Below are 72089 nucleotides of genomic sequence, written 5' to 3'. Positions count from 1 at the left end.
TTTTATTGGATTTTATTAGAGGTGTAGCATTCTTTGCTTTATTTGAATTTTTGTAGATTTTATTTGATACTAGAAAAAATGTTCATGTGGTAGATAATCTTTTTCTGAAAATTTTGATACATTATTTGCCTATAGTATATTTTATTTTATTTGGTTTTATTTTACTTTCTGTTAAATTGTTTTTTTAAACAACAACTTCCTCCGCCGAACTGGGCCGGCCCAGCCAACCGGGCCAGGCCAGCCGCTGCCCAGCAGCTCCCCGCGCGCGAACCGCCTCCCGCTCGCTCGCCCGCTCACACCCCCGATCAGGCGCCGCCTCTCTCTACCGCTGACAGGTGGGACCCACCCGTCAGGTTCGTCTCCGACCCCAAGCCGGAGTCCAGTGTCTGCACGCTTCGCCGGCCGAAGCCGAGTCCGCTCGGGACTCCATCCCGTTTGTCCCCCTCGACCACGCAAGTGCGTGTATATATACTCCTCGACCCCGGCCCTCTTTTCCCTCAAACCACGTCGCCCAAAACCCACCACAGCTTCCGTACGAAGTCGCCGGAGTTGCGAGCTCCGCCGGAGATCCGTCGCCTCGCCCGAGCTGCACCGGCGCCCTCGACCGAAGCCGCCACCGCCGTTGGACTCGCCTCGACACGCCGCCCTTCCCCCGCTACTCCGTTGTTGCCGCAGAGCAGCCGGCCCAATCAAGCCCGACGCCACGCCACCGTTGTTCTTCGCCACCGATGCCGCCGCCGCCGCGGTAAGTCACTGTCGCCGCCTCCTCCTTCCGCTCTAGAATCTACGGCCTAGATTAGGTTAGTTGTTTTTTTATTCGAACCGGTATCCTTTAGTTAGCGGACTTTCGCTGTTTTAGTTGCCGCAGCGAACGGTTCTCAGCCTGTAGTTCTCTGCCACGTGTCCAGGGACTTAGTTGTAGTTTGGTTTTTCTTTTCGGTTTAGCCCTTGATTTTCAAATGATCACATCTTTTCAACCGTTTGTCAGAATTAGACGAAACCAATGCCCACTTCTTCGTTATGATCCCCTCTATCCAGTAAAACAACTTAAACATATGTTTGAAAGTTTTAAAATTTGAATTCAAACAGATTTGTATTTGAACTTCGTTTGATCGTAACTTGAGTTTTATAACTCCGTTTGAGTTGATTCTTTTCGCAAATCGAAGCTCTTGACCTAAACTTTCTGATAAGGCATAATTCACATAATTTTGGTACTGTTAGAAATTGTTTTATGTTGCAAGAGTTATTTGCTTGGTTTTATTTTTTTTTTGAAGTGTCTTCTTCGTTCTTTCCGATCTTTTGAGTGATTGCTTATGTGTGGTTACTATTGTTTGCTTACGATAGATTGACCGGAGTGTGACGAATAGAACTATCAGGAGTTATGAGTGCGAATCATCTTCATCATCAGTACAGGCAAGTTCACACTTCGATCATATCCCTTTCATACCCAGTTTTTATGCATTAGTTTCAACCCCTCAAACATTGCATGGTTAGGATTTGATAACATGTGGGTATTGGGAAGTAGTTGATGAGGTAGGAACCTATTGTCCTGCATTCAAACCTTGGGAGTTACTTCTACGTTATGCTTATATTGCTATGCTATGCTCGTAGACGTGGTTTGGTTTGAGTGATTCATGACAGATGTGAGAGTTCTTATTAATGGTTAACTTAAGGTGGCTACTTTAATACACATCTTGGTGGAATGGTAGGGGCACCCTGGAGCACCCAGTGGTTTGCCCGGGCACCTGGAGAACCCAGTGCTTGCCCAAGGGGATCCCGGAGGACCCGTGTGATCACCCTATGGAATGCCACCCAGGCTCAAAGGGATCATAAGATTATTCATGCTAGAAACTTCCGTGTGCAGCCACAAGCTACTATGGGCTCTAGCATAGTTGAGTATGTTGCATGACCTCTTTCAGTGGTGGGCTAGCAGATGTAGGGGAAAGTAGGTGTAACTGTCCACCCAGAGTAAAGAGTGAGTGCTTCTGAAAGACTGTGTCTCGGTCATCCGTTTCTCAAACACCATGTAGGGCGAGAAATCCAACAGAGGAGATCGAGTCTTGTGGGGAAAAGTGCGCAAACCTGTGCAGAATGTACAAACTAATCATGATTAGTCGTGTCCTCGGTTATGGACATCTTGAGTATCTGGTTCTTGGATTATCATATTGATCTCATCACTTTACTTAATTAATTTGTTGGGTTGTTAACCTTTAATTTGGATTGAGTTGGAGGAACCTTCTCAATATTGTCAACAAACTTTGTAGTTAAATAAAATATATTCCTTTGCAGTAGGGAAAAATTGGCTTTTTGCAAAAACATGATAACCATAGAGCCTCCACCAGCCATATATGCATGTAGTGATAGCCATTATTTAGCGTTGCTCCATGGTGTGAATTTGCTAGTACATTCAATGTACTGACCCTTTGTGGCTGCAACGTCTCATGTTGCAGGAATCTTACGCCGAGTAAGTGATACATTAGGGTTACGATTTCTACACTCAACATTGCCGTTGGTGTTGATGGGAATCCACAACCTTGTTGTTACTTCCGCTATTTGGATTGAGGTAATAGTATTTACGTTACTTTATACATGTGATTTACCTCTGTTATAAATCCTCGAGTATGGTGTGTGTCGGCATACCGATCCAGGGACGACACTTAAGCACAGAGACTTGACCGTCTGAGGTCGGGTCGCTACAGTTCGGTTCCCGACGAACCGATCGTCGTGATCGTCTTCTTCTTGGGAGCCATGGTGATCAAGAACTGCTAGACTAACTGGTAGACCAGATTCTCACAACTGCGCCACCCCCTACCTGGCGCGCCAAAGATGTCGGTAGAAACGACACCTATGGGATCACTGGGATCCCTTCTACGGTTGGCGGGCGCGGGGTTGTGGAAAGAGCAGGTCCAGGAGCCAGCACAAGGATCGTTTACCCAGGTTTGGGCCGCGAGGATGCGTAAAACCCTAGTCCTGCTTTGGTGTATGTATTTGAGTGTTCTTGAGTTCTTGAACTAGCTATGGTGTGTCCCTAGTCCAAAAGATCCGAATCCTTTTCCTGGTCGCCTCGGGCCTCCTTTTATAGACAAAAGGGGTTGCCACAGTGGCACACAGGAGGTGGAAAGGTGTACAGTGGATGAGTCTATCCTCTAGCACCGTCGGACAAACGCATTTAATGCGCTGCCGACATGCCCCTCTTGCTTTATCAGGGACGACAAGGAAGCTCGTCCCAGTTGTCGCCGCCTCGCCTGGCTGCGACGCGCGTCCGAGCTGACGAGGTGTTGTAGTGCCACGTGGGCTGGCTGCTGGGCTGGCGCGGTGGCGGAATCTTCACGAAGATCTGCATGCCACCACGCATGTGTTAGCTGAGTCAGCATAGAGGCAGCACGCTGCCACGCAGGTGCCTGCCCAGCTGGTTGAGCCAGCAACTGCATGTGAGCGGCGGTGTAGTCTTGGCAGACATGGGCCTGGCTGCGGCCCCGTAAGTGTCTTCGGCAAGGGCCTTGCCGGGGCACCGGCAAGGGTCTTGCCGCGGCATCATGGTCGTCCCCGGCAAGGGTCTTGTCGGGGGTCTCGTGGATCTCCTCGGCAAGGATCTCGCCGAGGATCGTCGTCTTCTGGTCCTCATCTGATCTTGTGTGTTTATGATCTTGACGAAGATCTGCATGCCACCACAGAGGTGCCTCCCAAGCCTTGGTTCCAATGTGGTTGGTTGGTGGTGTTGGAACCCGTGGGCTCAAGGGTGGCACGCTCTGCTGGCGTCGGGCAAGTTGCCCCAGCAAGGCTCTTGTCGAGGCTGCGAAGGCTGCCCCGGCAAGGATCTTGCCAGGGGAGTCCACCTCGCCCTCTTGCTCTTTGTGTTTCAGGTCTTGGCGTTGCTCTGATCGCCTTGTGCTCCGGCTTCCCTCTTCTGCCCTGCTTAGTGTGGCCGTGGGCGTGGCTCCGACTGCCCGTGCACAAGTAAAGGGGTAAAAAAAGGAGTGCCCCTACTTTTGTAGACCGACACTGATTATGAACATGAATATGATTTGTGAGTAGTTACGTTTTTTCCTGAGGACATGGGAGAAGTCTTGCTATAAGTAGTCATGTGAATTTGGTATTTGTTTGATATTTTGATGAGATGTATGTTGTGTTTCCTCTAGTGGTGTTATGTGAACGTCGACTACATGACACTTCACCATTATTTTGGCCTAGGGGAAGGCATTGGGAAGTAATAAGTAGATGATGAGTTGCTAGAGTGATAGAAGCTTAAACCCTAATTTATGCGTTGCTACGTAAGGGGCTGGTATGGACCCATATGTTTCATGCTATGGTTAGGTTTACCTTAATTCTTCTTTTGTAGTTGCGGATGCTTGCAAGAGGGGTTAATAATAAATGGGATGCTTGTCCAAGGAAGGGCAGTACCCAAGCACCTGTCCTCCCACATAACAAATTATCAAAGTAACGAACGCGAATCATATGAGCATGATGAAAACTAGCTTGACGATAATTCCCATGTGTCCTCGGGAGCGTTTTCCTTTATATAAGAGTTTGTCTAGGCTTGTCCTTTGCTACAAAAAGGATTGGGCTACCTTGCTGCACCTTGTTTACTTTTGTTACTTGTTACCCGTTACAAATTACCTTATCACAAAACTATCTGTTACCGATGATTTCACTGCTTGCAGAGAACACCTTACTAAAAACCGCTTGTCATTTCCTTCTGCTCCTTGTTGGGTTCGACACTCTTACTTATCAAGGACTACGGTAGATCCCCTATACTTGTGGGTCATCAAGACTCTTTTCTGGCGCTGTTGCCGTGGAGTGAAGCGCCTTCGCTAAGTGGAATTTGGTAAGGAAAAAATTATATAGTGTGCTGAAATTTACTGTCACTTGTTACTATGGAACATAATCCTTTGAGGGGCTTGTTCGGGGTATCTTCACCCCGACCAGTAGAGCAAAGAGTTGCTCCTCAACCTGCTGAACCTACTGAAAATGTTTACTTTGAAATTCCTTCGGGTATGATAGAGAAACTGCTAACTAATCCTTTTACAGGAGATGGAACATTGCATCCCGATTTGCACCTAATCTACGTGGATGAAGTTTGTGGATTATTTAAGCTTTCAGGTATGCCCGAGGATGTTATCAAGAAGAAGGTCTTCCTTGTATCTTTGAAGAGAAAGGCATTGACATGGTTTATGCTATGCGATGATATTAGATCATGGAACTACAACCGATTGAAATTGGAATTTCATCAGAAGTTTTATCCTATGCATCTGATTCATCGTGATCGTAATTATATATGTAATTTTTGGCCTCGTGAAGGAGAAAGTATCGGTCAAGCTTGGGGGAGGCTTAAGTCAATGTTATATTCATGCCCCAATCATGACCTCTCAAGAGAAATTATTATTCAAAATTTTTATGCTCGGCTTTCTCTCAATAATCGCTCCATGCTCGATACTTCTTGTACTGGTTCTTTTATGATGAAGACTATTGAATTCAAATGGGATTTATTGGAAGAATTAAACGCAACTCAGAAGATTGGGAACTCGACGAAGGTAAGGAGTCAGGTATAACGCCTAAGTTTGATTGTGTTAAATCTTTTATGGATACCGATGCTTTTCATGAATTTAGCACTAAATATGGACTTGACTCTGAGATAGTAGCTTCTTTCTATGAATCCTTTGCTACTCATGTTGATCTCCCTAAGGAGAAGTGGTTTAAATATCATCCTCCCATTGAAGTAAAAGTAGTTGAACCTATTAAAGTTGAAGAAAAGACTATCACTTATAATGTTGATCCTATTGTTCCTACCGCTTATATTGAGAAACCACCTTTCCCTGCTAGAATAAAGGATCACGCTAAAGCTTCAACTGTGGTTCGTAAGAGTAATACTAGAACACCTACACCCCCTGAGCAAATTAAAGTTGAACCTAGTATTGCTATGGTTAAAGATCTCTTGGTCGATAATATTGATGGGCATGTTATTTACTTCTGTGATGAAGCTGCTAGAATTGCTAGACCCGATACTAGAAATAAACATAGACCTGTTGTAGGCATGCCTGTTATTTCTGTTAAAATAGGAGATCATTGTTATCATGGCTTATGAGATATGGGTGCTAGTGCGAGTGCAATACCTCATTCTTTATAGGAAGAAATTATGCATGATATTGCACCTGCTGAGTTAGAAGGTATTGATGTTACAATTAAGCTTGCCAATAGAGATACTATCTCACCAGTTGGGATTGTTAGAGATGTTGAAGTCTTGTGTGGGAAAGTTAAATATCCTACTGATTTTCTTGTTCTTGGTTCCCCACAAGATGACTTTTGTCCCATTATATTTGGCAGACCCTTCTTGAATACTGTTAATGCTAAGATAGATTGCAAAAAGGATGTTGTTACTATTGGTTTAGGGGATATGTCTCATGATTTTAATTTTGCTAAATTTCATAGACAACCCCATGATAAAGAATTGCCTAGTAAAGATGAAATTATTGGTCTTGCTTCTATTGTCGTGCCTCCTAATGATCCTTTAGAACAATATTTGCTAGACCATGAAAATGATATGTTTATGAATGAAAGAAGGGAAATAGATGAAGTATTCTTCAAGCAGGGGCCTATTTTGAAGCACAATTTTCCTGTTGAAATTCTAGGGGATCCTCCTCCACCCAAGGGTGATCCCGTGTTTGAGCTTAAACCATTACCTGATACTCTTGAATATGCTTATCTTGATGAAAAGAAGATATATCCTATTATTATTAGTGCTAACCTTTCAGAGCAAGAAGAAGAGAAATTATTGAAAACTCTGAAGAAGCAGTGCTACCTCTTGAGCACTACATTGGTTTTCCCTTGAAGAGGAAAGGGTGATGCAGCAAAGTAGCGTAAGTATTTCCCTCAGTTTTTGAGAACAAGGTATCAATCCAGTAGGAGGCTACACGCGAGTCCCTCGCACCTACACAAAACAAATAAATCCTCGCAACCAACACGATAAGGGGTTGTCAATCCCTACATGGTCACTTACGAGAGTGAGATCTGATAGATATGATAGGATAATATTTTTAGTATTTTTATGATAAAGATGCAAAGTAAAATAAAAGCAAAGTAAAAAGCAACGGAAATAACTAAGTGTTGGAAGATTAATATGATGAAGATAGACCCGGGGGCCATAGGTTTTACTAGTGGCTTCTCTCAAGAGCAAAAGTATTTTACGGTGGGTGAACAAATTACTGTTGAGCAATTGACAGAATTGAGCATAGTTATGAGAATATCTAGGTGTGATCATGTATATAGGCATGGCGTCCGAGACAAGTAGACCGACTCCTGCCTGCATCTACTACTATTACTCCACACATCGACCGCTATCTGGCATGCATCTAGAGTATTAAGTTCATAAGAACAGAGTAACGCCTTAAGCAAGATGACATGATGTAGAGGGATAAATTCATGCAATATGATAAAAAAAACCCCATCTTGTTATCCTCGATGGCAACAATACAATACGTGCCTTGCTGCCCCTACTGTCACTGGAAAAGGACACCGCAAGATTGAACCCAAAGCTAAGCACTTCTCCCATTGCAAGAAAGATCAATCTAGTAGGCCAAACCAAACTGATAATTCGAAGAGACTTGCAAAGATAACCAATCATACATAAAAGAATTCAGAAGATTCAAATATTGTTCATAGATAATCTTAATCATAAACCCACAATTCATCGGTCTCAACAAACACACCGCATAAGAAGATTACATCGAATAGATCTCCACGAGAGAGGGGGAGAACATTGTATTGAGATCCAAAAAGAGAGAAGAAGACATCTAGCTACTAACTATGGACCCGAAGGTCTGAGGTAAACTACTCACACTTCATTGGAGGGGTATGGTGTTGATGTAGAAGCCCTCCGTGATCGATGCCCCCTCCGGCGGAGCTCCGGAACAGGCCCCAAGATGGGATCTCGTGGGTACAGAAGGTTGCGGCGGTGGAATTAGGTTTTTGGCTCCGTATCTGATCGTTTGGGGGTACGTAGGTATATATAGGAGGAAGGAGTACGTCGGTGGAGCAACAGGGGGCCCACGAGGGTGGAGGGCACGCCTGGGGGGTAGGCGCGTCCCTACCTCGTGGCTTCCTCTTTTATTTCTTGACGTAGGGTCCAAGTCTCCTGGATCATGTTCGTTCCAAAAATCACGTTCCGGAAGGTTTCATTCCTTTTGGACTCCGTTTGATATTCTTTTTCTGCGAAACTCTGAAATAGGCAAAAAAACAACAATTCTGGGCTGGGCCTCTGGTTAATAGGTTAGTCCCAAAAATAATATAAAAGTGAATAATAAAGCCCAATAATGTCCAAAACAAAAGATAATATAGCATGGAGCAATCAAAAATTATAGATACGTTGGAGGCGTATCAAGCATCCCCAAGCTTAATTCCTGCTCGTCCTCGAGTAGGTAAATGAGAAAAACAGAATTTTTGATGCGGAATGCTACTTAGCATGATTTCAATGTAATTCTTCTTATTGTGGCATGAATGTTTAGATTTGATATGATTCAAGATAAAAGTTTAATGTTGACATAAAAACAATAATATTTCAAGCATAGTAACTAAGAAATTATGTCTTATCAAAATAACATAGCCAAAGCAAGTTATCCCTACAAAATCATATAGTCTGGCTATGCTCCATCTTCCCCACACAAAATATTCATATCATGTACGAACCCAGTTTTAGCCAAGCAATTGGTTCATACTTTTAACGCGCTTAAGCCTTTTCAACTCTTACGCAATACATGAGCGCAAGCCATGGATATAGCACTATGGTGGAATAAGGTACAATGGTAGGGGTTATGTGGGAAGACAAAAAAGGAGAAAGTCTCACATCAACGAGGCTAATCAACGGGCTATCGAGATGCCCATCAATTGATGTTAATGCGAGGAGTAGGGATTGCCATGCAACGGATGCACTAGAGCTATAAGTGTATGAAAGCTCAAAAAGAAACTAAGTGGGTGTGCATCCAACTTGCTTGCTCAAGAAGACCACGGGCATTTGAGGAAGCCCATCATTGGAATATACAAGCCAAGTTCTATAATGAAATTTCCCACTAGTATATGAAAGTGACAAAATGAGAGACTCTCTATTATGAAAATCGCGGTGCTACTTTGAAGCACAAGTGTGGTAAAAGGATAGTAACATTGTCCCTTCTCTCTTTTTCTCTCATTTTTTTGGGCCTTTTCTCTTTTTTTATGGCCTCTTTTTTTTAGTCCGGAGTCTCATCCCGACTTGTGGGGGAATCATAGTCTCCATCATCCTTTCCTCACTTGGGACAATGCTCTAATAATGATGATCATCACACTTTTATTTACTAACAACTCATGAATTACAACTCAATACTTAGAACAAAATATGACTCTATATGAATGCCTCCGGCGGTGTACCGGGATATGCAATGAATCAAGAGCGACATGTATAAAAGAATTATGAACGGTGGCTTTGCCACTAATACAATGTCAACTACATGATCATGCAAAGCAATATGACAATGATGGAGCATGTCATAATAAATGAAACGGTGGAAAGTTGCATGGCAATATATCTTGGAATAGCTATGGAAATGCCATGATAGGTTGGTATGGTGGCTGTTTTGAGGAAGATATAAGGAGGTTTATGTGTGATAGAGAGTATCATATCACGGGGTTTGGATGCACCGGCGAAGTTTGCACGAACTCTTAAGGTGAGAAAGGGCAATGCGCGGTACCGAAGAGGCTAGAAAATTGCGGAAAGGTAAGTGTGCGTATAATCCATGGACTCACATTAGTCATAAAGAACTCATATACTTATTGCAAAAATTGATTAGCCCTCGAAGCAATGTACAACTACGCATGCTCCTAGGGGAAGGGTTGGTAGGAGTTAACCATCGCGCGATCCCGACCGCCACACAAAGGAAGACAATCAACAAATACTTCATGCTCCGACTTCTTTACATAACGGTTCACCATACGTGCATGCTACGGGAATCACAAACTCCAACACATGTATTTTTCAATTCCACAATTACTCAACTAGCACAACTATGATATTACCACCTTTATATCTCAAAACAATTATCAACCATCAAATTTCTCATGATATTAATTAAAGAAAATTGTCATGCTATTTTAAGACTCTCAAAATAATATAAGTGAAGCATGAGAGATCAATAGTTTCTATAAAACAAATCCACCACCGTGCTCTAAAAGATATAAGTGAAGCACCAGAGCAAAACTATATAATTCAAAAGATATAAGTGAAGCACATAGAGTATTCTAAGAATTTCCGAATCATGTGTGTCTCTCTCAAAAGGTGTGTACATCAAGGATGATTGTGGTAAACTAACAAATAAAGACTCCAACAAGACGCTCCAAGCAAAACACATATCATGTGGTGAATAAAAATATAGCTCCAAGTAAAGTTACCGATGGAAGTAGACGAAAGAGGGGATGCCTTCCGGGGCATCCCCAAGCTTTGGCTTTATGGTGTACTTATATTATCTTGGGGGTGCCATGGGCATCCCCAAGCTTAGGCTCTTGCCACTCCTTGTTCCATAATCCATCAAATCTTTCACCCAAAACTTGAAAACTTCACAACACAAAACTCAGCTGAAAATCTCGTGAGCTCCGTTGGCGAAAGAAAACAAAAGACCACTTTAAGGTACTGTAATGAACTCATTCTTTATTTATATTGGTGTTAAACCTACTGTATTCAAACTTCTCTATGGTTTATAAACTATTTTACTAGCCATAGATTCATCAAAATAAGCAAACAACACACGAAAAACAGAATCTGTCAAAAACAGAACAGTCTGTAGGAATCTGTAACTAACGCAAACTTCTGGAACTCCAAAAAATCTGCCAAAATATGACGCCCTAGGCAATTTGTTTATTGATCAGAAGCAATTGGAATCACTATTTTATCACGTTCTGGTGATGTTTAACAATTATTTTCGTGAACAGAAAGTTTCTGGAAATTACTGCAAGATCAAATAACTATCATCCAAGAAGATCCTATAGGTTTAACTTGGAACCAACACTAAATAAAACATAAAAACACATCTAACCAGAGGCTAGATCAAATATTTATTCCTAAACAGAAGCAAAAAGCAAAAAACTAAAAATAAAATTGGGTTGCCTCCCAACAAGCGCTATCGTTTAACGCCCCTAGCTAGGCATAAAAGCAAGGATAGGTCTAGGTATTGCCATCTTTGGTGGGCAATTCTTCAATAAGACATCTATCATCCTTTTAGAGTTTCTTTATTTATATTAATTATCAAAATTTTAGGAACAAGATCGAAAAAATCATTTGTAGCAAATGGTTCCTTAATGATAGCAAAAAGATTGGGATGAGTACTTATAGATTTAAGATCCACAGTTTCTTTACTAGAGGATTCACCCTTATTTTTAGGAACATACATAAGCTTGGCAATTTTAGTGGGTGGACTAGGATTATTCTTTACGGAAGAAAAAGTGGTTCCCAAGTTGGCAATGATACCCTCAAGTTTATCGATTCTAGTGGAATCTTGATTTATTCTTTCATTAACTATGGGTTCCTTTTCCTTAATATTTTTCAAGGTGACTCCTACCTTAGATCCATATTGGGTAATTTGATTTTGGATCTTTTTATCCAGATTTTCAATTAACTCTACGGTAGCAACTTTATTTTCAATAATTTCAAGTGTTTGCATTACATGCTCCAAAGTTAAAATAGTTCCATTAACCAAGAGAGGTGGTGAGCCAAATAAATCTATCATAGCATTATAAGAGTCAAAAGTATGGCTACCCAAGAAATTCCCTCCGGTAATGGTGTCAAGAATGTATCTATACCAAGGATTAGCACCTACATAAAAATTGCGGAGAAGAACTGAAGTAGATTGCTTCCTGGTAGATCTATTTTGAGCATTGCAAATTCTATACCAAGCGTCTTTTAGATTTTCTCCCTCCCTTTGTTTAAAATTGAGAACTTCATTTTCGGGAGACAACGGAGAAGATAAAGGACTAGCCATGACAGCAAGGCAAGCAAATGAAAAAGAAGCGATGGAAAAGAGAGGGTGAATAAAACGGCAAGGGTGAAGTGGGGGAGAGGAAAACGAGAGGCAAATGGAAAATAATGTAATGCGAGAGATAAGGGTTTGTGATGGGTACTTGGTATGTTGACTTTTGCGTAGACCTCCCCGGCAACGGCGCCAGAAATGGCTCGTTGTCGGGAGTCCAAATCTTCACTTGACCTTGCGGAAGCTTCCCCGGCAACGGCGCCAGAAATCCTTCTTGCTACCTCTTGAGCACTGCGTTGGTTTTCCCTTGAAGAGGAAAGGGTGATGCAGCAAAGTAGCGTAAGTATTTCCCTCAGTTTTTGAGAACCAAGGTATCAATCCAGTAGGAGGCTACGCGCGAGTCCCTCGCACCTACACAAAACAAATAAATCCTCGCAATCAACGCGATAAGGGGTTGTCAATCCCTACACGGTCACTTACGAGAGTGAGATCTGATAGATATGATAGGATAATATTTTTGGTATTTTTATGATAAAATGCAAAGTAAAATAAAAGCAAAGTAAATAGCAACGGAAATAACTAAGTGTTGGAAGATTAATATGATGAAGATAGACCCAGGGGCCATAGGTTTCACTAGTGGCTTATCTCAAGAGCATAAGTATTTTACGATGGGTGAACAAATTACTGTTGAGCAATTGACAGAATTGAGCATAGTTATGAGAATATCTAGGTATGATCATGTATATAGGCATCACGTCTGAGACAAGTAGACCGACTCCTGCCTGCATCTACTACTATTACTCCACACATCGACCGCTATCCAGCATGCATCTAGAGTATTAAGTTTATAAGAACAGAGTAACGCCTTAAGCAAGATGACATGATGTAGAGGGATAAATTCATGCAATATGATAAAAAAAACCCATCTTGTTATCCTCGATGGCAACAATACAATACGTGCCTTGCTGCCCCTACTGTCACTAGGAAAGGACACCGCAAGATTGAACCCAAAGCTAAGCACTTCTCCTATTGCAAGAAAGATCAATCTAGTAGGCCAAACCAAACTGATAATTCGAAGAGACTTGCAAAGATAACCAATCATACATAAATTCAGAAGACTCAAATATTGTTCATAGATAATCTTGATCATAAACCCACAATTCATCGGTCTCAACAAACACACCACAAAAGAAGATTACATCGAATAGATCTCCACGAGAGAGGGGGAGAACATTGTATTGAGATCCAAAAAGAGAGAAGAAGCCATCTAGCTACTAACTATGGACCCGAAGGTCTGAGGTAAACTACTCACACTTCATCGGATGGGCTATGGTGTTGATGTAGAAGCCCTCCATGATCGATGCCCCCTCCGGCGGAGCTCCGGAATAGGCCCCAAGATGGGATCTCGTGGGTACAGAAGGTTGCGGCGGTGGAATTAGGTTTTTGGCTCCGTATCTGATCATTTGGGGTTACGTAGGTATATATAGGAGGAAGGAGTACGTCGGTGGAGCAACAGGGGGCCCACGAGGGTGGAGGGCGCGCCTGGGGGGGGGGGGTAGGCACGCCCCCTACCTCGTGGCTTGCTCTTTTATTTCTTGACGTAGGGTCCAAGTCTCCTGGATCATGTTCGTTCCAAAAATCACGTTCCGGAAGGTTTCATTCCTTTTGGACTCCGTTTGATATTCTTTTTCTGCGAAACTCTGAAATAGGCAAAAAACAACAATTCTGGGCTGGGCCTCCGGTTAATAGGTTAGTCCCAAAAATAATATAAAAGTGAATAATAAAGCCCAATAATGTCCAAAACAGAAGATAATATAGCATGGAGCAATCAAAAATTATAGATATGTTGGAGACGTATCAGCAGCGTGCTGCTATTGGATATACTCTAGATGATGTTAAGGGCATTAGTCCCACTCTATGCCAGCACAAAATAAAATTGGAGAAAGACGCTAAACCGGTTGTTGATCACCAACGACGGTTAAATCCTAAGATGAAAGAAGTGGTAAGAAAAGAAATACTAAAGCTTCTGGAGGCAGGTATAATTTATCCTATTGCTGATAGTCAGTGGGTAAGTCCTGTCCATTGTGTCCCTAAGAAGGGAGGTATTACTGTTGTTCCTAATGATAGAGATGAATTGATTCCAAAAAGAATTGTTATAGGTTATAGAATGGTAATTGATTTCCACAAACTAAATAAAGCTACTAAAAAGGATCATTACCCTTTACCTTTTATTGATCAAATGCTACAAAGATTATCCAAACATACACATTTTTGCTTTCTAGACGGTTATTCCGGTTTCTCACAAATACCTGTGTTAAAAGAGGATCAAGAAAAGACCACCTTTACTTGCCCTTTTGGTACCTTTGCTTATAGACGTATGCCTTTTGGTTTATGCAATGCACCTGCTACCTTTCAAAGATGTATGACTGCTATATTCTCTGACTTTTGTGAAAAGATTGTTGAGGTTTTCATGGATGATTTTTCCGTGTATGGAACTTCTGTTGATGATTGCTTAAGCAACCTTGATCGAGTTTTGCAGAGATGTGAAGAAACTAATCTTGTCTTGAATTGGGAGAAGTGCCACTCTATGGTTAATGAAGGTATTGTCTTGGGACATAAAATTTCTGAAAGAGGTATTGAAGTTGATAAAGCCAAAGTTGATGCTATTGAAAAGATGCCGTGTCCTAAGGACATCAAAGGGATAAGAAGTTTCCTTGGTCATGCCGGTTTTTATGGGAGGTTCATTATAGACTTCTATAAAAATTTATAGGCCTCTCACTAATCTCTTACAAAAAGATGTTCCTTTTGTCTTTGATGATGATTGTGTAGAAGCATTTGAAATACTTAAGAAAGCCTTGATTTCTGCACCTATGGTTCAGCCTCCTGATTGGAATTTACCCTGTGTGATGCTAGCGATTATGCTGTAGGTGATGTTCTAGGACAAAGAGTTGATAAGAAATTAAATGTTATTCAATATGCTAGTAAAACTCTAGACAGTGCCCAAAGAAATTATGCTACTACTGAAAAAGAATTTTTAGCAGTTGTATTTGCTTGTGATAAGTTTAGACCTTATATTGTTGATTCTAAAGTAACTGTTCACACTAATCATGCTGCTATTAAATATCTTAAGGAAAAGAAAGATGCTATACCTAGACTTATTAGATGGGTTCTCCTACTACAAGAATTTGATTTGCATATTATAGATAAAAAGGAAGATGAGACCCACTACCTATTGATGATAGCTTTCCTGATGAACAATTAGCTGTCATAAATGCTTCTCATTATGCTCCATGGTATGCTGATTATGCTAATTACATTGTTGCTAAATTTATACCACCTAGTTTCACATACCAGCAAAAGAAAAAGTTTTTTTCTATGATTTAAGACATTACTTCTGGGATGACCCACACCTTTATAAAGAAGGAGTAGAAGGTATTATTAGATGTTGTGTACCTGAGCATGAACAAGAACAGATCCTATGCAAGTGTCACTCTGAGGCTTATGGAGGACACCACGCTGGAGATAGAACTGCACATAAGGTATTGCAATCCGGTTTTTATTGGCCTACTCTCTTCAAAGATGCCCGTAAGTTTGTCTTGTCTTGCGATGAATGTCAAAGAATTGGTAATATTAGTAGACGTCAAGAAATGCTTATGAACTATTCACTTGTTATTGAACCATTTGATGTTTGGGGCTTTGATTATATGGGACCGTTTCCTTCCTCTAATGGCTATACACATATTTTAGTTGCTGTTGATTACGTTACTAAGTCAGTAGAACCTATTCCAACTAGTAGTGTTGATCATAACACCTCTATTAAGATGCTTAAAGAAGTTAATTTTCCGAGGTTGGGAGTCCCTAGATATTTAATGACTGATGGTGGTTCACATTTTATTCATGGTGCCTTTCGTAAAATGCTTGCTAAGTATGATGTTAATCATAGAATTGCATCTCCATACCACCCACAGTCTAGTGGTCAAGTAGAACTGAGTAATAGAGAGATCAAATTAATTTTGCAAAAGACTGTTAATAGATCTAGAAAGAATTGGTCTAAGAAACTTGATGATGCATTATGGGCCTATAGAAATGCATATAAAAATCCTATGGGTATGTCTCCGTATAAAATGGTTTAGGGAAAAGCATGTCACTTACCTCTCGAACTAGAACATAAGGCATATTGGGCCATTAAAGAGCTCAATTATGATTTCAAACTTGTCGGTGAGAAGAGACTTTTGACATTAGCTCACTTGATGAATGGAGAACCCAAGCCTATGAGAATGTCAAACTGTTTAAAGAAAAGTTAAAAGATGGCATGACAAAAGGATACAAAACCGTGAGTTTAATGTAGGTGATTATGTTTTGCTATACAATTCTCGTTTAAGATTGTTTGCAGGAAAACTCCTCTCTAAATGGGAAGGTCCTTCCGTTATCGAGGAGGTCTATCGTTCCGGTGCCATAAAAATCAACAACTTCGAAGGCGCAAATCCGAAGGTGGTGAACGGTCAAAGAATCAAACATTATATCTCAGGTAATCCCATAAATGTTGAAACTAATGTTATTGAAACCATAACCCTGGAGGAATACATAAGGGACACTTTCCAGAATGTTTCGGACTCCGAAAAGGAACAGGTATGTGGTACGGTAAGTAAACCGACTCCAAAACAGTTCTAATAGCAATTTTTCTCCATTTTGGAATATTTAAGAAAATAGGAAAATAAGCAGTAGTCCGGGAAGGACACGAAGCATCCACGAGGGTGGAGGGCACACCCTACCCCCTGGGCGCGCCCCCTGCCTCGTGGGCACCTCGTGTGCTCTCCGGACTCTTTTTTCTTCCACGATACTTCTTTTGGTTGGTAAAAATTCATTATATAATCTCCCAAAGGTTTTGATCACCGTACCACGCGAATATCTCCTGCTTTTGTTTCGAGCTGTTTTCTGCCAGAGTTGTCAAGGCCAGGCATCATGTCGTCCCCCTCCTCCAACAATGAGGGCGACGATGCTTGGCTGATGAAGATAGAGCTAAAGAGAGAAGAGCCTGGGGAGATCAACAAGGATGATAGGATCAGGAAGGCCACGGAGGATCAAGCTTCGGCAGCAGAAGAAGAAGACATCCTTCAACCTCATTACAATCTTCTTACCCCTACTGAAATTGAAGCTTTCAATATGATTGAAATAATTTGGGTGCAGAACAAGTATCTAACTCGTGAAAATATTCTGTTGCAAGAGCATATCACCGCACTCAAGGGCATTATTCGTAAGTTGGAGCACCTCCTACGCTCGATGTTGGATGACAAGCCTACATCATCAACAACTCTATCATCACCACCTCCGAGGAAGGAGACATAAGCACATGGGTATGGGCACTCCCCTTGGCAACTGCCAAGCTTGGGGGAGGTGCCCCCGTATCGTATCACCACCACACTTCTATCTTTACCCTTTTTCTTAGTTCGATCCTTTTGGTAATATCTTGATCTAGTAGAATAAAGTTTTAGTATGATCTAGTTTTGAGTTACGCTTTATGATCCTTCTATGTAATCGAGTCCGTGAGCTATACATAATAAAGATTAGTTTTGAGTCAAGGGCTTGATTATCTTGCTATGATCTTGAGGGAAAAAAATAAAAGAGAAGAGAAAGAGTAAAAAGAAATAAAGAGATCATATTGATCTTATGGAGAGTAATGACTTCACATATAAAGAGTATGATGAATAAAAGTTGTTGGGAGTTGGCAAACATAGTTTTGGTCATCGTTGCAATTAAGAGGAAGTAATAAAGAAAGAGAGGTTTTCACATATAAATATACTATCTTGGACATCTTTTATGATTGTGAGCACTCATTAAAATATGACATGCTAAAAAGTTGATGTTGGACAAGGAAGACAACGTAATGGGTTATGTTTTCTTATATCCGAAATAAAGTATATTGTCATGGATCATCCAACATGTCGAGCTTGCCTTTCCTCCTCATGCTAGCCAAATTCCTTGCACCAAGTAGGGATACTACTTCTGCTTCCGAATATCATTAAACCCAGTTTTGCCATGAGTGTCCACCATACCTACCTATGGATTGAGTAAGATCCTTCAAGTAAGTTGTCATTGTTGCATGCAATAAAAATTGCTCTCTAAATATGTATGATCTATTAGTGTGGAGAAAATAAGCTTAATACGATCTTGTGATATGGAAGCAATAAGAGCGACGGGCTGCATAATAAAGGTACCTATCACAAGTGGCAATATAAAGTGATGTTCTTTCGCATTAAAATTTTGAGCATCCAACTATAAAAGCACATGACAACCTCTGCTTCCCTCTGCGAAGGGCCTGTCTTTTATTTTTGTCTCATGTCTTATACAAGAGTCATGGTGATCTTCAGCTTTCCTTTTTACACTTTATCCTTTGGCAAGCACATTGTGTTGGAAAGATCCTAATATATATATATATATATATCCAATTGGATTTAAGTTATCATAAACTATTATTGTTGACATTACCCTTGAGGTAAAAGGTTGGGAGGCAACACTATAAGCCCCTATCTTTCTCTGTGTCCGATTAAGACTTCATACCCATAAGTATTACGTGAGTTTTAGCAATTGTGAAAGAGTAAATGATAGTTGAGTATGTGGACTTGCTGAAAAGCTCTTATATTGACTCTTTCCGATGTTATGATAAATTGCAATTGCTTCAATGACCGAGATCATAGTTTGTTAGTTTTCAAGGAAGTTTCTGATTCATACTTGACATTGTGAATTGATTGTTACTTTAGCATAAGAAATCATATGACAATATATATATACATGTTGCTGTTATAAGAATGATCATGATGCCCTCATGTCCGTATTTTATTTTATTTTATCGACGCATCTATCTCTAAACATGTGGGCATATTTTTCGTTATCGGCTACCGCTTGAGGACAAGCAAGGTCTAAGCTTGGGGGAGTTGATACGTCCATTTTGCATCATGCTTTTATATCGATATTTATTGCATTATGAGGTGTTATTACACATTATGTCACTATACTTATGCCCATTCTCTCTTATTTTACAAGGTTTACACGAAGAGGGAGAATGCCGGCAGCTAGAATTCTGGGCTGGAAAAGGAGCAAATATTAGAGACCTATTTTGCACAACTCCAAAAGTCTTGAAACTCCATGAAAGTCAGTTTTGGAATATATTAAAAATATTGGGCCTTTTCACAATATTGGGCCCTGAGTATGTGGCCCACCTCTGGTGCTTTCTTCGCCCAATATTTTTAATATATTCCAAAACTGACCTTCTTGGAGTTTCAGGACTTTTGGAGTTGTGCAGAATAGGTCTCTACTATTTGCTCCTTTTCCAGCCCAGAATTCTAGCTGCCGGCATTCTCCCTCTTCGTGTAAACCTTGTAAAATAAGAGAGAATGGGCAAAAGTATTGTGACATAATGTGTAATAACAGCTCATAATGCAATAAATATCGATATAAAAGAAGGATGGAAAATGGACGTATCAACTCCCCCAAGCTTAGACCTCGCTTGTCCTCAAGCGGAAGCCGATAACGAAAAATATGTCCACATGTTTAGAGATAGAGGTGTCGATAAAATAAAATACAGACATGAGGGCATCATGATCATTCTTATAAAAGCAACATACACTCCCTCCGTCCAGAAATACTTGTCATCAAAATGAATAAAAAGGGATGTATCTAGATGTATTTTAGTTCTAGATACATCCCTTTTTGTCCATTTTGATGACAAGTATTTCCGGACGGAGGGAGTATATATATATATTGTCATATGATTTCTTATGCTAAAGTAACAATCTATTCACAATGTCAAGTATGAATGAGAAACTTCATTGAAAACTAACAAACTATGATCTCGGTCATTGAAGCAATTGGAATTTATCATAACATCGGAAAGAGTCAGTATAAGAGCTTTTCAGCAAGTCCACGTACTCAACTATCATTTAGTCTTTCACAATTGCTAACACTCACGTAATACTTATGGGTATGGAGTCTTAATCGGACACAGAGAAAGGTAGGGGCTTATAGTGTTGCCTCCCAACCTTTTACCTCAAGGGTAATGTCAACAATAATAGTTTATGATAACTTACATCCAATTAGATATATATATATCAGGGTCTTTCCAACACAATGTGCTTGCTAGAGGATAAAGTGTAAAAAGGAAAGGTGAAGATCACCATGACTCTTGTATAATACATGAGACAAAAATAAAAGACATGCCCTTCGCAGAGGGAAGTAGAGGTTGTCATGTGCTTTTATAGTTGGATGCACAAAATCTTAATGCGAAAGAACGTCACTTTATATTGCCACTTGTGATAGGGACCTTTATTATGCAGTCTGTCCCTTTTATTGCTTCCATATCACAAGATCGTATAAAGCTTATTTTCTCCACACTAATAGATCATACATATTTAGAGAGCAATTTTTATTGCATGCAACAATGACAACTTACTTGAAGCATCTTACTCAATCCATAGGTGGGTATGGTGGACACTCATGGCAAAACTGGGTTTTAAGGATATTCGGAAGCACAGGTACTATCTCTACTTGGTGCAAGGAATTTGGCTAGCATGAGGAGGACAGGCAAGCCCGACATGTTGGATGATCCATGACAATATAATTTATTTCGGATATAAGAAAACATAACCCATTACGTTGTCTTCCTTGTCCAACATCAACCTTTTAGCATGTCATATTTTAATGAGTGCTCACAATCATAAAAGATGTCCAAGATAGTATATTTATATGTGAAAACCCCTCTTTCTTTATGTAACATCCCAAAATTCTAAATTTTGGAATGTTATATTAAATAGATAGATTTGATTGTTGTTTGATTGTTTGACTGAAAGTGAGTGAATTTGAAACTTTTGAAAGTTAAATGAGAGGGAATAAAAGGGCTTTCCCAAACTTTCATTTTGGATTAATCTCCGTGAATTCAAGTTCTTTTCAACACAAAACCCTAGAGAGAAGATGACATGACTTCTTCCATTTAATTAAATGAAAAAGGGTTGTTGAAAACATTTGAATTTCATTTGAAAATATTTCAAATTCAGAGACTTCAAGCAACTCAATGATTTTCATGAGAGAAGATAAAATGACTTCTTCAAAACATATGAAATATGAGTTGGGTGTTTAAAAGGATCAAATTTAAAGTCCTTTTGGAATTATTTTCAAATTGGAGTTATTTGGGTTTTATTCAAATTATTTTTCTCCAAAATAAAAATATATGGAAATTAGGGTAACATGATTCCCTACATCAGAAAATTGGAGATAAATAAATTTGAAATCATTTTGGTATTTTAAAAATGATTTTTATTGGGTTTTATTGTAGCACTAGCATTGTTTGATTTATTCAAATTTTTCAAGATTTTATTTAAAGTTATCACAATGTTCACGTTGTAGAAAAAATTTCATATATTATATGCCTATATAATATTTTTATTTGATTTGTCTTTATTATTTTTGTTTGTCTGAAAAAAAATGTTTTTTTAATTAGCTTCTGGACCGACCGGACCGGGCCGGCCCAGCCCGCCAGCCAGGCCACGGCCCAGCCGGCCCACGCAGCTCGTCCCTGAGCTCGGGACGAAGTCCCGAGCCAACACGCCAGCGCCGCCGCTGTGCTCCGCCCGGCCTCTCCCCGCCGCCTCTCCTGCCCCGTCCTCCACGCCACCTCCTCCCCTCCCCTATAAAACCCGAGGCCCCGGGCCCCGTTCCCCTCCTCCCCGAGCCACCGCCGCCGCCCACGCAAAACCTCACCAGAGTTGCGAGCTCCGACGAGATCTGCCGCCGCCGCACTCCGTTCCGGCCCCCTCACCGAGCGCCGACACCGCCATCGCCTTCGCCCAGTCGCGCCACCCCTCCCCAGCTACTCCGCTGCCACCGCCGACGCCCGGAGTCATCGCCCCATTCAAGCCGAGCCGCCGCCGCCGTCTTCCACGTCGCCGGCGATCGCCGTGGTAACCGCCGCCTTCCGCCCGTTGGATCTGGATCGAACGATGCAGATTTCGTTGTGTTTTTTTAAACTTTTTTTAGTGAACGTTCGTTAGTTAGGGTTTGCCCCGAACGGTATTTTCGTTCGTTAGCATTCTTTAGCGAACGTTTGTTTAATAGACTTTTTGTTTTATTTTATTTCTGCCAGGGACCCGTCTGTGATTAAAGTTTTTACAGATTAGTCCCTGCACTTCAAACGATCACTACTTTTTGCTCGTTAGTCGAAATTAGACGAAACCAATGCCCACATCTTCGTTATGATCCCCTCTATCCAGTAATCCAACTCAAACATGTTTTTGAAATTTTAAAATTTGAATTAGACCAGATTTGAATTCAAACTTCGTTTGATCGTAACTTGAGTTCCGTAGCTCTGTTTGAGTTGATTCTTTTTGCAAATTAAAGCTCTTGACCTAAACTTTCTGATAAGGCCAAATTCACTTAATTTTGGTACTGTTAGTAAATGTTTACAGTTGCAACAGTTATTTGCTTGATTTTGAAGTTTACCAAATTGTTTTCTTCGTTCTTTCCGATCTTTTGAGTGATTGCTTATGTGTGATTACTATTGCTTGCTTACGATAGATTGACTGGAGTGTGACGAGTAGAACTATCAAGAGTTTTGAGTGCGAATCATCTTCATCAACATTGCAGGCAAGTTCACACTTTGATCATATCCCTTCATACCCAGTTTTTATGCATTAGTTTCACCCTCAAACATTGCATGAGTAGGATTGATAACATGTGGGTATTGGGAAGTAGTTGATGAGGTAGGAACCTATTGCCCTGCATTCAAACCTTGGGAGTTACTATTACGTTATGCTTATACTGCTATGCTATGCTCATAGACGTGGATTGGGTTTGAGAGTATTCATGACAAATGTGAGATTGTTAATTAATGGTTCAACTTAAGGTGGCAACTTGAATACACATCTGGGTGGATTGAGGCACCTGGGGAATTCCAGTGATTGCCTGTATTTTTTGGAAATCCCGGGGTACTGTGTGATTCTCCTATGCACTGCCACCCAGGCTCAAAGGGATCATGAGATTATTCATACTAGAAACTTCCGTGTGCAGCCACAAGCTATTATGGGCTCTAGCATAGTTGATTAAGTCGTGTGAACTCTTACAGTGGTAGACTAGCAGATGTAGGGGAAAGTAGGTGTAACTGTCTACCCATCGTAAGGTGCTAACGCTTCTGAAAGACTGTGTCTCGGTCATCCATTTCTCAAACACCATGTAGTGCGAGAAATCAAACGGAGGAGATCGAGTCTTGTGGGGAAAAGTGCGCAAACCTCTTGAGAGTGTACAAACTAATCATGATTAGCCGTGTCCCCGGTTATGGACATCTTGAGTATCTGGTTCTTGGATTATCCTGTTGATCTCATCATGTTACTTAAATAATTTGTTGGGTTGTTAACTTTTTAATTGGGATTGAGAGGGGGTTTACCTTCTCAATGTTTTCAACAAACTTTGTAGTTAAATTAAATATATTCCTTTGCAGTAGGGAAAAATTGGCTTTTCGCAAAAACATTATAACCATAGAGCTTTTCCACCAGCCATATATGCATGTAGTGATAGCCATTATTCATCATTGCTGTACAGTGTGAATTTGCCAGTACATTCAATGTACTGACCCTTTGTGACTGCAACGTCTCATGTTGAAGGACTTCTTACGACGAGTAAGTGATACGTTAGGGTTATGATTTCTACACTCAACTTTGCCGTTGGTGTTGATGGGAATCCACAACCTTGTTGTTACTTCTGCTATTTGGATTGCAGTAATAGTATTTACATTACTTTATACATGTGATTTACCTCTGTTATAAATCCTCGAGTACTGTGTGTGTCAGCATACTAATCCAGGGATGACACTTAAGCACAGGGACTTGACCGTCTGAGGTCGGGTCGCTACAAGATGGTATCAGAGCACATGTTGACTATAGGACGTGACCCTAAAAACTGGCAAGCCCATAGGAAGGATTTTCTCTAAAACTTTCTTTTCCAAAAAGATCTTTTACCTCTCTTCTCTTCTGAGCTTATTCAAATATTCCCTTTTAGTGAGACTATACCCCTTTCCCCTTTTTGACCACACGAAGATTCAACTGATGAGACCACTCCAAGAAGTACAAGATATCAGACAACTAAGACCACTTTGGAATGAAGAGGATTTTACGGAGCATTATAATAATGGAAACTACAATGGTTGAAGACTCCGAAGACTAGGAGAATTCGGAGGCTCTGGAGAATTTCCATATTGTTATAGGAAGGCTACCCTTATGGATTTTGTCTGACTATGGAAGCCGTCAATACCCGAGATCAAGGTGTGTCGGAGAAAGAATGGAACATGGAGAGTTAGAACCTCAAAGTTCTGTCAAGAAAACCCTAAGGCATGAGATATCAACTATGGAATGATAGCTCATGGCAATGACAAGGGAAGAAACACGGCTATCCATGATGTTATCGCCCGCTTATGCTATTGTCACCGTGCTGATTTAAGCATGCATATGCATGGAAGGATTGGATGGTAGAAGGCTGATGGAGCATCTGTCAGCAAAAGATGAAGTTTTGACCTTAGCTGGTGTATCGCCAGGATTTGGACTATTACATCAAAAGTTTTAAGATGGACCTTCAGGAGGCCGTATTTGGCAAGGAAGCATTTCGTGAAGAACTCAGGACCCAGAAGCTGAAAGTAGCCAAGCTGGTGAGCAAAACCTCGAGATTACCAGAGATTCGTCAGGAAACTGATGAACGGTAGGACCATGGTTCATGCCAAGGATGTTGAAAACCAGAAGTGTGGAACGCAACTCCAAAAATATTAAAGCATGTCACTCGAGTCTTCACGTCAACAGAGATTATCTGGCAAAAGAACTTGAGAAGGACAAGCATGATCTGAAGAAGCCATTGGAGACATGAACAAGACTTGAAGAGTTCAGCGACGTTGAAAATTTATTGACCCTTAGAAGACCAAATCCCTGTTATATACCTACGTTAGATGCGACGATTGTGAGCTGTCATTTGTTTGTTGTTTTCCGACAGCCACAAAATAAAAATCTGTCTTTTCAAAACTTTTGTTTGTATTGTGTGCATCCCTCTCTATCTCTCTTATCTCACCCCAAACCCATGGACCCAATAGAGGATGAATGGAGATGAACTCATATTTTCTGGACCGATGAGTCAATTGGAGACAGACCGATGGATTCAGAACATGGAGGATCATATGGAGAATAACCCTATTGTCGGAAAAGATATGGCCTAGCATGCTCTTCAATGTTTTGAAAGAGGTGCTGCTACTTGGTGGAGGATGTACCAAACCATCAACGGATGGCAAGGAGTAACCACTTGGAAAGAATTTAAGTTGACTTTGCCAAAGTCTTGGCTTGTGTCCCAAAAATTGAGGCCTTATGAAAAGGATATGAAGAAACCTTGTGCATACAAGCTTTGTGGAGAAATAGGACACAACCATCAAGAAAACAAGGACGAATACCCTCATAAGCGGAGGATTGCCAAAGGAGTGAGCCGAGGATCTCAGGGAACTTCGGTTGGAGATTGTTCCCAAGGGTTTTGTTGTAGCAATGGAAGTTCAGTCTACATTGTTGGGAAAGATCCGTGAAGCTCAGAAGAATGACAAAGAGATTGCTGAGGTAAAAGAGAGGATGAGCAAAGGAAAGGCCAAAGGTGTTCGTAAGGATGAGCACGACACCTTATGGTTCGAGGACCGTGTATATGTGCCCAATAATGGAAAGATCAGGAAGTTAATACTTCAGGAGGCTCATGACTCACCATACTCGATTCGCCCTGGAAACACCAAGATGTATTTGGATTTGAAGGAGCGTTTCTGGTGGACTGGTATGAAGAAGGATATTGCGGAGTATGTAGTCGTAGGTGATGTATGCCAGAGAGTAAAGGCAGAGTATCAGAAGCCAGCCGGATTACTACAGCCTATGCCGATACCCGAATGGAAGTAGGATAAGCTTGGCATGGAATCCATTACCGGATTTCCCAGAACCCGATCGGGATATGATTCTATCTAGGTAGTAGTTGATTCGCTTGACCAAAGTGGCTCACTTTATCCCAGTGAAAACCACCTATACAAGTGCGAAGTTGGCCAAGATATATATGACCAGGACCGTATGTCTGCATGGAGTTCCAAGGACCATCGTATCAGATAGAGGAACACAGTTTACCTCAAATTTTGGAATTAATTGCACCAGACTTTGGGTACTAGGCTAGAGTTCAGTATAGCCTTTCATCCGCAGACAGATGGATAGACCGAGAGAGTCAATGAGATTCTGGAGGACATGTTGAGAGCGTGTGCGCTAGATTATGGATCTAGTAGGGATGACAATCTACCTTACGCGGAGTTCTCATACAACAACAGTTACCAAGCTAGTTTGAAGATGGCCCCTTTTGAAGCTTTGTATGGGAGAAGGAGCCAAACACCGTTGATGTGGGATGAAGTTGGAGACCGTCAGTTGTTTGGACCAAATGTGATCAAGGAGTCAGAAGAGAAGGTTAAGTTGATTCGAGATAGACTGAAGGTAGCTCAGTCCAGGCAGAAGAGTTATGCAGACTCAAAATGCAAGGAGGTAGTCTATGAAATCGGAGACAGAGCATATCTTCGTGTGCCACCTCTGCGAGGAGTTAAACGATTTGGAGTTAAGGAAAAGTTAGCCCCGAGTTTTGGAGCGTATCAGAGAAGTGGCCTACAAGTTGGAGTTACCCGAAGGACTGTCAGGAGTTCATGATGTGTTTCACGTTTCCCCGTTGAAGAAGTGCCATGCAGAGATGGCTGATATTCCCCTGTAAGGACGCTTGACCCTGGAAAGGATAATGATGTTCCACGAAGTGGAGTATGGACTTCATAAGTATAAGTTTTTATCTCTGTATGTGGGATATCCCACGAGGATGAAGAGATGAAGTACTATGGGATATAAAGGAGATATGATGTTGGTAATATGGAGCAATGGTAGTTCCAGGATGAGTCTGAGTAATCAAGTCTTAGTTTGGTACCAATAGAAGGAAGGAAGACAGTAAAATTGGATGGATTTAAGAATACTAGGAAGCTGGATGTTGGAATAAAGATCAGTTTTCCCCCGATGATGAGTTCAAGGTTTGCAAGTGATGAGATGGGCCATAACCCACAGGCCCCAGGACCTGCCAAGAAGCAAGCACACTCTTGCTGAAGGAAAAACCCTGAAGAAGATACGACTTTATTCGATAGATGATTTTATAGGAGTAACGCAAAACCTGAGAGTTGTGAAGGAACAATAGATGGTTGTTTGGCTTGTAGGATCAATGGATTATCCGAACTTGGTTTGTTGACAAGAGAAATTCTGCAATGCTTGTGAGGTTGACCGGGTGTTAGAATGCGAGATTCGCTAAACCATATACAAGATAATGATTTGGGTGCGGGATGGATTGATCACCATACCGACTTACTCTTATTATTCGCCTTGCTATATGGGATGGTAAATCTGAGTGACTTACCTATAGTAGAGAGACGACGACCAAAACCTTGTTTAAACCTTAGAATGGTATGACATTCTTCCCTTGTACACGGCAGCCGTTGCCAATCGTAGGATATACGGTGAGGTTCAACCCAGACCCTTTTCCTGCAGGAGAAACCATAAATGTTTGACCACCATGAGATATCGATAGTTGTTTAGTATTGGCGCCAGACCCGTCAGCTAAGAAGACCCAGTCTCGGAATAACCTTACCAAGATGAAATGACAGAAGAATTGAGGAAAAGGTTATGCCGCTACCGAAAGAGCCAGAGAAGGAATTATACTGAAGATCTGAGAAGACCGGCCCTGTCAAGAATAAGGATGGAGTATATGAGTATTGATGGGACCGTAACGATGTTTCTAAGGGTGGTAGCACCCCAGATCCCCCCTGTGACGATCGATGGATTTTGAGAAGACCCCCAAGCCTAACCTATTTCTTTCTATCCTCTTCGAATCTCGAGGACGAGATTCATTTTAAGGGTGGTAGGTTTGTAACATCCCAAAATTCTAAATTTTGGAATGTTATATTAAATAGATAGATTTGATTGTTGTTTGATTGATTGACTGAAAGTGAGTGAATTTGAAACTTTTGAAAGTTAAATGAGATGGAATAAAAGGACTTTCCCAAACTTTCATTTTTGCATTAATCTCCGTGAATTCAAGTTCTTTTAGACACAAAACCCTAGAGAAAAGATGACATGACTTCTTCCATTGAATTAAATGAAAAAAGGTTGTTGAAAACATTTGAATTTCATTTGAAAATATTTCAAATTCAGAGACTTCAAGCAACTCAATGATTTTCATGAGAGAAGATAAAATGACTTCTTCAAAACATATGAAATATGAGTTGGGAGTTTAAAAGGATCAAATTTAAAGTCCTTTTGGAATTATTTTCAAATTGGAGTTATTTGGGTTTTATTCAAATTATTTTTCTCCAAAATAAAAATATATGGAAATTAGGGTAACATGATTCCCTACATCAGAAAATTGGAGATAAATAAATTTGAAATCATTTTGGTATTTTAAAAATGATTTTTATTGGGTTTTATTGTAGCAGTAGCATTGTTTGATTTATTCGAATTTTTGAAGATTTTATTTAAAGTTATAAATATGTTCACGTTGTAGAAAATTGTTTTCTGAAAATTTCGATATATTATATGCCTATATAATATTTTTATTTGATTTGTCTTTATTATTTTTGTTTGCCTGAAAAAAAAATAGTTTTTTAAAAAAAATTAGCTTCTGGACCGGACCGGGTCGGCCCACCAGCCAGCTAGGCCACGGCCCCGCCGGCCCACGCCGCTCGTCCCCGAGCTCGGGAGAGCTCGGGACGAAGTCCCGAGCCAGCACGCCAGCGCCGCCGCCGTGCTCCGCCCGGCCTCTCCCCGCCGCCTCTCCTGCCCCCTCCTCCACGCCACCTCCTCCCCTCCCCTATAAAACACGAGGCCCCGGGCCCCGTTCCCCTCCTCCCCGAGCCGCCGCCGCCCACGCAAAACCTCGCCAGAGTTGCGAGCTCCGACGAGATCTGCCGCCGCCGCACTCTGTTCCGGCCCCCTCACCGAGCGCCCACACCGCCATCGCCTTCGCCCAGCGGCACCGCCCCTCCCGAGCTACTCCGCTGCCGCCGCCGACGCTCGGAGTCGTCGCCCCGTTCAAGCCGAGCCGCCGCCGCCGTCTTCCACGTCGCCGGCGATCACCGTGGTAACCGTCGCCTTCCGTCTGTTGGATCTGGATCGAACGATCCAGATTTCGTTGTATTTTTTTTAAACGTTTTTTTTCGGTGAACGTTCGTTAGTTAGGGTTTGCCCCGAGCGGTTTTTTCGTTCGTTATCGTTCTTTAGCGAACGTTCATTTAATAGCCTTTTTGTTTTATTTTATTTCTGCCAGGGACCCGTCTTTGATTAAAGTTTTTACAGATTAGTCCCTGTACTTCAAACGATCACTACTTTTTGCTCGTTAGTCGGAATTAGACGAAACCAACGCCCGCATCTTCGTTATGATCCCCTCTATCCAGTAATCCAACTCAAACATGTTTTTGAAATTTTGAAATTTGAATTAGACCAGATTTGAATTCAAACTTCGTTTGATCGTAACTTGAGTTTCGTAGCTCTGTTTGAGTTGATTCTTTTTGCAAATTAAATCTCTTGACCTAAACTTTCTGATAAGGCCAAATTCACTTAATTTTGGTACTGTTAGAAAATGTTTACAGTCACAAGAGTTATTTGCTTGATTTTGAAGTTCTCCAAATTGTTTTCTTCGTTCTTTCCGATCTTTTGAGTGATTGCTTATGTGTGATTACTATTGCTTGCTTACGATAGATTGACCGGAGTGTGATGAGTAGAAATATCAAGAGTTTTGAGTGGGCATCAGCTTCATCAACATTGCAGGCAAGTTCACACTTTGATCATATCCCTTCCATACCCAGTTTTTATGCATTAGTTTCACCCTCAAACATTGCATGAGTAGGATTGATAACATGTGGGTATTGGGAAGTAGTTGATGAGGAAGGAACCTATTGCCCTGCATTCAAACCTTGGGAGTTACTATTACGTTATGCTTATACTGCTGAGAGTATTCATGACAGATGTGAGATTGTTAATTAATGGTTCAACTTAAGGTGGCAACTTGAATACACATCTGGGTGGATTGAGGCACCTGGGGAATTATAGTGATTGCCTGTATTTTTGGGAAATCCAGGGGTACCGCGTGATTCTCCTATGGACTGCCACCCAGGCTCAAAGGGATCATGAGATTATTCATACTAGAAACTTCCGTGTGCAGCCACAAGCTATTATGGGCTCTAGCATAGTTGATTAAGTCGTGTGAACTCTTACAGTGGTAGACTAGCAGATGTAGGGGAAAGTAGGTGTAACTGTCTACCCATCGTAAGGTGCTAACGCTTCTGAAAGACTGTGTCTCGGTCATCCGTTTCTCAAACACCATACTAATCATGATTAGCCGTGTCCCCGGTTATGGACATCTTGAGTATCTGGTTCTTGGATTATCCTGTTGATCTCATCACGTTACTTAAATAATTTGTTGGGTTGTTAACTTTTTAATTGGGATTGAGAGGGGGTTTACCTTCTCAATGTTTTCAACAAACTTTGTACTTAAATAAAATATATTCCTTTGCAGTAGGGAAAAATTGGCTTTTCGCAAAATCATTATAACCATAGAGCTTTTCCACCAGCCATATAGGCATGTAGTGATAGCCATTATTCATCATTGCTGTACAGTGTGAATTTGCCAGTACATTGAATGTACTGACCCTTTGTGGCTGCAACGTCTCATGTTGCAGGACTTCTTACGTCGAGTAAGTGATACGTTAGGGCTACGATTTCTACACTCAACTTTGCCGTTGGTGTTGATGGGAATCCACAACCTTGTTGTTACTTCCTCTATTTGGATTGCGGTAATAGTATTTACGTTACTTTATACATGTGATTTACCTCTGTTATAAATCCTCGAGTACTGTGTGTGTCAGCATACCGATCCAGGGATGACACTTAAGCACAGAGACTTGACCGTCTGAGGTCGGGTCGCTACACTTTATTACTTCCTATTAATTGCAACGATGACCAAAACTATGTTTGTCAACTCCCCACAACTTTTATTCATCATACTCTTTTATATGTGAAGTCATTACTCTCCATAAGATCAATATGATCTCTTTAATTCATACTCTTTCTCTTCTCTTTTATTTTTATTCCCTCAAGATCATAGCAAGATAATCAAGCCCTTGACTCAAAAATAATCTTTATTATATATAGCTCACGGACTCGATTACATAGAAGGATCATAAAGCATAACTCAAAACTAGATCATACTAAAACTTTATTCTACGAGATCAAGATATTACCAAAAGGATCGAACTAAGAAAAACGGTAAAGATAGAAGTGTGATGGTGGTACGATACTGGGGCACCTCCCCCAAGCTTGGTAGTTGCCAAGGGGAGTGCCCATACCCATGTATTTATGTCTCTTTCCTCGGAGGTGGTGATGATAGAGTTGTTGATGATCTGGGCTTGTCGTCCATTTTCCAAGGCATAGTCTCCCCATCATAGAAAGATGATCGAGTCTCCGGGGTCCTTAAATCTGCAGCCAAACTCATCCTCTTGAATCTATATTCATACTCACAGTTTTGATTTTGCGGGTTGCTACCTATTGAGCACTGCGTTGGTTTTCCCTTGAAGAGGAAAGGGTGATGCAATAAAGTAGCGTAAGTATTTCCCTCAGTTTTTGAGAACCAAGGTATCCCTCTAGTAGGAGACCACGCTCGAGTCCCACGCACCTACACAAACAAATAAGAACCTCGCAACCAACGCGATAACGGGGTTGTCAATCCCTTCACGGTCACTTACGAGAGTGAGATCTGATAGATATGATAAGATAATATTTTTGGTATTTTTATGATAAAGACTAAAACTAAAGAAAGCAAACTAAATGGCAATAGAAATAGCTAAGTGTTGGAAGATTAATATAATGGAAGATAGACCCGGGGGCCATAGGTTTCACTAGTGGCTTCTCTCGAGATAGCATAAGTATTACGGTGGGTGAACAAATTACTGTCGAGCAATTGATAGAATTGAGCATAGTTATGAGAATATCTAGGTATGATCATGTATATAGGCATCACGTCTGCGACAAGTAGACCGAAACGATTCTGCATCTACTACTATTACTCCACACATCGACCGCTATCCAACATACATCTAGAGTATTAAGTTCAAAAGAACAGAGTAATGCTTTAAGTAAGATGACATGATGTAGCGGGATAAACTCATACAATATGATATAAACCTCATCTTGTTATCCTCGATGGCAACAATACAATAAGTGCCTTGCTGCCCCTGCTGCCACTGGGAAAGGACACCACAAGATTGAACCCAAAGCTAAGCACTTCTCCCATTGCAAGAAAGATCAATCTAGTAGGCCAAACCAAACTGATAATTCGAACAGACTTGCAAAGATAACCAATCATACATAAAAGAACTCAAAGAATAATCAAATATTGTTCATAGATAATCTTGCTCATAAACCCACAATTCATCGGTCTCGACAAACACACCGCAAAAGAAGATTACGTCAAATAGATCTCCAAGAAAATCGAGGAGAACTTTGTATTGAGATCCAAAGAGAGAGAAGAAGCCATCTAGCTAATAACTATGGACCCGAAGGTCTAAGGTAAACTACTCACACATCATCGGAGAGGCTATGGTGTTGATGTAGAAGCCCTCCGTGATCAATGCCCCCTCCGGCAGGACGCCGGAAAAGGCCCCAAGATGGGATCTCACGGGTACAGAAGGTTGCGGCGGTGGAATTAGGTTTTCGTGGATGCCTCTGATGGTTTGGGGGTACGTAGGTATATATAGGAGGAAGAAGTACGTCGGTGGAGCAACGTGGGCCCCACGAGGGTGGAGGGTGTGCCTGGTGGAGGTGGGCGCGCCCCCTACCTCGTGCTCTCCTCGTTGATTGCTTTACATAGACTCCAAGTCCTCTGGATCACGTTTGTTCCGAAAATCACATCCCCGAAGGTTTCATTCCTTTTGGACTCCGTTTGATATTCTTTTTCTGCGAAACACTGAAATAGGCAAAAAGCAGCAATTTGGGTTGTGCCTCCGGTTAATAGGTTAGTCCCAAAAATAATATAAAAGTGTATAAATAAGCCCATTAAACATCCAAAACAGAATATATAATAGCATGGAACAATCAAAAAATATAGATACGTTGGAGACGTATCAAGCATCCCCAAGCTTAATTCCTGCTCGTCCTCAAGTAGGTAAATGATAAAAACAGAATTTTTGATGTGGAATGCTACTTAGCATAATTCTCAATGTAATTCTCTTATTTGTGGTATGAATATTCAGATCCGAAAGATTCAAGATAAAAGTTTAATATTGACATAAAAATAATAATACTTCAAGCATACTAACTAAGCAATCATGTCTTCTCAAAATAACATGGCCAAAGAAAGTTATCCCTACAAAATCATATAGTCTGGCTATGCTCTATCTTCATCACACAAAGTATTTAATCATGCACAACCCCGATGACAAGCCAAGCAATTGTTTCATACTTTTGATGTTCTCAAACTTTTTCAATCTTCACGCAATACATGAGCGTGAGCCATGGACATAGCACTATATGTGGAATTGAATGGTGGTTGTGGAGAAGACAAAAAAGGAGAAGATAGTCTAACATCAACTAGGCGTATCAATGGGCTATGGAGATGCCCATTAATAGATATCAATGTGACTGAGTAGGGATTGCCATGCAACGGATGCACTAGAGCTATAAGTGTATGAAAGCTCAACAAAAGAAACTAAGTGGGTGTGCATCCAACTCGCTTGCTCACGAAGACCTAGGGCATTTTGAGGAAGCCCATCAATGGAATATACAAGCCAAGTTCTCTAATGTAAAATTCCCACTAGTATATGAAAGTGGCAACATAGGAGACTCTCTATCATGAAGATCATGGTGCTACTTTTGAAGCACAAGTGTGGTAAAAGGATAGTAACATTGTCCCTTCTCTCTTTTTCTCTCATTTTTTTTGTTTGGGCCTTTTCTCTTCTTTTTTTATGGCCTCTTTTTTCTCTCTTTTTTTATTTTCGTCCGGAGTCTCATCCCGACTTATGGGGGAATCGTAGTCTCCATCATCCTTTCCTAACTTGGGACAATGCTCTAATAATGATGATCATGACACTTTTATTTACTTACAACTCAAGAATTACAACTCAATACTTAGAAAAATAGTATGACTCTATGTGAATGCCTCCGGCGGAGTACCAGGATATGCAATGAATCAAGAGTGACATGTATGAAAAAATTATGAATGGTGGCTTTGCCAAAATACGATGTCAACTACATGATCATGCAAAGCAATATGACGATGATGAAGCGTGTCATAGCAAACGGAACAATGGTAAGTTGCATGGCAATATATCTCGGAATGGCTATGGAAATGCCATAATAGGTAGGTATGGTGGCTGTTTTGAGGAAGGTATATGGTGGGTGTATGATACCGGCGAAAAGTGTGCGGTATTAGAGAGGCTAGCAATGGTGGAAGGGTGAGAGTGCGTATAATCCATGGACTCAACATTAGTCATAAAGAACTCATATACTGGTTGCAAAAATCTATTAGTTATCGAAACAAAGTATTACACGCATGCTCCTAGGGGGATAGATTGGTAGGAAAAGACCATCGCTCGTCCCCGACCGCCACTCATAAGGAAGACAATCAATAAATAAATCATGCTCCGACTTCATCACATAACGGTTCACCATACGTGCATGCTACGGGAATCACAAACTTTAACACAAGTATTTCTCAAATTCATAACCACTCAACTAGCATGACTCTAATATCACCATCTTCATATCTCAAAACAGTTATCAAGCATCAAACTTTTCTTAGTATTCAACGCATTTATAAGAAGGCTTTTACTAGTATTGGATGCTTATCATATTAGGACTACCTTCTCAATTTAAACAAATTACCATGCTGTTTTGTCGGACTCTCAAAATAATATAAGTGAAGAATGAGAGAACAATAGTTTCTATAAAACAAAACCACCGCCGTGCTCTAAAAGATATAAGTGAAGCACTAGAGCACAAAACTATGTAGCTCAAAAGATATAAGTGAAGTACATAGAGTATTCTAATAATTTCCGAATCATGTGTGTCTCTCTCAAAAGGGTGTGTTCAGCAAGGATGATTGTGGCAAACTAACAAACAAAGACTCAAATCATACAAGACGCTCCAAGCAAAACACATATCATGTGGTGAATAAAAATATAGCTCCAAGTAAAGTTACCGATGGATGAGGACGAAAGAGGGGATGCCTTCCGGGGCATCCCCAAGCTTTGGCTTTTTGGTGTCCTTAGATTATCTTGGGGTGCCATGGGCATCCCCAAGCTTAGGCTCTTGCCACTCCTTGTTCCATACTCCATCAAATCCTTACCCAAAACTTGAAAACTTCACAACACAAAACTCAACAGAAAATCTCGTGAGCTCCGTTAGCGAAAGAAAACAAAACACCACTTCAAGGTACTGTATTGAACTCATTATTTATTTATATTGGTGTTAAACCTACTGTATTCCAGCTTCTCTATGGTCTATAAGCTCTTTTACTAGCCATAGATTCATCAAAATAAGCAAACAACACACGCAAAACAGAATCTGTCAAAAAACAGAACAGTCTGTTAGTAATCTGTAACTAACGCAGACTTCTGGAACTCCAAAAATTCTACCAAAATAGGAAAACCTAAATAATTTGTTTATTGATCTTCTGAAATTGGAATCAATATTTTATCACGTTCTGGTGATTTTTAACAATTGTTTTCGTGAACAGAAATTTCTGGAATTTTCAGCAAGATCAAATAACTATCATCCAAGAAGTTCATATAGGTTTAACTTGGCACAAACACTAATTAAAACATAAAAACAAATCTAACCAGAGGCTAGATCAAAGATTTATTCCTAAACAGAAGCAAAAAGCAAAAAAAAGAAAAATTAAAAAGAAAATTGGGTTGCCTCCCAACAAGCGCTATCGTTTAACGCCCCTAGCTAGGCATAAAAGCAAGGATAGATCTAGGTATTGACATCTTTGGTAGGCAATCCATAAGTAGCTCTCATTATAGATTCATAAGGTAATTTAATTTTATTTCTAGGGAAGTGTTCCATGCCTTTCCTTAACGGAAATTGTAATCTATTATTCCCTTCCTTCATATCAATAATTGCACCAATCGTTCTAAGGAAAGGTCTACCAAGAATAATAGGACACGAAGGATTGCAATCTATATCAAGAACAATAAAATCTACAGGCACATAGTTCCTATTTGCAAAAATAATAACATCATTAATTCTTCCCATAGGTTTCTTGATAGTGGAATCCGCAAGGTGTAAGTTTAAAGAGCAATCATCAAATTCGCGGAAACCTAACAAATCACACAAAGTTTTTGGAATCGCGGAAACACTAGCACCCAAATCACACAAAGCATAGCATTCATGATCTTTAATTTTAATTTTAATAGTAGGTTCCCACTCATCATAAAGTTTTCTAGGGATAGAAACTTCCAACTCAAGTTTTTCTTCATAAGATTGCATTAAAGCATCAACGATATGTTTAGTAAAAGCTTTATTTTGACTATAAGCATGAGCAGAATTTAACACGGATTTCAACAAGGAAATACAATCTATTAAAGAGCAACTATCATAATTAAATTCCTTGAAATCCAAAATAGTGCATTCATTGATATCTAAAGTTTTGACCTCTTCAATCCCACTTTTACCAATTTTAGCATCAAGATCTAAAAACTCCGAATTTTTGGAACGCCTTCTAGGTAAAGGTGGCTCATCTCCAGTCCCATCATTATCAAGATTCATATTGCAACACAAAGATTTAATAGGGGACACATCAATAACTTTTAGATCTTCATCTTTATTCTCACAAAAATTAGAAGAACACGCTTTCACAAAGCAATCTTTCTTAGCACGCATCTTAGCGGTTCTTTCTTTGCACTCATCAATGGAAATTCTCATAGCCTTGAGAGACTCATTGATATCATGCTTAGGTGGAATAGATCTAAGTTTCAAAGAATCAACATCAAGAGAAATTCTATCAACGTTCCTAGCCAATTCGTCAACTTTAAGAAATTTTTCTTCAAGCAAAGCATTGAAATTCTTTTGCAAATTCATAAATTCTTTAACACTAGTCTCAAATTCAGAGGGCATCTTATTAAAATTTCCATAAGAGTTGTTGTAGGAATGACCATAATTATTAGAGGAATTACTAGGATACGGTCTAGGATTAAAGTTTCCTCTATACGCGTTGTTACCAAAATTATTCCTACCAACAAAATTCACATCCATAGATTCATTATTATTCTCAATCAAGGTAGACAAGGGCATATCATTAGGATCAGAAGAAACACTCTTATTAGCAAATAATCTCGTAATTTTATCCATCTTTCCACTCAAAACATTAATTTCTTCTATCGAATGCACCTTTTTACTAGTAGATCTTTAAGTATGCCATTGAGAATAATTAACCATAATATTATCTAGGAGTTTAGTAGCTTCTCCTAAAGTGATTTCCATGAAAGTGCCTCCCACGGCCGAATCTAAAAGATTTCTAGAAGAAAAATTCAATTCGGCATAAAAATTTTGTATAATCATCCATAAATTAAAACCATGAGTAGGGCAATTACATATCATTAATTTCATTCTCTCCCAAGCTTGTGCAACATGTTCCTGATCAAGTTGCTTAAAATTCATAATATCGTTTCTAAGAGAGATGATTTTAGAGGGAGGAAAATACTTAGAGATAAAAGCATCTTTGAACTTATTCCATGAATCAATACTATTTTTAGGCAAAGATGAAAACCAAGCTTTAGCACGATCTCTAAGCGAAAAAGGAAATAGCTTAAATTTAACAATATCATTGTCCACATCATTCTTCTTTTGCATATCACACAAATCAACGAAGCTATTTAGATGGGTAGCGCCATCTTCACTAGGAAGGACGGCGAATTGATCTTTCATGACAAGATTCAACAAAGCAGCATTAATTTCAGAAGATTCAGCATCAGTAAGAGGAGCAATCGGAGTGCTAAGAAAATCATTGTTGTTGGTATTTGTAAAGTCACACAATTTATTATTATCTTGATCCATAGTGACAAGCAAGCAATCTAACACACGAGCAAACAAGAAGCGAGCGAAAAAGAGGCGAACGGAAAAGAGAGGGCGAATAAACGGCAAGGGTGAAGTGGGGGAGAGGAAAACGAGAGGCAATTGGCAAATAATGTAATGCGAGGGATAAGAGTTTGTGATGGGTACTTGGTATGTCTTGACTTGTGCGTAGACTCCCCGGCAAGGGCGCCAGAAATCCTTCTTGCTACCTCTTGAGCACTGCGTTGGTTTTCCCTTGAAGAGGAAAGGGTGATGTAGTAAAGTAGCGTAAGTATTTCCCTCGGTTTTTGAGAACCAAGGTATCAATCCAGTAGGAGACCATGCTCGAGTCCCACGCACCTACATAAACAAATATGAACCTCGCAAGCAACGCGATAAAGGGGTTGTCAATCCCTTCACGGTCACTTACGAGAGTGAGATCTGATAGATATGATAAGATAATATTTTTGGTATTTTTATGATAAAGACTAAAAGTAAAGAAAGCAAAATAAACGGCAATAGAAATAGCTAAGTGTTGGAAGATTAATATGATGGAAGATAGACCCGGGGGGCATAGGTTTCACTAGTGGCTTCTCTCAAGATAGCATAAGTATTACGGTGGGTGAACAAATTACTGTCGAGCAATTGATAAAATTGAGCATAGTTATGAGAATATCTAGGTATGATCATGTACATAGGCATCACGTCCGCGACAAGTAGACCGAAACGATTCTGCATCTACTACTATTACTCCACACATCGACCGCTATCCAGCATGGATCTAGAGTATTAAGTTCAAAAGAACAGAGTAATGCTTTAAGTAAGATGACATGATGTAGAGGGATAAACTCATGCAATATGATATAAACCCCGTCTTGTTATCCTCGGTGGCAACAATACAATACGTGCCTTGCTGCCCCTGCTGTCACTGGGAAAGGACACTGCAAGATTGAACCCAAAGCTAAGCACTTCTCCCATTGCAAGAAAGATCAATCTAGTAGGCCAAACCAAACTGATAATTCAAAGAGACTTGCAAAGATAACCAATCATACATAAAATAATTCAGAGAAGAATCAAATATTGTTCATAGATAATCTTGATCATAAACCCACAATTCATCGGTCTCGACAAACACACCGCAAAAGAAGATTACATCGAATAGATCTCCAAGAAAATCAAGGAGAACTTTGTATTGAGATCCAAAGAGAGAGAAGAAGCCATCTAGCTAATAACTATGGACCCGAAGGTCTGAGGTAAACTACTCACACATCATCGGAGAGGCTATGGTGTTGATGTAGAAGCCCTCTGTGATCAATGCCCCCTTTGGCAGGACGCTGGAAAAGGCCCCAAGATAGGATCTGACGGGTACAGAAGGTTGCGGCGGTGGAATTAGGTTTTCGTGGATGCCTCTGATGGTTTGGGGGTACGTAGGTATATATAGGAGGAAGAAGTACGTCGGTGGAGCAATGTGGGTCCCACGAGGGTGGAGGGCGCGCCTGGGGGAGGTGGGCACGCCCCCCTACCTCGTGCTCTCCTTGTTGATTGCTTTATGTAGACTCCAAGTCCTCTAGGTCACGTTTGTTCCAAAAATCACGTTCCCGAAGGTTTCATTCCATTTGGACTCCGTTTGATATTCTTTTTTCTGCGAAACACTAAAAAAGGCAAAAAAAACAGCAATTTGGGCTGGGGCTCCGGTTAATAGGTTAGTCCCAAAAATAATATAAAAGTGTATAAATAAGCCCATTAAAAATCCAAAACAGAATATATAATAGCATGGAACAATCAAAAATTATAGATACGTTGGAGACATATCACAGGTCATAGATCTGGGCTTGGAGGTGCTCGATTTTCTCATGAAGCTTGAAGATGGTCTCCCCAATGTTCTTGGCATCCAGCTTGTGGTTGTTGGTGAACTCCGCGATCATCATGTGGTTGGCGTTGAGTCTGCATTCCACCATCCCCTGGCACTTGAAAACTTGTTCCTCCATTGCTTCGAGTCTTGTCTCCACGCTTCCGGTCCTCCTTGGCCCCTCAACATCGCAGATATGCAGCACCCCCTAATGCATCTCAATGGTTTGAGGGTGTTGCAGCACCTCCGTGAGGTAGGGGTTGATGACCTTCTTGAAAAATTTGTCCTTGTGGTCGCTTGAAGATGCCATGGTGATCTAGATCTGTCAGAAAAACAGCACGAAACAAAAGCAGAGGATATTTGCGTGGTGCGGTGGTCAAAACCTTAGGGAGATTATATAATGAATTTTTGCCGACCAAAAAGAATTATCGGGCAAGAAAACAGAGTCCGGAGAGCACACGAGGTGCCCACAAGGCAGGGGGCGCGCCCTCCACCCTCGTGGATGCCTCGTGTCCTTCCCGGACTACTTCTTATTTTCCTATTTTCTTAAATATTCCAAAACGGAGAAAAATTGCTATTAGAACTGTTTTGGAGTCAGTTTACTTACCGTACCACATACCTATTCCTTTTCGGAGTCTGAAACATTCTAGAAAGTGTCCCTTATTTATTCCTCAGGGGTTACGGTTTCAATAACATTAGTTTCAACATTCATGGGATTACCTGAGATATAATATTTGATTCTTTGACCGTTCACCAGCTTTGGATTTGTGCCTTTGAAGTTGTTGATTTTTATGGCACCGGAACGGCAGACCTCCTCGATAACGTAAGGACCTTCCCATTTAGAGAGGAGTTTTCCTGCAAAAAATGTTAAACGAGAGTTGCATAGCAAAACATAATCACCTACATTAAACTCACGCTTTTGTATCCTTTTGTCATGCCATCTTTTAACTTTTTCTTTAAACAGTTTGGCATTCTCATAGGCCTGAGTTCTCCATTCATCAAGTGAGCTAATGTCAAATAGCCTCTTCTCACGGGCAAGTTTGAAATCATAGTTGAGCTCTTTAATGGCCCAATATGCCTTATGTTCTTGTTCGAGAGGTAAGTGACATGCTTTTCCATAAACCATTTTATACGGAGACATACCCATAGGTTTTTTATATGCAGTTCTATAGGCCCATAATGCATCATCAAGTTTCTTGGACCAATTCTTTCTAGATCTATTAACAGTCTTTTGCAAAATTAATTTGATCTCTCTGTTACTCAGTTCTACTTGACCACTAGACTGTGGGTGGTATGGAGATGCAATTCTATGATTAACATCATACTTAGCAAGCATTTTATGAAAGGCACCATGAATAAAATGTGAACCACCATCAGTCATTAAATATCTAGGGACTCCAAACCTCGGAAAAATAACTTCTTTAAGCATCTTAATAGAGGTGTTATGATCAGCACTACTAGTTGGAACAGCTTCTACCCACTTAGTAACATAGTCAACAGGAACAAAAATATGTGTATAGCCATTAGAGGAAGGAAACGGTCGCATATAATCAAAGCCCCAATCATCAAATGGTTCAATAACAAGTGAATAGTTCATAGGCATTTCTTGACGTCTACTAATATTACCAATTCTTTGACATTCATCACAAGACAAGACAAACTTATGGGCATCTTTGAAGAGAGTAGGCCAATAAAAACCGGATTGCAATACCTTATGTGCAGTTCTATCTCCAGCGTGGTGTCCACCATAAGCCTCAGAGTGACACTTGCGTAGGATCTGTTCTTGTTCATGCTCAGGTACACAACGTCTAATAACACCATCTACTCCTTCTTTATAAAGGTGTGGGTCATCCCAGAAGTAATGTCTTAAATCATAGAAAAACTTTTTCTTTTGCTGGTATGTGAAACTAGGTGGTATAAATTTAGCGACAATGTAATTGCCATAATCAGCATACCATGGAGCAGTACGAGAAGCATTTATGACAGCTAATTATTCATCAGCAAAGCTATCATCAATAGGTAGTGGGTCATCAAGAACATTCTCTAACCTAGATAAGTTGTCTGCAACGGGGTACTCAGCTCCCTTTCTATCAATAATATGCAAATCAAATTCTTGCAGCAAGACAACCCATCTAATAAGTCTAGGTTTAGCATCTTTCTTTTCCATAAGATATTTAATAGCAGCATGATCAGTGTGAACAGTTACTTTAGATTCAACAATATAAGGTCTGAACCTATCACAAGCAAATACAACTGCTAAAAATTCTGTTTCAGTAGTAGCATAATTTCTTTGGGCACTGTTTAGAGTTTTACTAGCATATTGGATAACATTTAATTTCTTATCAACTCTTTGTCCTAGAACAGCACCTACAGCATAATCGCTAGCATCACACATAATTTCAAAGGGTAAATTCCAATTAGGTGGCTGAACAATAGGTGCAGAAATCAAAGCTTTCTTAAGTATTTCAAATGCTTCTACACAATCATCATCAAAGACAAAAGGAACATATTTTTGCAAGAGATTAGTGAGAGGCCTAGAAATTTTTTAGAAGTCTTTAATGAACCTCCTATAAAAACCGGCATGACCAAGGAAACTTCTTATACCTTTGATGTCCTTAGGACATGACATATTTTCAATAGCATAAAATTTAGCTTTATCAACTTCAATACCTCTTTTAGAAATTTTATGCCCCAAGACAATACCTTCATTATCCATAAAGTGGCAATTCTCCTAATTCAAGACAAGATTAGTTTCTTCAGATCTCTGCAAAACTCGATCAAGGTTGCTTAAGAAATCATCAAAAGAAGTTCCATATACGGAAAAATCATCCATGAAAACCTTAATAATCTTTTCACAAAAGTCAGAGAATATAGCAGTCATACATCTTTGAAAGGTAGCAGGTGCATTGCATAAACCAAAAGGCATACGTCTATAAGCAAAGGTACCGAAAGGTCAATTAAAAGTGGTCTTTTCTTGATCCTCTTTTGACACAGGTATTTGAGAGAAACCAGAATAACCGTCTAGAAAGCAAAAATGTGTATGTTTGGATAATCTTTCTAGCATTTGATCAATAAAAGGTAAAGGGTAATGATCCTTTTTAGTAGCTTTATTTGGTTTGCGGAAATCAATTACCATTCTATAACATGTAACAATTCTTTGTGGAATCAATTCATCTTTATCATTAGGAACAACAGTAATACCTCCCTTCTTAGGGACACAATGGACAGGACTTACCCACTGACTATCAGCAACAGGATAAATTATACCTGCCTCCAGAAGATTTAGTATTTCTTTTCTTACCACTTTTTTCATATTAGGATTTAACCGTCGTTGGTGATCAACAACCGGTTTAGCGTCTTTCTCCAATTTTATTTTGTGCTGGCATAGAGTGGGACTAATGCCCTTAAGATCATCCAGAGTATGTCCAATAGCAGCACGGTGCTTCTTCAGAGTTTTCAATTATTTCTCTTCTTCTTGCTCTGAAAGGTTAGCACTAATAATAACAGGATATATCTTCTTTTCATCAAGATAAGCATATTTAAGAGTATCGGGTAATGGTTTAAGCTCAAACACGGGATCACCCTTGGGTGGAGGAGGATCCCCTAGAATTTCAACAGGCAAGTTGTGTTTCAAAATAGGTCCCTGTTTAAAGAATACTTCATCTATTTCCCTTCTTTCATTCATAAACATATCATTTTCATGGTCTAACAAATATTGTTCCAAAGGATCATTAGGAGGCACGGCAATAGAAGCAAGACCAATAATTTCATCTTTACTAGGCAATTATTTATCATGGGGTTGTCTACAAAATTTAGCAAAATTAAAATCATGAGACATATCCCCTAAACCAATAGTAAAAACATCCTTTTTGCAATCCATCTTAGCATTAACAATATTCAAGAAGGGTCTACCAAATATAATGGGACAAAAGTCATCTTGTGGGGAACCAAGAACAAGAAAATCAGTAGGATATTTAACTTTCCCACACAAGACTTCAACATCTCTAACAATCCCAACTGGTGAGATAGTATCTCTATTGGCAAGCTTAATTGTAACATCAATACCTTCTAACTCAGCAGGTGCAATATCATGCATAATTTCTTCGTATAAAGAATGAGGTATTGCACTCGCACTAGCACCCATATCACATAAGCCATGATAACAATGATCTCCTATTATAACAGAAATAACAGGCATGCCTACAACAGGTGTATGTTTATTTTTAGTATCGGGTCTAGCAATTCGAGCAGCTTCATCACAGAAGTAAATAACATGCCCATCAATATTATCGACCAAGAGATCTTTAACCATAGCAATACTAGGTTCAACTTTAATTTTCTCAGGGGGTGTAGGTGTTCTAGTATTACTCTTACGAACCACAGGTGAAGCTTTAGCACGATCCTTTATTCTAGCAGGGAAAGGTGGTTTCTGAATATAAGCGGTAGGAATAATAGGATCAACATTATAAGTGATAGTCTTTTCTTCAACTTTAATAGGATAAACTACTTTTACTTCAATGGGAGGATGATATTTAATCCACTTCTCCTTAGGGAGATCAACATGAGTAGCAAAGGATTCACAGAAAGAAGCTACTATCTCAGAGTCAAGTCCATATTTAGTGCTAAATTCATGAAAAGCATCGGTATCCATAAATTTTTTAACACAATCAAACTTAGGCGTTATACTTGACTCCTTACCTTCGTCGAGTTCCCAATCTTCAGAGTTGCGTTTAATTCTTTCCAATAAATCCCATTTGAATTCAATAGTCTTCATCATAAAAGAACCAATACAAGAAGTATCCAGCACAGAGCGATTATTGAGAGAAAGACGAGCATAAATTTTTTGAATAATAATTTCTCTTGAGAGGTCATGATTGGGGCATGAATATAACATTGACTTAAGCCTCCCCCAAGCTTGAGCGATACTTTCTCCTTCACGAGGCCAAAAATTATATATATAATTACGATCACGATGAACCAGATGCATAGGATAAAACTTCTGATGAAATTCTAATTTCAATCGGTTGTAGTTCCATGAGGCAATATCATCGCATAGCCTAAACCATGGCAATGCCTTTCCCTTCAAAGAGAAGGGGAATACCTTCTTCTTGATAACGTCCTCGAGCATACCTGCAAGCTTAAATAATCCATAAACTTCATCCACGTAGATTAGGTGCAAATCGGGATGCAATGTTCCATCTCCTGTAAAAGGATTAGCTAGTAGTTTCTCTATCATACCCGAAGGAATTTCAAAGTAAACATTTTCAGTAGGTTCAGCAGGTTGAGGAGAAACTCTTTGCTCTACTGGTCTGGGTGAAGATACCCCGAACAAGCCCCTCAAAGGATTATTTTCCATAGTAACAAGTGACAGTAAATTTCAGCACACTATATAAAATTTTCCTTACCAAATTCCACTTACCAAAGGGGCTTCACTCCCCGGCAATGGCACCAGAAAAGAGTCTTGATGACCCACAAGTATAGGGGATCTATCATAGTCCTTTCAATAAGTAAGAGTGTCGAACCCAACGAGGAGCAGAAGGAAATGACAAGCGGTTGTCAGTAAGGTATGCTCTGCAAGCACTGAAATTATCGGTAACAGATAGTTTTGTGATAAGGTAATTTGCAACGGGTAACAAGTAACAAAAGTAAACAAGGTGCAGCAAGGTGGCCCAATCCTTTTGGTAGCAAAGGACAAGCCTGGATGAACTCTTATATAAAGGAAAACGCTCCCGAGGACACACAGGAATTATCGTCAAGCTAGTTTTCATCATGCTCATATGATTCGCGCTCGTTACTTTGATAATTTGATATGTGGGTGGAACGGTGCTTGGGTACTGCCCTTCCTTGGATAGGCATCCCACTTATGATTAACCCCTCTTGCAAGCATCCACAACTACAAAAGAACTATTAAGGTAAACCTAACCATAGCATGAAACATATGGATCCAAATCAGCCCCTTACGAAGCAATACATAAACTAGGGTTTAAGCTTCTGTTACTCTAGCAACCCATCATCTACTTATTACTTCCCAATGCCTTCCCCTAGGCCCAAACAATGGTGAAGTGTCATGCAGTCGACGTTCACATAACACCACTAGAGGAAAGACAACATAAATCTCATCAAAATATCAAACGAATACCAAATTCACATGACTACTTAGAGCAAGACTTCTCCCATGTCCTCAGGAACAAATGTAACTACTCACAAATCATATTCATGTTCATGATCAGAGGGGTATTAATATGCATAAAGGATCTGAACATATGATCTTCCACCAAATAAACCAACTAGCATCAACTACTAGGAGTAATCAACACTACTAGCAACCCACAGGTACCAATCTGAGGTTTTGAGACAAAGATTGGATACAAGAGATGAACTAGGGTTTGAGAGGAGATGGTGCTGGTGAAGATGTTGATGGAGATTGACCCCCTCCCAATGAGAGGATCGATGGTGATGACGATGGTGATGATTTCCCCCTCTCGGAGGGATGTTTCCTCGGCAGAATAGCTCCAACGGAGCCCTAGATTGGTTTCGCCAGGTCCGCCTCGAGATGGCGGCGCTTCGTCCCGAAAGCTTCCTTCTGATTTTTTCCAGGGCGAAAGACTTCATATAGCAAAAGATGGGCACAGGAGGCGTGCAAGGGGGCCCACGAGGCAGGGGGCGCGCCTAGGGGGTAGGGCGCGTCCCCACCCTCGTGGACTGGGGGTGGCCCCCCTCTGGTGCTTTCTTCGTCCAATATTTTTAATATATTCCAACATTGACTTTCGTGGAGTTTTAGGACTTTTGGAGTTGTGCAGAATAGGTCTCAAATATTTGCTCCTTTTCCAGCCCAGAATTCCAGCTGCCGGCATTCTCCCTCTTCATGTAAACCTTGTAAAATAAGAGAGAATAGACATAAGTATTGTGACATGATGTGTAATAACAGCTCATAATGCAATAAATATCGATATAAAAGCATGATGTAAAATGGACGTATCAACAGAAATCCTTCTTGCTACCTCTTGAGCATGCGTTGGTTTTCCCTTGAAGAGGAAAGGGTGATGCAGCAATGTAGCGTAAGTATTTCCCTCAGTTTTTGAGAACCAAGGTATCAATCCAGTAGGAGACTACACGCAACTCGCCTAGTACCCGCACAAACAATCAAGAACCATGCAACTAACGCGATAAAAGGGTAATACTTACGCTACTTTGCTGCGTCACCCTTTCCTCTTCAATGGAAAACCAGCACATGCTTTAAGAGGTAGCAAGAAGGATTTCTCGCGCCGTTGCCGGGGAGATTTGCGCCAAGTCAAGTCAAAATTTGATCTCCCGTCAACTAGCCATTTCTGGCGCCCTTGCCCAGGAGATATACGCCAAGTCAAGATATACCAAGTACCCAAAATAAAATCTTCTCCCTCGCATTACATTATTTGCCATTCGCCTCTCGTTTTCCTCTCCCCCACTTCACAAAAATTTGCCGTTTTATTCGCCCCTCTTTTCTGTTCGCCTTTTTCTCGTTAGATCTTTTGTTTGCTTGTGTTGTCATGTGCCTTCTATATGCTTGCATCTTCGCTTGCTAAAAGTTTATGGATCCTCATCCACTTGCTAATCTCTTTAAGACATCCAATTATGATGAACCTATTGCTAGTGAGTTGAGTGCACTAAATTATCTTTATGAGGTTTTGCTTGAAATTCGTGAATCTGAAAATTGTGATGAAGTTCTTTATGAAGCGATCCATGATAGATCTTTTAATAAAAAGCATGATTGCAATGATTTTATTATAAATTTTATTGATTTAAATTGTGATAATAATATGCAAAACCCTAAGCTTGGGGATGCTAGTTTTGCTATGTCCTCTACTTGTTGCAATGATCATGATTGGGGTGATAGTGCTTCTTATCATCATGAAATTTTATTTAAGCCCCATGATGAATATGAGATTGATAATAGTGTTTGCAATATTATTGAAAGTGGGTTTGTAAGAGTGTCAACTTTAGATCCCACATATTTGGAGAATGTTCACTCTTATGAAATTTTTGAGAAAAGTGGGTTTGGAGAGGTCATGACTTTAGTTAATGTTAATCCCACTATTTTGGAAGAGTGTCAACTTCGCATGCATGTGGATCGTGTTGAAAATATTTTATGTGATAGCTATTTTGTTAAATTTGCTTATGATCCCACATGTATTTATTATGAGAGAGGAAAATATGGTTGTAGAAATTTTCATGTTACAAAACTACCTCTCCTTATGTTGAGATTGCTATTGTTTCTTTCCACTTCCTTGCATATCCTAGTTTTTGCTTGCTATGTTAATTTGTTTGCCAATAAGATGCCTATGCATAGGAAGTATGTTAGACTTAGATGTGTTTCATGATGCTCTCTTTGCGCTTCAATTCTTGTCTTTCATGTGAGCATCATCGAAATCTCTGTGCCTAGCTAAAAAGGCTTTAAAGAAAAGCGCTTGTTGGGAGGCAACCCAATTTATTTATTTTCTTTGCTTTTTGTTCCTGTTTAGTAATAAATAATTCATCTAGCCTCTTTTAAGATGTGGTTTTATGTTTTAATTAGTGTTTGTGCCAAGTAGAACCTTTGGGAAGACTTGGGTGAAGTCTTTGTGATCTTGCTGTAAAAAACAGAAACTTTAGCGCTCACGAGATTAGCTGCCATTTTTTACTGGAGAGTGATTTTATGTTTCTTCTTTTTGAATATGATTAATAGATAAATTCCTCACGTCCACCATTTTATTTCAGAATTTTTGGAGTTCCAGAAGTATTCGTTTGATACAGATTACTACAGACTATTCTGTTTTTGACAGATTCTGTTTTTTGTGTGTTGTTTGCTTAATTTGATGAATCTATGGCTAGTATCGGGGGGTATGAACCATAGAGAAGTTGGAATACAGTAGGTTTAACACCAATATAAATAAATAATGATTTCATTACATTACCTTAAAGTGGTGGTTTGTTTTCTAACACTAACGGAGCTCATGAGATTTTCTGTTTAAGTTTTGTGTTGTGAAGTTTTCATGTTTTTGGGTAAAGATTTGATGGATTTTGGAATAAGGAGTGGCAAGAGCCTAAGCTTGGGGATGCCCAAGGCACCCCAAGGTAAGATTAAAGGACAACCAAAAGCCTAAGCCTGGGGATGCCCCGGAAGGCATCCCCTCTTTCGTCTTCGTCTATCGGTAACTTTACTTGAGGCTATATCTTTATTCACCACATGATATGTGTTTTGCTTGGAGTGTCTTGTATGATTTGAGTCTTTTCTTTTTAGTTTACCACAATCATACTTTATGTACACACGTTTCGGGAGAGACACATGAATCAGAATTTATAAGAATACTCTATGTGCTTCACTTATATCTTTTGAGCTAGATAATTTTGCTCTAGTGCTTCGCTTATATCTTTTTAGAGCACGGTGGTGGTTTTATTTTATAGAAATTATTGATCTCTCATTCTTCACTTATATTATTTTGAGAGTCTTTTAGAACAGCATGGTAATTTTCTTTGGCTATAAAATTAGTCCTAATATGATGAGCGTCCAAGATGGGTATAATAAAAACTATCATATAAAAAGCATTGAATACTATGAAAAGTTTGATTCCTTATGATTGTTTTGAGATATGAAGATGGTGATATTAGAGTCATGCTAGTTGAGTAGTTGTGAATTTGAGAGATACTTGTGTTAAAGTTTGTGATTCCCGTAGCATGCACGTATGGTGAACCGTTATGTGATGAAGTCGGAGCATGATTTATTTATTGATTGTCTTCCTTATGAGTGGCGGTCGGGGACGAGCGATGGTCTTTTCCTACCAATCTATCCCCCTAGGAGCATGCGCGTAGTACTTCATTTTGATAACTAATAGATTTTTGCAGTAAGTATGTGAGTTCTTTATGACAAATGTTGAGTCCATGGATTATACGCACTCTCACCCTTCCACCATTGCTAGCCTCTCTAATACCGCACACGTTTCGCCGGTATCATACACCCATCATATACCTTCCTCAAAACAGCCACCATACCTACCTATCATGGCATTTCCATAGCCATTCCGAGATAGATTGCCATGCAACTTTCCACTGTTCCGTTTATTATGACACGCTCCATCATTGTCATATTGCTTTGCATGATCATGTAGTTGACATCGTATTTGTGGCACAGCCACCGTTCATAATTCTTTCATACATGTCACTCTTGATTCATTGCATATCCTGGTACACCGCCGGAGGCATTCACATAGAGTCATATTTGTTCTAAGTATAGATTTGTAATTCTTGAGTTGTAAGTAAATAAAAGTGCGATGATCATCATTATTAGAGCATTGTTCCATGTGAGGAATGGATGATGGAGACTATGATTCCCCCATAAGTCGGGATGAGACCCCGGACGAAAAAAAATAAAAGAGGCCAAAGAAGCCCAAATAAAAGAAGAGGCCAAAGAAGCCCACCAAAAAATGATGAGAGAAAAAGAGACAAGGGACAATGTTACTATTTTTTTTCACACTTGTGCTTCAAAGTAGCACCGTGATCTTCATGATAGAGAGTCTCTTATTTTGTCACTTTCAGATACTAGTGGGAATTTTTCATTGTAGAACTTGGCTTGTATATTCCAATGATGGGCTTCCTCAAGATGCCCTAGGTCTTCGTGAGAAAGCGAGTTGGATGCACACCCACTTAGTTTCTTCTGTTGAGCTTTCATACACTTATAGCTCTAGTGCATCCGTTGCATGGCAATACCTACTCACTCACATTGATATCTATTGATGGGCATCTCCATAGCCCGTTGATACGCCTAGTTGATGTGAGACTATCTTCTCCTTTCACAACCACCATTCTATTCCACCTATAGTGCTATGTCCATGGCTCACCCTCATGTATTGCGTGAAAGTTGAAAAGGTTTGAGAACATCAAAGTATGAAACAATTGCTTGGCTTGTCATCGGGGTTGTGCATGATTAAATACTTTGTGTGATGAAGATAGAGCATAGCCAGACTATATGATTTTGTAGGGATAACTTTCTTTGGCCATGTTATTTTGAGAAGACATGATTGCTTTATTAGTATGCTTGAAGTATTATTATTTTTATGTCAATATTAAACTTTTGTCTTGAATCTTTCGGATCTGAACATTCATGCCACAATAAAGAAAATTACATTGAAAATTATGTTAGGTAGCATTCCACATCAAAATTTCAGTTTTTATCATTTACCTACTCGAGGACGAGCAGGAATTAAGCTTGGGGATGTTGTTACGTCTCCAACGTATCTAAATTTTTTATCGTTCCATGCTATTATATAATCTATTTTGGATGTTTAATGGGCTTTAATATGCTCTTTTATATTATTTTTGGGAGGCCTAGTGCCAGTTGCTGTTTCTTGCCTATTTCAGTGTTTCGAAGAAAAGGAATATCAAACGGAATCCAAACGGAACAAAACCTTCGCGAGGATCTTTCTTGGAACAAACGCAATCCAGGAGACTTGGAGTGGAAGTCAGAGACACAACGAGGCGGCCACGAGGCAGGAGGGCGCGCCCATGGGGGTAGGCGCACCCCCCACCCTCGTGGGCCCCTCGTACCTCCACCGACCTCCTTCTTTCGCCTATATATACTCTTATACCCTAAAAACATCCATGGGAGCCACGAAACCACTTTTCCACCGCCGCAACCTTTTGTACTGAAAGTGCGTTATATCGACAACAGGGGGGTGAATAGGCGATTTTTATAAATTCTTCACTGAGGAATTTGTGGGTGTGGAAATTGCTTAGCGAAGAACTACTTGCAGCGGAATAAGTACTCAAAAGTATGCATAGCAGAACACAAGCATAGTCATCATGATGAAATGAAAACAAGCACAGAGTACAGAAAGCGTAAACACGGGATAACACAGGATGAAGACAAACAGACTGAGGAAATTGAACTGAGGAAATTGAGAAAGTTTTTAGTCAAAGTCTTCAAACACAGATATGAACAATTGCACAACACAGGAATGAGGAAATGAAAGAGTTGAGGAAATAGAACCAGTTGGCTTGGTGAAGACAATGATTTGGTAGACCAGTTCCAATTGTTGTCTCAGTTGTACATCTGGTTGGAGCGGCTAGGTATTTAAACCTGAGGACACCCAGTCCCGGACACACAGTCCTCATCGTATTCTCCTTGAACTAAGGTCACACAGACCTCGTCCAATCACTCATGGTAAGTCTTCAGGTGACTTCCGAACCTTCACAAACTCGGTCACTCGGCGATCCACAATTTCCTCTTGGATGCTCTAGACCATGACGCCTAACCGTCTGGAAGAAGCACAGTCTTCAAAGGTAACAAGCGTCGGATCCACGCAGGATCAATCTCTTCAGTGATGCTCAATCACTTTGGTTTGTAGGTGTTTGGGTTTGGGGTTTTTCCTCACTTGATGATTTTCGCTCAAAGTCCTCGGAGGATGGGATGCTCTCAAATGACAAGTGTCAGTTTCTCTCGGAGCAGCCAACCAGCTAGTGGTTGTAGGGGGCGGCTATTTATAGCCTAGGGAGCAGCCCGCATGATAAGACATAAATGCCCTTCAATGATATGACCGTTAGGTGGGTAGATATTTTGGGACAGCTGGCGCATAGCACAACAACGGTCGGAAATTTGTGGTTCAAATTCCTCAGGGCTATCATGATCCTCACTGTGTAGGCAATCCGCACTGGCGAATTCCTAACTCCTTAGTCAGAACAAATTCCTCAGAGACTAGAAGAACTTTGTCTCTGTGACTGAAGAATATGACTCCTCAGTCAGAACAAATTCCTCAGAGACCAGAAGAACTTTGTCTCTGTGACTGAAGAATATGACTGAACTGTATGAGATTTCCAATGGCTTCACTCGAAGGTATTGGTAGGTGTAGGATTTTGAGTTGAGCATCACATGGAAATTTTTCCTTAGTATTTCCTCGACCCCCTTTAAGAGTACGGTGTTTCCTATGACTCAAGAAAGAGAAAATGAAACTATGAAAACAAAAGTCTTCACGCTTCATGTTCCTCAAATGAATACCAAGTCTTCAAGGTCACACCAATTTCTTCACTTTCAAAGTCTTCAGAAAGTCTTCAGAAATACAAAGTCTTCAGTCGAAGAACTTCATTTTTAGGGGTCGACTTTCTCTATAATTATCAAACTCCTCATAGACATATATATCTGTGTACACTCACAAACGCATTAGTCCCTTAACCTATAAGTCTTCAATACACCAAAATCACTAAGGGGCACTAGATGCACTTACAATCTCCCTCTTTTTGGTGACAGATGACAATATAGGTTAAGTTTTCAACGGGGATAAACATATGAAGTGTAAATACTGATGTTGAGGAATTTGATTGCAAGATATAGAAGAACTCCCCCTGAAGATGTGCATAGTGAGGAATTTGCTTTTGAAGCAATGCACACTTGAAGAGTTGAATCATGGATATCTCCCCCTATATCTTGTAATTCATACACGCATTTGACATATAATATGAAGAATTTGAAATGCATGATGAAATATGGTGACTGATGTAATTCAGCATGCGTGCAATAACATTAACGAGGAATAAGCATGCAGAAGAAACAACAAAAGTATCAGGCCACCATAGAGTTTAAGTTTACAACTCGATCCAGCAAAGTCATCAGAAGAACGAGAGTTGTAACTTAGGAAAAAAACACCCATATAAGATAGACCCGCTTGAAGACTAACTCAAATTTCTCCCCCTTTGTCATCAAATGACCAAAAGGGTCGAAAATGAGGACTAACGCCCCTGAAGAATATCAAGGTGATGAAGGAGCGTCAGCGTTGTTGGGGTCGGTTGTTGGAGTAGGGCCTGCCGCAGTGTCGTCCAAATCTTCATGTTCATCAGTGTCACGTGATGAAGAATAGGAGCTGGCCACCAAGGAAGGAACCTTGACCTTCTTGTACTTCTTCGGAGGAGGTGCAGCCCAGTCAAGATCGTCCTTGAGACCCATTGTCTTCAGATCTTCTTCACTATAGACTTGAGACAGAACAGCCCAGGTGCGGTTGAGGATTTCATGAAGGTAGTAGTGGTTTTTCTTCATTGCATTGTGGGTAGCAGTCATGTTGTGAAGAATTGAACCAAACTGACGCTTGACCCATTTATGATTGCGATCAACCTTCTGGTGAAGACTGAGGAGAAGCTCACGGTCAGTCATCACCCTGGGTGTTGTGCCTTGAGGATTTTGCTTGGGTGCGTTGGCGGCAGAGTCATCATTGGTGGAGTAGGATGCAGCCTTGCGAAATTGTCCATCCAATGGACGAATGCCTTCATCAATTACAGCAGTAGCCTTGCCCTTTTCATCAGCTGAGGAAAATGTCCGTTTGAGGACTTCAATTGGGGGCAAGTAGCTGCAATGGTTCAGTGTATCAGCTTTATAGTTGAGTGAAGACCTTGTCCTGATGAATCTCATAATCCAAGGTGCATAAGGCTTCAACTCAAATGGTGACATGGCGACATTAGCCAGAGTCCTCATGAAGAAATCATGGAAGTTGATGGGAATGCCATGAATGATATTGAAAAGCAGATTCTTCATGATGCCAACGACTTCTTCTTCATTTGAGTCATGGCCCTTGATAGGACTCAATGTCTTCGTCAGAATGTGATAGACAGTCCGAGGCACATACAACAATTCCTTCACAAGGAATTTTGTTCTTGAGGTCTGACCTGGCTTCAAAGGCTTCATCAGCACTTGCATGTAGTGATCGGTTAGCTCAGGTTCATTGTAGACGCAACAAGCACCTTCAAGGGGCGGACTGAGCGGTAAGGCATGAAGCAATTCAGTAGCTGGTGCCTTGTAGTGAGTGTTTTCAGACATCCTATCCAGCACCCATGAATTCACATCTTCAGAATTTCCGGGGATGTGCAGCGTTGCATAGAATTGAAGAATAAGTTCTTCATTCCAATCACAGATGTTAGTGCAGAAATTTAACAGTCCAGCGTCGTGAAGAACACTTTGCTGAGGAGTGTCAGTGAGTTGCATCACAACCTCAGGAATCGCAATCTCAGGTTCTTCAGGCTGAGGAATTTCTGGTTCCTCTTTAGTGGCAGCCTGGTTCTTGAATTCTTCATTTTCAGTTTCTTCAGCACTAGCGGCTGGAATGTCTTCATGAGCTTCATCAGATCCCATTTGAACTGTAGTGACTGGGGACTGAGGAATTTGCTACAGTGGAGTGAAGAGTGGAGAATTGGGGTGCTGACTTTCCCAAAAGTCATCATTCATCACAGGTGTGGTGCAGCCAATGTCCACATCTTCATCTTCAATTTCTTCAACGCCGGCCTCTTCAGCAGTAAACTGAGGCACAGGCGAGGAAACAACTGGGGTTGAAGGGATTTCATCCAATTCAATTTCTTCATCCATCTGCTCTGACGTAGCAGCAGAAGGAGTTTCTTCATCAGATCCGCTAGGGATCACATATTCTTCACCAAAAGGAACAAGGTCCTTTGATGGCATGGTTGAGATTGGAACAGCATCAATCGGGTTTGCAAAAGAGCTGGTCATAGGCTTCATTTTCTTCGGAGCAGAAGAATCTGAAGAAGCTGATGCTTTCCTTTTGTTCACTGCTGCACGTTCTGCAGCCTTGGTCTTCTTCACATCTGATGCAGATGGAAAGATTGGAGTTGGAGTAGGCGCAGGTGGAGCAGAGGAATTTTGTGCAGTTTCTTCAGGCACAACTGATGCAGTTGCCCTGACCTCTTCATTTACTTCAGGCGCACCACTAGTGGGTTCCCTGGCAATTTCTTTAGTGGCTGGAATGCAGTCATCAACCTTGGAACTCACATTATCTTCAGCAGCCTGATTGTCATCAGCGGTGCTGGCATGTTCTTCAGTTTGCTGAGCAGATGCTTCAGCCAGAGTGACTTGAATATGCACAGGGGCAGCGACACTTGAAGTGAGTGTCTTCGTCAGATTGACGAACCTGACCTTGGCTCCTTTCCAATCAGCATAGTAAGCGTTGAAATCATCGCTGAGGACTTTGATTTCAGACTGGAGCTTTACGAGTTCATCAGTTGTCATAGAGACAACGTTGTTCTTCAGAAACTTGTCCTTCCTGTACTGTGCTTTCTTGAGTTGCCTGGCCTTCTCATATTTCCATTTTTCTTCACTGATGAAATGGGTCAGCATGTGACTTTGGCCAGGTGTCAACTTGAAATCAGGCATAGGAGTGTTTGGGTCCTTGTGCCAGAGATCAATATAGTCGAGGATCAGCTTTGGATCCAAAAGCAGTGGCACTTCTGTGCCCTTGGCTCTAGCGGCCCTGACTTGCCTGTCTCTGATGATTTCAGCAAGTTCTTCATCATCAGCTTCGTCATCTTCAGACGGTACTTGGAAGGCGACCTGCTTCTTCTGAGGACGTGGGCGAGAGCCTCGTCCTGCAGTAATCTTAGTCTTCAGTAGAGAGGGTCCTGTTGAAGAATATGGTGCAGCTGAGGAACTAGCTGAACCTCCTGAGGCAATGGAGGTGCCTGTAGTCCTTTGGCACGTGGCAAGATGCACAGGTGCTGAGGATTTTGTCGGAGCAGCTGAGGACTTTGGAGGAGCAGGAGCGACTTGAGGAATTGGCCGTGAGGGCTTAGCTGAGGAAATTTGCCGTGAGGGCATTGAAGAAGAGGCACTTGGCTTGTGCGCAGACTTCTTTGCCATGGATTTCTTCGGCCTTACAGAGGCCTCAGCAGCAGCAGCAGCAGTGGAATCTTCGTTGAATTTCCTCACTGCATCTTTTTCCTGTTTGGCCAACTTGGCCTGGCGCTTGGCCCATTCTTCAGGAAAATCCTCACCGCGCTTGATGCTAGTGGGATCTACCTGTTGGCCAGGTGCCATTGGAGGTCTTGAGCATGGAGGAGTAACAGCGAATTTCTTCATGTATTTTGGAGTCACATACCTGTACTCCCTCCATTCTTTTGCCCATCTCCTTTGTATCCTCTGAATGCGCACCTTGCGCTGATTTTTATCTTCCTCAGGAGGTGTGCAGTACCCAGCATAAATGTCCTCAGGGATTTCAAAGGTAGTATTGACCTCAGGCTTCTTTCCTCCTTTCTGTGGCCTCTTTTCATTAGCCATTTTCTTTAGTTGAGGAATTTGAACAATTGAACTCTCTGAAGAAGTATGCAACTTTTCTTCAAGGAACGCTGCAAATGAGTTAAGTTGATGAGAACCTAGTGATTCAGCAGCGGACATGAGTACCTGTGAACAGAGTATAGTTGCGAGGAATTTGGAGAGGTCATATGCGTTCTCAGAAGGTTTTTCAATAAGAACAAGTTTGAGGAATTTGACCAGATGAGTCTTGAAGAATTTTCACTAAGCATTCTTTGTCTTAGGTTCCAGAGTTGTATAGATCGAAGATCCACACAATCGAGGAATCTTGAAGAAAAGTGATGCTTAGAGAAACGAATCAAGAGCAGATGACATGTGAGGTGTTTAGTGTGTGAGGATTTGAAGAAAAAACACCTTTGAAGATTTTGTAGTAAACATTTGAATCAAAGTGGGAAGAACACGACGAACTGGGATGTGGAGATGTGAAGTTCGTCTGTGCAGATCTTCCACGCCCTAACTCGGCGGAGGAAGACGGCTACGGCGGCGGAGGAGTGATGATTTCCGTGGCCGACGTGAGTACGGCGGCGACGAGGTCGAGGCAGTGAAGCTCTTCCTCACCGGCGACGATGATGTAGCGGCGGCGCTAGGGTTTGAGAAGCTCGAGCTGGAGAGAGGTCGAGCAGAGTAAATGAAGTGAGGAAGGGGAGAGGGGGTATTTATAGCCACGGTGAAAAATGGTTTGCCCGAAGAAATTGGACGAACGTGCCCCTGACCCTTCTCATTCGCATGATATGTGTCACCCACGTACTGAGAAGTGGAGATCGTGTTAGATCGTGGGTGAATAGATAAGTATATCGTGGGAAGCAGAACGGTTTGAGCGGCAAAGCCAAAAATTTGGATAAGATAAGTTAAAAGTTTCGTTCGCAAATTCTTCAGCTGACAAGGACACAGTGAAGATTTTGAACGAGTTTCAAATAGAACGCACATGAAGAATTTGTGAATAGATTGGGTTGAGTATAGCATAGAGGGGGAAGGGTCCAATCACATTCACTTAGCAGAGAAACCAACTTGAAGAATTAGCCATAAGTGAATGTTGTAGAGGACATAAACTCATATATATATATATATATATATATATATATATATATATATATATATATATATATAGAGAGAGAGAGAGAGAGAGAGAGAGAGAGAGACAGAGAGAGAAACGACGGAAACAGTGAAGATTTTGCAAAGTTGAAGAATATGAACAACTGAGTAATTTCAAAACTGAGGAAAAACTCAAATTGAAGATTTTTCAACTTTTGTGGTGGCGTGACCCACCGTATAAGAATGATGATTTCAGACACCGCGTACAATTGTCATAGAGTTCTGAGAATCAAATTCTTCATTAATTTCTTCACACTTAGAGTGTTATTCTTCATTGATTGAAGAAAAATGTTTCTTCATGTGTTGCACATCTAAGTCATCAATTTTGCATAAGTGTTTGGATGGGTGTCCTTTTCAAAGAACATTCGAAGATTCTAAGATATTTAGCTGACACCGCAACTTGCTAAATCTCTTCTCATCCAAGGGCTTTGTGAAGATATCGGCTAGCTGTTCTTCAGTCTTCATTTGCTCAATAGAAATGTCGCCCTTTAACACATGATCGCGAAGAAAATGATGACGAATCTGAATGTGCTTTGTCTTTGAGTGCTGAACTGGGTTGTGAGCAATCTTGATGGCACTCTCATTGTCACAGAAGAGAGGCACATTCTTCACGTTGACTCCGTAGTCCTTGAGAGTTTGCTTCATCCACAGCAATTGAGCACAGCAAGAACCAGCAGCAATGTACTCAGCTTCAGCAGTAGACAGTGATACGCAGTTCTGTTTCTTCGAGGACCAACAGACCAAAGATCGTCCGAGGAAATGACATGTACTAGATGTTGACTTGCGATCCACACGATCACCAGCATAGTCAGAGTCAGAATATCCAACGAGATCAAAAGCCGAGCCCTTGGGGTACCATAATCCTAGTGTTGGTGTGTGAGCTAGATATCGAAGAATATGCTTCACAGCCTTATGGTGTGATTCCTTCGGTATAGCTTGAAATCGGGCACACATGCAAACACTAAGCATAATATCTGGCCTAGATGCACATAAGTACAATAAAGAACCAATCATGGAGCGGTATACCTTTTGATCGAAGTCAATACCATTTTCATCAGTGCACAGATGGCCATTTGTGGGCATAGGAATTTTGACGCCTTTGCAATCTTGCATGCCGAATTTCCTCAGTACATCCTTGAGGTATTTCTCCTGAGATATGAATATGCCATTGCGTTGTTGACGAATTTGGAGACCTAAGAAGAATTTCAACTCTCCCATCATATACATTTGATATTCTTCACTCATCATATAGGCAAATTCATCACTATAACGTTGGTCAATACAGCCAAAGATGATGTCATCAACATATATTTGGCATACAAACAATTCATCATCATATGATTTAGTGAAAAGAGTAGGGTCGAGTGAACCGGGTCTGAAGCCTTTCTTCATGAGGAATTCCTTCAAACTATCATACCACACCCGAGGGGCCTGCTTGAGGCCATAGAGGGCCTTATTTAGTCTGAAGACTTTGTCAGGATGCTTAGGATCTTCAAAACCTGGGGGTTGAGCAACATATACTTCTTCCTCAAGCTTACCATTGAGGAATGCACTTTTCACATCCATTTGATATAAAGTGATATCATGATGGTTAGCATAAGCAAGTTATATGCGAATAGGTTCAAGTCTAGCAACAGGTGCAAACGTTTCATCGAAATCAATTCCTTCAACCTGTGTGTAGCCTTGAGCTACTAGCCGTGCCTTATTCCTCACCACATGGCCATTTTCATCTTGCTTGTTGCGGTAGATCCACTTTGTGCCAATGATATTGTGTTTGCGAGGATCTGGAGGATTGGCCAGTTCCCAAACGTTGTTGAGCTCGAACTGATGTAATTCTTCTTGCATGGCCTGAATCCACTCAGGCTCCAGAAATGCTTCATCTACCTTAGTGGGCTCTGAGATAGAGAAAAAAGCATAGTGCCCACAAAAGTTAGATAAATGTGAAGCTTTTGAACGTGTGAGAGGACCTGGTGCTTCAATGTCATCGATGATCTTCTCAACTTGCACTTCTTTTGCAACGCGAGGATGAGTAGGTTGTCGTCGAGGAATTTGATCAGCATTTTCTTCAGCACCATTTTCTTCAGCAATTTCTTCAGGTGCATTAGCTCGACGTTCTTCACGTTCTGGAATGAATTCTTCAGCAGATTCTTCGGTAGGAATGACATCCTCAGTAGCCTTGAACTTGATAGATTCCTCAGGTGCTGGTTCATCTATCACAGAAGGTAGGTGCTCTCTTTGCGAGCCATTAGTTTCATCGAACCACACATCTACAGTTTCAACAACCTTGTGAAGAACATTGTTGAAGACTCTGTAGGTGTGCGAGTCCTTTCCGTAACCAAGCATAAAACTTTCATGTGCTTTCGGTGCAAATTTAGCATTGTGATGAGGATCTCTAATCCAACATTTAGCACCGAAGACTTTGAAATAACTCACATTGGGTTTCTTGTCAGTGAGGAGTTCATAGGAAGTCTTCTTGAAGAATTTGTGAAGATATACCCTGTTGATGATGTGGCACGCAATATAAATTGCCTCAATCCAGAAGTGATGAGGCGTCTTGTACTCATCAAGCATAGTGCGAGCCATCTCAACAAGAGTTCTGTTCTTGCGCTCCACGACGCCATTTTGCTAAGGAGTGTAAGGAGCAGATAACTCATGAGTAATACCAAGTTCATCAAGATAGTCATCAAGACCAGAATTCTTGAACTCAGTTCCATTGTCACTTCTGATGTGCTTGATCTTCACACCAAAGTTGGTTGAAGCCCTCGAGGAAAATCATTTGAAGACTTCTTGCACTTCATGTTTGTAAGTAACAATGTGTACCCATGTGTAACGAGAGTAATCATCAACAGTAACAAGCCCACAGAGAGATGCGTCATTTGTGACAGCTGAGTAATGGTTAGGACCAAAGAGGTCCATGTGAAGCAATTCGAATGGTCGAGTAGTGGTCATGATAGTCTTCGCTGGATGCTTAGCCTTGGTCATCTTTCCAGCTTCACAAGCTCCACATAGGTGATCCTTGAGGAATTTGACATTCTCAATGCCAATGACATGCTTCTTCTTCGCAAGCGTGTGCAAATTCCTCATGCCTGCATGACCAAGTCGTCGATGCCATAGCCATCCTTCTAAAGCTTTTGCAAGTAGGCACACGGCTGGTTGCAGTCCTGTAGAGAAATCAACAATATACAAGTCTCCTCTCCTAAAGCCTTCGAAGACTTTGGAATAGTCAGCTTCCATAACCACAACACAACGATACTTGCCAAAGACAACCACCACTATCTGCCAAGAGCACACCTGCCGGGCCTGCACAAAGCTCTTCTTCTTCCATGGCATCAACAGGGCACACAAGTGATATTATTTGTCGTCGTTGTAAGGGAAGAGGTCATTATGCGAGAGAATGCAAATCTCAGCGTGTGATGATTGCTACTTAGGATGGTGGGTATGAGTCCGCTAGTGACTATGATGAGGAGACTTTGGCTCTTATTACACGTGAAGAACACGGTCGAGATGATTCTGATCATGAGACGCAATACATGGCTCCTGAAGATGCCGACAGGTATGAATGTTTAGTTGCTCAACGTGTTTTGAGTGTGCAGGTCACACAAGCTGAGCAAAATCAGAGGCATAATTTGTTCCATGCAAAGGGAGTTGTGAAGGAACGTTCTGTTCGCGTCATCATAGGTGGAGGGAGCTGCAACAACTTGGCTAGCATGGAGATGATGGAGAAGCTATCTCTCACCACAAGACCACATCCACATCCTTACTACATCCAATGGTTCAACAACAGCGGCAAGGCTAAGGAACACATACTGTTCGTGTGCATTTTAGTATCTCTACATATGCTGATTATGTTGATTGTGATGTGGTACCGATGCAAGCATGTTCCTTATTACTTGGTAGACCATGGCAATTTGATAAAAATTCTGTACACCATGGTAGAAACAATCAGTATACTCTTGTTCATAAGGATAAAAATATTACTTTGCTTCCTATGACTCCTGATTCCATTTTGAAAGATGATATTAATGGAGCTAATAAAGCAAAACAGGAGAAAAATAAGAGTGAAAATCAGATTGTGGCAAAAGAATTTGAGCAACAAATGAAACCTAATAATAAACCATCTAGTGTTGCTTCTGAAATTAAATTGAAAAGTGCATGTTTACTTGCCACAAAATCTGATATTGATGAGCTAGATTTCAGCAAATCTGTTTGCTATGCTTTTGTGTGCAAAAAGGCATTATTTTCATTCGAGGACGTGCCTTCCTCTTTGCCCCCTGCTATCACTAACATTTTGCAGGAGTTCGCTGACGTCTTTCCACAAGACGTGCCACCGGGATTACCACCTATTCAAGGGATTGAGCATCAAATTGACTTAATTCCCGGTGCATCACTATCCAACCGTGCACCATGCCGTACCAATCCAGAGGAGATGAAGGAGATTATGCGTCAAGTACAGGAGCTGCTCGACAAAGGTTATATACACGAATCTCTTAGTCCTCCACAGGGAATTGAAGTTGATAAATTCAAGATTGAAGCTATTGAGAGATGGCCGCAGCCCAAAACGGTCACACAAGTGAGGAGTTTCCTTGGCCTCGCTAGTTTCTATAGGCGTTTTGTGAGAGATTTTAGCACCATTGCTGCACCTCTCAACGAGCTTACTGTAACGCTCCGAGACCGACGCTCCAGACGGCTCCCATATTTTTCGTTATCGTTGTGTGTATTTATCTGTTTGTTGCATTCATCATCGCATCATGCGCATTGCATCGACACTTCATTGACCGTTCCAGACCAATCGGGTTTTCGCTTCCCTCTTGACCATGTCCGCCTAACCCTCTTTGCACAGTGCATCGACCCCTCGCGCGCGCCCGAAAACTTCTTCGAACCCGACCCACTCAGTCGTTACCGTTGGGTCCGGATTATCCCCAAACATCTATAAAACATCTCTGCTTTCTTAATGGGACTTCCTAACCTATATTTTCTCAGCCGTCTGATTATGATCGGAGGGGCTAGAATACCCCTACCCATATCTACTAACTATATATATAAGGGGCAACCCTAGATTTTAGGCAGGCTGCCCCATCCATCTCATCGCCGCCACCACTCCACCAAATCCTCTTCCTCGGGATCCCCTCGCCCGATCTCCCTCGATCCCCTCGCCCAGCCAACCACCGAAGCCTGTAGCCTCCTCCCACCTTGGGATCATCTGCCGGCCAACCCGAGCCCCTCCTGCGCCCGAGCCCTCCGGCCTCGAGCTCCACCACGCCTCCTGCTGTGCCGAGCACACGCGGGACTCCTCGCTCCCATCATCAGCCATGAGCCCCGTCCCCGAGCTCGTACAGCCCCATGGCGCCCCGACCTCCAGATCGAGATGATCTTGATCCCGAGTCGCCAGGCCAGATTCCCTCGCCCTCTCTCCTGCTCTCCTTCCCTTTCTTCCCCATCTCTCTCCCATGTTTCACCCTCTCTCTCTCTGTCTCGTTGAAACAGAGAACTCCTGCAGGTTCCCGTCGCCAACGGCCGCCATGGATGCCTCCCGAGCTCCAGTTCGCCATTTGGCCGCCAGGAACTGGTGTCCCGCGACTGGATCCGTCAAGCTCTGCCCCTCGCCAGGCCTCGCTCGCTCACCGCCGCCGCACCAAGTCCGCCTTCGTCTCTGCTTCGCCCGCTCGAACCTGCTACTGCCTGCTTTGCTCGATCGAGCAGCGCCAACGAGTTCCTCGATGCCGGGAACCGCCTCCCCGACCCTCGAACTGCCCGGATCCGCTGCGCCCGATGGTCCCTTGCCCCTGCATCGCGCTTCTGCCTCGCCCCGCGTCGCCAGCAGCAAGCTCCGCCGCGCCGACCTTTGCTTCCCCTACATCGAGCAGTCCCTGTTTCAGGGAGGGCGTGGTCACCCGATGCCTGTTGACCGCGCCTAGGCCAGCAGCCTCCAAGGGCCAGCCCCAAGCCAGCCGGCCTGTTGGCCCAATGTGAGCAGCCGCCAAACCCCTCCTGTGCACTGTTGGGCTGGCCAGTTTCGGCCCAATGCGTGTTTTTTTCCTGCCTGCGATTTTAGCTATTATCCAGAGTTACAGATTTACAGAAAAACCCTCAACATCATGCATATAATAACTCCACAACTGTGCATCGGATTAAAATAATTTAAATATGTAAAATGCTTAGAATTTCATCTAGTTTCATATTATGCTGCTTTCATCCATTTTTAAAATGTGTAACTTGCTGTTTGCTATTATTTTGCTCAAATGCCATGTTAAAATGATTTATTTCATAACTAAATAACCGTAGCTCCGAATTTAATAAACTTTATATGTACATGGGGTGGAAAAATGCATAGTTTAACATGGTGGCATTACTTTCCATGTTTAATAACTCTAAAATTGTGCATAGGGCAGAACAGTACCAAATCCAAAATATGCATATGGGGATTTTCCGGAATTGTTGTTTGTTATTTCCGGCCTCATTTAAACTTGCCTAAATAGTTAGTTTACTTATGCTTCACATCTTGCCATGTTAATCAACATTTAACATTGTTGGGTACATAAACGAGAGCGAACTAAATAACTTGAATGTGGTGTTTCGTCAATATGCAACTCGTTGCATATTGAGCTCCACTTAACTTGTAGTTTGTTTGTGCTCTTTGCTTTGCCATGCCTATTTAAACCGGACATGCATCATGCCATGTTTATGTGATGGTTGTTTACCATGTTGTTTGCTTCTTTCCGGTTTACTTCTCCCGTTAGCTTTGGTTTCGTTCCGGAGTTGTGAGGATTCGTTCGACTACGTCCGTTTGTCTTCTTCATGGACTCGTTCTTCTTCCTTGCAGGATCTCAGGCAAGATGACCATACCCTCAAAATCACTTCTATCTTTGCTTTCTAGTTGTTCGCTCTATTGCTATGCCGCGCTACCTACCACTTGCTATATCATGCCTCCCATATTGCCATGTCAAGCCTCTAACCCACATTTCCTAGCAAACCGTTGTTTGGCTATGTTACTACTTTTGCTCAGCCCCTCTTATAGCGCTGCTAGTTGCAGGTGAAGATGAAGATTGTTCCATGATGGAACATGGATATGTTGGGATATCACAATATCTCTTATTTTAATTAATGCATCTATATACTTGGTAAAGGGTGGAAGGCTCGGCCTTATGCCTGGTGTTTTGTTCCACTCTTGTCGCCCTAGTTTCCGTCATACCGGTGTTATGTTCCTTGATTTTGCGTTCCTTACGCGGTTGGGTGTTATGGGAACCCCTTGATAGTTCTCTTTGAATAAAACTCCTCCAGCAAGGCCCAACCTTGGTTTTACATTTGCCTAACAAGCTATTACCCTTCCCTTAGGTCGGCCAACCCGAGGGTCATCTTTATTTTAACCCCCCCGGGCCAATGCTTCTCTAAGTGTTGGTCAGAACCGAGCGGCCTGCGGGGCCACCTCAGGGAAATTTGAGGGCTGGTTTTACTCGTAGCTTTTCTCATCCGGTGTGTCCTGAGAACGAGATACGTTCGACTCCTATCGGGATTGTCGACACATCGGGCGGCTTTGCTGGTCTTGTTTTACCATTGTAGAAATGTCTTGTAAACGGGATTCCGAGACTGAGCGGGTCTTCCCGGGAGAAGGAATATCCTTCGTTGACCGTGAGAACTTGTGATGGGCTAAGTTGGGACACCCCTGCAGGGTATAAACTTTCGAGAGCCGTGCCCGCGGTTATGTGGCAGATGGGAATTTGTTAATGTTCGATTGTAGATAACTTGACACTTGACTTAATTAAAATGCATCAACCGCGTGTGTAGCCGTGATGATCTCTTTTCTGCGGAGTCCGGGAAGTGAACACGGTTCTTGTGTTATGTTTGAACGTAAGTAGTTTCAGGATCACTTCTAGCTTCTCGACCGTTGCGTTGCTTCTCTTCTCGCTCTTATTTGCATATGTTAGCCACCATATATGCTTAGTGCTTGCTGCAGCTCCACCTCACTACCTTCTCCTACCCATAAGCTTAAATAGTCTTGATCTCGCGGGTGTGAGATTGCTGAGTCCTCGTGACTCACAGATTATGCCAAAACAGTTGCAGGTGCCGATGGTCCCAGTACATGTGACACAACCGGGCTCAAGTGGGAGCTCGAGGAAGACCTTTGATCGTTTCTATGTTTCGTTTCCTGATGGTCAGTAGTGGTGCCCAGTTGGGACGATCAGGGATCTAGCATTTGGGGTTATCTTCTTTTCATTTGGATTTGACCGTAGTCGGTCTATGTGTGTATTTTGAATGATGTATGAATTTATTAATGTATTGTGTGAAGTGGCGATTGTAAGCCAACCCTCTTTATCCCATTCTTGTTCATTACATGGGATTGTGTGAAGATGACCCTTCTTGCGACAAAACCTACAATGCGGTTATGCCTCTAAGTCGTGCCTCGACATGTGAGAGATATAGCCGCATCGTGGGTGTTACACTTACAAAGAAGGATGTGCCTTTTGTTTGGGGTACCGCACAGGAAGAAGCCTTCACGGTATTGAAAGATAAGTTGACACATGCTCCTTTACTCCAACTTCCTGATTTTAATAAGACTTTTGAGCTTGAATGTGATGCTAGTGGAATTGGATTAGGAGGCGTGTTATTACAAGATGGCAAACATGTTGCATACTTTTCTGAAAAATTGAGTGGGCCTAGTCTGAACTATTCTACTATGACAGAATTATATGCTCTTGTTCGGACCTTAGAAACATGGCAAAACTATTTATGGCCCAAAGAATTTGTTATACATTCTGATCATGAATCTTTGAAACACATTAAAAGTCAAGCAAAACTGAACCGTCGACATGCTAAATGGGTTGAATTTATTGAGACTTTCCCTTATGTCATTAAACACAAGAAGGGTAAAGAAAATGTTATTGCTGATGCATTATCTCGTCGTTATACTATGCTTTCACAACTTGACTTTAAAATATTTGGTTTGGAGACCATCAAAGATCAATATGTGCATGATGCCGAATTTAAAGATGTATTGCAGAATTGTAAAGAAGGTAGAACATGGAACAAGTTCGTCGTTAACAATGGATTTGTGTTTTGTGCTAATAGGCTATGCATTCTAGCTAGCTCCATTCGTCTTTTGTTGTTGCAGGAGGCGCATGGAGGAGGACTAATGGCACACTTTGGCGTGAAGAAGACGGAGGATATACTTGCTACACATTTCTTTTGGCCAAAGATGAGACGAGATGTTGAGCGTTTTGTTGCTCGCTGCACTACATGTCAAAAAGCTAACTCATGACTCAATCCTCATGGTTTATATATGCCTTTGCCTGTACCTAGTGTTCCTTGGGAGGATATATCTATTTACTTTGTTTTTGGTTTACCTCGAACAAAGAAGGGTAGGGATAGCATATTTGTTGTCGTGGATAGGTTCTTGAAAATCACACACTTTATACCATGTCATAAAAGCGATGATGATGTTATGTTGCTGATTTGTTCTTTCGTGAAATTATTCGCTTGCATGGTGTGCTAAATACTATTGTTTTAGATCGTGATACTAAATTTCTTACCCACTTTTGGAGATGTTTATGGGCTAAGTTGGGGACTAAACTGCTTTTTAGTACTACATGTCATCCCCAAACTGATGGACAAACTGAAGTAGTCAATAAAACATTGTCTACCATGCTTAGGGCTGTTTTGAAGAATAACAAGAAAATGTGGGAAGAATGCTTGCCTCATATTGAATTTGTTTATAATCGTTCATTGCATTCTACTACTAAGATGTGCCCTTTTGAAATTGTGTACGATTTCCTACCTCGTGCACCTATTGATTTGTTGCCTCTTCCATCTTCCGAGAAGGTTAATTTTGATGCTAAACAACGTGCTGAATTGATTTTTCAAATGCATGAGTTAACTAAGGAAAACATTGAGCGTATGAATGCTAAATATAAACTTGCTGGAGATAAGGGTAGAAAACATGTTGTGTTCGCACCTGGAGATCTTGTTTGGTTACATTTGCGTAAGGATAGATTTCCTGATTTCCGCAAATCAAAGCTAATGCCACGTGTTGATGGTCCTTTTAAGGTGTTAGAGAAAATAAATGATAATGCATATAAACTTGAGCTGCATGCAGATTTTGGGGTTAGTCCCACGTTTAACATTCCAGATTTGAAGCCTTATTTGGGTGAGGAAGATGAGCTTCCGTCGAGGACGACTTCATTTCAAGAAGGGGAGGATGATGAGGACATCAATACCATTGTTACACCCACAGCCCCTACTGCTACATATACTGGACCAATTACTAGAGCTCGCGCACGCCAATTAAATTATCAGGTACTTTCTTTTCTTGGTAATGATTCTAATGTTCATGAGAATATAATGTTGCCTAAATTGGATACATTTGTTTTGCTTACAAATGAAGGGCCTGGCATGGATAAGAGGGATGAACACTAGAGCAAGACCAAGCTTGGAGATGATGGCATGCGCAAGCGGAACAAGAACGGAGTTACAAGTGATGATTTCAGGACTTTGAAGCCACCATAAGGAGTGCATGAAGCCTTGGACGAAATATACAAGATGCCAGTTCATAAATTTTGTCCAGAGGCTATTCTAGGTGCTGCGTCACCTTGTTATTGGGCTAGGCCCATGTAATTTCGAAATACTTAAGTATAGGTTGTTTTTAGAGTCCGTATGTGTGGGAAAACAAGAGTTAGGGTTGGTTTCGGACCCCTCCCTCAAGGGCCACAAAATTCCCCCCTCTTCCTCCATATATACAGCCCTTAGGGCGTCATTTAGACTTTGGGTTTTTTTACATTAAAGTTCGCCATAGCTGCAACTTCGCGTACTTCGTTTCTGTTCAACGACAAGACAAAGGTGTTACAGAACCCCACCTTGATCAATAAAGCTTTCCTCTTATATTCGCAATATCCAGATTGTGATCTTAGTTTCTTGCTTGTTCTTTGTTTGCCTGCAGGAAACAGACCTTCGTGGTCAGGTTGATCATGCTCTGGCATGGTCAATAACCTCTCGTAGTTGGTTTAGCGATTGCTAAGGCGCGACGTCCTCGCACGTTCGTAGTCGGATCGTCAAAGTCGACTTTCTCCAAAACGATAGCCACCATCTCATCGAAAGACGGGACACCTTCGCCTCTATCAGGAAGTATGTTAGACATAGATGTGTTTGTCACGTGTTTCATGATGCTCTCCATGCGCTTCAATTCTTGTCTTTCATGTGAGCATCATCGAAATCTCAATGCCTAGCTAAAAAGGCTTTAAAGAAAAGCGCTTGTTGGGAGGTAACCCAATTTTATTCTTGTTCTTTGCATTTTGTTCCTGTTTTGTAACATCCCAAAATTCTAAATTTTGGAATGTTATAATAAATAGATAGATTTGATTGTTTGTTGGATTGTTGTGTGATTGATTGACTGAAAATGAGTGAATTCGAAATCTTTTGAAAGTTAAATGGGAGGGAATAAAAGGACTTTCCCAAACTTTCATTTTGCTTTTATGATCTTCATGAATTCAAATTCTTTTCATCACAAAACCCTCGAGAGAAGATGACATGACTTCTTCCATTTATTTAAATGAAAAGGGGTGTTGAAAATATTTGAATATCATTTGAAAATATTTCCAATTCAGAAACTTCAAGCAACTCAATGATTTTCATGAGAGAAGATAAAATGACTTCTTCAAAACATATGAAATATGAGTTGGAAGTTTAAAAGGATCTAATTTAAAGTCCTTTTGGAAATTATTTTCAATTTGGAATATTTGGGTTTTATTCAAATTATTTTTCTCCAAAATAAAAATATATGGAAAATAGGGTAACATGATTCCCTACAACAGAAAATTGCAGAGAAATAAATTTGAATTAATTTTGGTATTTTGAAAATGATTTTTATTGGATTTTAGTAGAGCAGTAGCACTCTTTGATTTATTTGAAGTTTTGTGGATTTTATTTAATGCTATAAAAATGACCATGCTGTAGGAAATCTTTTTCTGAAAATTTTGATATAAAATATGCGTATGTACAATTTTATTTTAGTTTTCGTTATACAGTTTTCCTTTTTGTTTCTAATAAAAAAACTGTACGTGCCGCCCAAATTTTATCCGTCACCTACGTGCACAGTGCACCCATGCCGGCACATGCTCTTTTTTTGGTTATGTTTGCAGAAAAAAATTCTTTTTCTTAAATTTTTTTTCCTTCTTTTAGTGTTTGAAAAAAAAATGCCGCACGCACACGCGCGGCCGGCCGAAGCTTTAGGCCCATGCGCTTTTCTTTTTGTTTTGTTTTTCGTCTAAGTTTAGTCCCACATTGCCTAGCCTTTGACCTTTAAGCCTTTTTCCGCCAATAAATATAGACCCATAGAGCCTCCAAAAATCATCCGATTCGGGTTAAATCAAAATTTTAGTTTGACTAGATTCCTTAAAGAAAAATATATTTCTCCTCTCCGGCGGGACTTTTGGAAGTTGTCTCCTCACTCCGAAGTCGTCTTTTATGTATATTTATTCGTTCTCTGTATTTATGCGTTATACCTAATTTTTTTAGCCGTAGCTATTTTTCTTCTGCAAAACAGCTTGACCCTGATTTTTCAAATAGCCATAACTTTTTACTCGTTCATCCAAATTAGATGAAACCAGCGCCTATAGTTTCGTCTTGTTTTCACCTATCCAGTTAACCTGTCACGTCAACTTTTTGAAATTTTCAAATTTAGAAATTTGTTCAAATTCATATTCAAACTTCTTTTGTTCATAACTTAAGTTCCGTAACTCCGTTTGAGTTGATTCTTTTTGCAAAGCGAAGCTCTTGACCTAAACTTTCTGATAAGGCCAAATCCATCTAATTTTGGTACTGTTAGAAATTGTTTTATGTTGCAAGAGTTATTTGCTTGGTTTTGAAGTTTTCTGAATTGTTTTCCTCGTTCTTTCTGATCTTTTGAGTGATTGCTTATGTGTGGTTACCATTGCTTGCTTAAGATAGATTGATCGGAGTGTGACGAGTAGATCTATCCAGAGTAGTGAGTGCGAATCGTCTTCATCAATATTCCAGGCAAGTAACACTTTGATCATACCTCTTTACTACCCAGTTTTATTGCATTAGATCAACCCTCAAACATTGCATGATTAGGATCTAATTAAATTGTGGGTATTGGGAAGTAGATGAGGTAGTACCTATTGCCTTGTTTATTATCAAACCTTTGGGAGTTACTTCTACGTTTGCTTATATTGTTATGCTATGCTCGTAGACATGGATTGGGTTTGAGTGTATCCATGGCAGATGTGAGATTGTTAATATATGGTTAAACTTAACGTGGCAACTAAAACTCACATCTGGGTGGACTGAGGTACCTGGGTATTCCAGGATTGCCTGTTTTTCTAAGGACCGCCACCCAGGCTCAAAGGGATCATGAGATTATTCTTGCTAGAAACTTCCGTGTGCAGCCACAAGCTATTATGGGCTCTAGCATAGTTGATTAAGTTGTGTGAGCTCTTGAAGAGGTAGACTAGCAGATGTAGGGGTTGTAGGTGGTACTGTCTACCCGGAGTAGAGAGTTAACGCTTCTGAAAGGCTGTGTCTCGGTCATCCATTTCTCAAACACCATGAAGTGCGAGAATCCCAACGGAGGAGATGGAGTCTTGTGGGGGAAAGTGCACAAACCTCTGCAGAGTGTACAATCTAATCATGGTTAGCCGTGTCCCCGGTTATGGACATCTTGAGTATCTAGTTCTTGGATTATCCCGTTGATCTCATCATGTTACTTTAATTAATATTGTTGGGTTAATGATGATACTTAATTGGGATTGAGATGCTGTTAACCATCTCAATGTTTCACAACCACCATGATAGTTAAATAAAATTTATTCCTTTGCAGTAGGGAAAAATTGGCTTTTCTCAAAAACATTATAACCATAGAGCTTTTCCACCAGCCATATATGCATGTAGTGATAGCCCTTGTTCATCATTTTTCTATGGTG

The sequence above is a fragment of the Aegilops tauschii genome, chromosome 6, assembly GCF_002575655.3.
Source record: "Aegilops tauschii subsp. strangulata cultivar AL8/78 chromosome 6, Aet v6.0, whole genome shotgun sequence".
NCBI classification, from domain to species: Eukaryota; Viridiplantae; Streptophyta; class Magnoliopsida; order Poales; family Poaceae; genus Aegilops; species Aegilops tauschii.
Note: the sequence above shows the minus strand (reverse complement) of the source record.